This window comes from Oncorhynchus kisutch, linkage group LG5 (assembly GCF_002021735.2).
Source record: "Oncorhynchus kisutch isolate 150728-3 linkage group LG5, Okis_V2, whole genome shotgun sequence".
Classification (NCBI taxonomy): domain Eukaryota; kingdom Metazoa; phylum Chordata; class Actinopteri; order Salmoniformes; family Salmonidae; genus Oncorhynchus; species Oncorhynchus kisutch.
In genome coordinates, this window is record NC_034178.2 from 52,626,519 (window position 1) to 52,698,607 (window position 72,089).

The 72,089-nt window shown below is 42.6% G+C and overlaps 2 protein-coding genes and 1 pseudogene across 3 annotated transcripts; 1 reads left to right on the top strand and 2 right to left on the bottom strand.

The window, feature by feature from the left end:
* Positions 1–2,020: 2,020 nt before the first annotated feature.
* LOC109891592 (ranBP-type and C3HC4-type zinc finger-containing protein 1-like) lies at positions 2,021–9,212 on the bottom strand (annotated as a pseudogene).
* Positions 9,213–11,573: 2,361 nt separating this feature from the next.
* On the top strand, positions 11,574–17,773 carry LOC109891234 (repressor of RNA polymerase III transcription MAF1 homolog). Of its 2 annotated transcripts, none has more exons than XM_020483618.2 (7): positions 11,574–12,480; positions 12,689–12,817; positions 13,267–13,435; positions 13,841–13,962; positions 14,251–14,370; positions 15,155–15,220; positions 15,401–17,773. In XM_020483618.2, exons 1-7 carry the CDS (start codon positions 12,398–12,400, stop codon positions 15,426–15,428), a joined length of 717 nt encoding a protein of 238 aa, XP_020339207.1. In that variant the 5' UTR covers positions 11,574–12,397; the 3' UTR covers positions 15,429–17,773. The 2 variants fall into 2 exon arrangements, with proteins under 2 accessions (XP_020339207.1, XP_020339208.1); XM_020483619.2 differs by having other exon boundaries at positions 15,404–17,773.
* Positions 17,774–18,361: 588 nt separating this feature from the next.
* Positions 18,362–29,549, bottom strand: LOC109891235 (tribbles homolog 2). The gene is made up of 4 exons (XM_020483621.2): positions 28,749–29,549; positions 27,392–27,688; positions 21,801–22,093; positions 18,362–21,081 (listed from the first exon to the last, which is right to left on the bottom strand). The coding sequence occupies exons 2-4, from the start codon at positions 27,686–27,688 to the stop codon at positions 20,610–20,612; spliced, it is 1,062 nt and encodes a 353-aa protein (XP_020339210.1). The 5' UTR covers positions 28,749–29,549; the 3' UTR covers positions 18,362–20,609.
* Positions 29,550–72,089: the final 42,540 nt, after the last annotated feature.

Sequence of the window (72,089 nt, forward strand, 5' to 3'; positions counted from 1 at the left end):
TGTCTTATGTTCGGAGTAGCTGTAAATGTCAGAATAACTGTAACTGAAGAGTAATTGTCTTATGTTCAGAGTAGCTGTAAATGTCAGAATAACTGTAACTGAAGAGTAATTGTCTTATGTTCGGAGTAGCTGTAAATGTCAGAATAACTGTAACTGAAGAGTAATTGTCTTATGTTCGGAGTAGCTGTACATTTCAGAATAACTGTAACTGAAGAGTTATTGTCTTATGTTTGGAGTAGCTGTAAATGTCAGAATAACTGTAACTGAGGAGTAATTGTCTTAAGTTCGGAGTAGCTGTAAATGTCAGAATAACTGTAACTGAAGAGTAATTGTCTTATGTTTGGAGTAGCTGTAAATGTCAGAATAACTGTAACTGAAGAGTAATTGTCTTATGTTCAGAGTAGCTGTAAATGTCAGAATAACTGTAACTGAAGAGTAATTGTCTTATGTTCGGAGTAGCTGTAAATGTCAGAATAACTGTAACTGAAGAGTAATTGTCTTATGTTCGGAGTAGCTGTACATTTCAGAATAACTGTAACTGAAGAGTTATTGTCTTATGTTTGGAGTAGCTGTAAATGTCAGAATAACTGTAACTGAAGAGTAATTGTCTTATGTTCGGAGTAGCTGTAAATGTCAGAATAACTGTAACTGAAGAGTAATTGTCTTATAGTGTAATAAGTCAATTGTAGGTTTAATCAAAATCAGGTTCACCTTTAGACTTCTCATAATAGTTCAGTAGTGTAATAGGCTGATAGTATGTGTAATCAAAACTCATATACTCCATATCACAGTTCAGTAGTGTGATAGGCGGATAGTATGTTTAATCAAAACTCGCTATAGGCTTCATATTGCAGTTCAGAAGTGTAATAGGCCGATAGTATCTCATGTTCAATCAAAAACAGGTTTGGTGGAAATCCACTGGGATTCTCTGCCTCAAACCTTATTACAGGGGCTGAGTCACTGGCTTACTGGTGCTCTTTTATGATCTTCCTGTCCGGGTTAGCGCTCCCCTTTGGGTTTGTGCCGTGGGCGACATCTTCGTGGGCTATACTCGGCCTTGTCTCAGGATAGTAAGTTGGTGGTTGAAGATATCCCTCTAGTGGTGCTTTGGCAAAGTGGGTGGGGTTATATCCTGCCTGTTTGGCCCTGTGCGGGGGTATAGTCGGATGGGGCAACACTGTCTCCCGACCACTCCTGTCTCAGCCTCCAGTATTTATGCTGCAATAGTTTATGTGTCGGGGGGCTAGGGTCAGTCTGTTATATCTAGAGTATTTCTCCTGTCTTATCCGGTGTCCTGTGTGAATTTAAGTATTCTCTCTCTCTCTCTCTCTCTCTCTCTCTCTCTCTCTCTCTCTCTCTCTCTCTCTCTCTCTCTCTCTCTCTCTCTCTCTCTCTCTCTCTACCTCTACCTCTACCTGATCCCTAGGACCATGCCTCAGGACTCCTGGCTGATGACTCCTTGCTGTCCCCAGTCCACCTGGTCGTGCTGCTGCTCCAGTTTCAACTATTCTGTCTGCGGCTATGGAACCCTGACCTGTTCACCGGACGTGCTACCTTGTCCCAGACCTGCTGTTTTCAACTCTCTAGAGACAGCAGGAGCGGTAGAGATTAAAAAAATACTTTGAATGATCGGCTATGTAAAGCCAACTGACATTTACTCCTGAGGTGCTGACCTGTTGCACCCTCTACAACCACTGTGATTATTATTATTTGACTCTGCTGGTCATCTATGAACATTTGAACATCTTGGCCATGTTCTGTTATAATCTCCACCCGGCACAGCCAGAGGAGGACTGGCCACCCCTCATAGCCTGGTTCCTCTCTAGGCTTCTTCCTAGGTTCCGGCCTTTCTAGGGAGTTTTTCCTAGCCACCGTGCTTCTACACTTGCATTGCTTGCTGTTTGGGGTTTTAGGCCGGGTTTCTGTACAGCACTTTGTGACATCAGCTGATTGATTGAAATGGTGAGCAGAAACAGGGCTCTACCAATTAGAGGGGAATAACTATCTGTCTATTACCACATTACCTCCAGCAGCCATGTCTTTCAGCCATGTCTTTCTCAGCTCTGATCCGGAGATCGTCTTGAAACTCCTTGCAGTTCCTGTCTTTGTGGATGACCTTAAAAGGAGGTAGACAAAAAGGTTGTTGTCCAGGCACCCATCTTCATAATTTATTTTAGCATTCAAGGGGGGACCAGGGAGGAGGAGTAAGAGAGAAAGTTGACATACCTTGCAGAGGAGACAGTTGTTCTCTGCAGAGCTCACACATAAACTCGTTGACTTCGTCCTCAAAGATGCCCCAGCCAGCGCAGTCAGGAGTTTTGCACTGGTAGCTGTTCTCACTCCACGTCTCAGTGATACTGAGCCTCAGCTCTAGAAACTTCCGGTTCTCCTCCCGAGAGAGAAGCTAAAGAGACAAAGAACAGGTCACTGTGTAAAGTACAACAGAATTGACTAAATATGTGTTATGGTGATGTGTATCTTTCACAAAAACATCTTTGGGTCTTTTAAAGCACCCTTCATAAATTATACAAGGTAATGTCATCACTTGATACAGATAACCATCGTGAGATAGCCTGGGTACAGGTTGTTTTTTTCCTTAGCCAACAAAGCATAAACAGACTGGCTGCCAGGCTAAGAGTGAGAGCACCAGCAGGACTCACAGATTTGATCTCCCGGTCATGCAGCTTGCTATCACAGCTGTAGTTTTCGTCCTCATAAGGGCAGGTCACCTCTGCATACATTTTGTTCACTATAGTTCCTTTAAGACACTACCAGCTTAGAAAACACACCCAAATAAGAAGGTATTTAACCTGTACACATCTCTAATTACTTTATTATTTAGATGGCAGTTTTGTTATTTATTTTATTTATTACAGATGAAACATTCACAGAAACATATTTAATATTGATACAAGGTGAGTAAGACAACAATCCTATTAGATTTCCATTTATTTCAGATTAAACATAAATTAGTATTTCATGTCTATATTATTAATAGCAGTGGAGCGACAGTGATCTACTCAAGAGAATACCAGCCAGGGCTTTGTCTCAATAGTTGTAGCTTTATTTCTTTGTGCACGAGACAATGGAACCCAGTAGTCAAGATGAGTCATACCTGCAGAAAACATGCAGGCACTACCGCAGTGTGGCTCCCTCCACTGGCAGAAGGGAGCAGTAGCAGATAGGACAGTCCAGCTCCTCCGTGTTGGAGACGAGGACGCGGCGTCCGTTTCCACCACTCAAGACATTCTTCTCCCGCTCTTCCTCCAATGCCTTTATCATCTCACTTACTTAAGTATATTTTAACGATTACATTTACTTTTGAGACTTAAGTACATTGTAAACCAAATACTTTTAGACTTTTACTCAAATAGTATTTTACTGGGTGACTCACTTTTACTTGAGTCATTTTCTATTAAAGTATCTTTACTTTTACTCAAGTATGGGTACTTTTTCCACAACAGCAAATGTGTTTAAATCCCTGTTAATGAGCCTTTCTTCTTTGCCAAGATAATCCAGCCACCTGACAGGTATGGCATATCAAGAAGCTGATTAAACAGCATGATCATTACGTAGGTGCACCTTGTGCTGGGGGACAATAAAAGGCCACTTTAAAATGTGCAGTTTTGTCACACAACACAAAGCCACAGATGTCTGAAGATTTGAGGGAGCGTGCAATTGGCATGCTGACTGCAGGAATGTCCACCAGAACTGTTGCCAGATAATTTATTGTTAATTTCTCTACCATAAACTGCCTCCAACGTAATTTTAGAGAATTTAGCAGTACATCCAACCAGCCTCACAACCGCAGACCGCATGTAACCACACCAGCCCAGGACCTCCACATCCGGCTTCTTCACCTGTGTGATTGTCTGAGGGTGGGTGGGGGTGCTGAGGAGTGTTTATGTCTGTAATAAAGCCCTTTTGTGGGGGTTAAACTCATTCTGATGGGCTGGGCCTGGCTCACCAGTGGGTGGGTGTTTTTGTTTGTTTGTTTGTATTTAACCTTTAGTTAACAAGGCAAGTGAGTTAAGAACAAATTCTTATTTACAATGACGGCCTACCAAAAGGCCTCCTGCGGGGACATGGGCTGGGATTAAATATAAAAAATAAAATACAAATATAGGACAAACACACATCACGACAAGAGAGACACCACACCACTACATAGATATATCTATAGTAAGACAACAACATAGCATGACAGCAACACATCAAAACACAACATGACATCAACATCGTTGCAACACGACAACAACATGGTTGCAACACAACATGGCAGCAGTACAACATGGTTGCAGCACAAAACATGTTACAAACATTATAGACAGCAGCACAAAGGGCAAGAAGGTAAAGACAACAATACATCACGCGAAGCAGCTACAACTGTCAGTAAGCTCAAGACTGAGTCTTTGAATGAAGAGATGAAGATAAAATGGTCCAGTTTGAGTGGTTTTTGCAGCTCGTTCCAGTCGCTATGCCCTCCCAAGCCCACCCATGGCTGTACCCCTGCCCAGTCATGTGAAATTCATAGATCCGGCCTAATTTATTTATTTCAATTGACTGATGTCCTTACATGAACTATAACTTAGTAAAATATTTGAAATTGTTGCATGTTGCATATTTTTGCTCAGTATAGTGGTGGAATAAGAAAAACCCACACAAGTCTCTATTTAGCTATATTTAATGATGACATGATCTTATATCTTGCATCCAGCTTTTTACAGTAAAAAGCATTCACCTGCTGGTACTGTAAAGGGACCATCTTCTCTAGCTGGAGTCTCTGGACCTCCTGCTTATCAGGCTGGTAAACCTTGGGTACTTTATAACCTGCTGGTCTCTCAGACCCACACGCCCGGGCCGCATTGGCTTGTTAGCATAGGTGTACACAGGGCATGACCAGCCCACCTGGTTGTCCACACACACACACACACGCATGCAAGCAACCACACACGCACGCACAAACATTAATGTAGAAACAAATGGTTATTGTATATACAGTGGGGAAATTTTGGGGAAATTATATTATTTTAAACTAATACAATTGCTCAGAGAAATATATTTTGTTTAGGGCAATTCCACAGTAACAGAGTGATGCGATTTTTCACTTTAAAATGTATGCCAAACAAAAACTAATGATTGCAAAGTTAAATAAACCATACAACTCTATGCACAAGGACTACTTATAACAATTTCCACTGAAAATTTTACATGAACATATTTAAGAACAGTGCAGATATAAAGTTTGATAACAGCATAACAGAATGACGGTTTGTGCTGTTTGTGCAGTCATTCTGTTACCAAACTTTGCAATATACAGTCGGAAGTCGGAAGTTTACATACACTTAGGTTGGAGTCATAAAAACTTGTTCACCAGCTATCAGTAGCTAAGGGAAGAAATCTGTGGGCATGAGCAGAGAGTGAACCATAGGCGTGAACAACAGCGGCATCAAAAGGTAAAGCCCTGCATGGGATTGTTTTGAGTACATTGCTGGAAAGGACAAAAGAAAATGTATTGTAGTGTCAGAAGATGGTAGCGTGTGTGGAACAGAGATAAAAGGGAAACCCAACCTACCTCAAAGTTCATCTATACAGCGCCCACAAAGAATCATTCAAACAGTTTCAGAATAAAGACAAGGTGAGACAGTCAACAGCTATTCGTAGCTGCACATCAGGACAACCAACTTGAACAGTTTGCATGAAAAGAGCAGAAACATGGCAACCTCATTCAAATGATTTTACAAAAATAAAAGCAATAGTTAGTTTATTCATCCAGTCTGGCAAGACTGTGCGGTGAGACAGCATTCAGAAAATTCAACCAAACACTTGATCCCAAATGTAAAAGTCCTGGCACGGGTTGATTGCTTTGCAAATGGATACAGCAACCCTTAAAGTCAAGGAGATTCTGAAAGAGGCATGAAAAACAATCCTGTGTGTTTACGGATGGAGCAAGAAAGGACTGGCTGCTTCTTTTATGTGCGTATCAGTCTGCTTCTATCACCCCTCCTCCAACAAGGCACAGCATAGGCAAGGCACAACAGATCACCGACCATTTCGAATCCCACCGTACCTATACTCCTCTATGCAATCTGGTTTCCGAGCTGGTCATGGGTGCACCTCAGCCACGCTCAAGATCCTAAACGATATCATAATCGCCATCGACAAAAGACAATACTGTGCAGCCGCATTGATCGACCTGGCCAAGGCTTTCGACTCTGTCAATCACAGCATTCTTATCAGCAGACTCAACTGCCTTGGTTTCTCAAATGTCTGCCTCGCCTGGTTCACGGACTACTTCTCAGACATAGTTCAGTGTGTCAAATCGGAGGGCCTGTTGTCCGGACCTCTGGCAGTCTCTATGGGGGTTCCACAGGGTTCAATTCTTGGGCCGACTCTTTTCTCTGTATACATCAATGATGTCGCTCTTGCGGCTGGTGATTCTCTGATCCACCTCTTCACAGATGACATCATTCTGTATACTTCTGGCCCTTCTTTGGACACTGTGTTAACTAACCTCCAGATGAGCTTCAATGCCATACAACTCACCTTCCGTGGCCTAAAACTGCTCTTAAATGCAAGTAAAACAAAATGCATGCTCTTCAACTGATCGCTGCCCGCACCATCCCGCCCGCCTAGCATCACTACTCTGGACGGTTCTGACTTAGAATATGTGGACAACTACAAATACATAGGTGTCTGGTTAGACTGTAAACTCCCATTCCAGACTCATATTAAGCATCTCCAATCCAAAATTAAATCTAGAATTGTGCAACAAAGCATCCTTCACTCATGCTGCCAAACATACCCTCGTAAAGCTGACTATCCTACCGATCCTTGACTTCGGCAATGTCATTAAAAAATAGCCTCCAACACTCTACTCAGAAAATTGGATGCAGTCTATTATAGTGCCATCTGTTTTGCCACAAAAGCCCCATATACTACCCACCACTGTGACCTGTATGCTCTCGTTGGCTGGCCCTCACTTCATATTCGTCGCCAAACCCAAACGATTTCCCAAAAAAACACAACTTGTAACGTATACGCAGGGAGTCAGGAAGCAGGTGCAGAAGGTGAGTTTAATACTAAGAAACATGAAGATAATCAAAACAGGAGTAATGTACAGAACGTAAACAAAACCAATACTGCCTGAAGATTGGGGCTACTGAAGGCTAAATAAAGGGAGCGTAATCAGGGTGATAATGAAGTCCAGGTGTGCATAACAAAGGGTAGAAGGTGTGCGCAATAATGGCTGCTAGCTGTGCATAATGTGGTTTACCTGGACAGGTGTTTAGTAGACCTGGTGTGAGAGAGCGGGAGTAGGCTTGACATAACTATAGGCCTACAGCACATAAATGGCTCCTAGCCTCCCATGCATAAGGCTACACTAAAACTGAAACTTGATAATATAATCACAAACTATAAATAATTGTATGAACTCAAAATCAATAAAAACTAGTCAACCAAGTCTGAAATCTAACTGAAACTAAACTGAATTTCAAATATAAATATAAAAACTATAATAAAACTACAATAACCTTGGTGGAAACTATTTGTTTTAGTTTTATTTGAAGTTATACATTTGAAGGTATTTCTGTTGGAGTTTACACGGTGAGAATATGCTGGCTTGCTGGGTCTTCCATATTATGTCACATCCCGCAAAAAAAATTTTTTCATTCTTCGGAATTGTGATCAGTTTTATTTAATAACTCAAAAGATGTTAAAGGAAGGTGTAACCTTTCATTTGGACTTTTGATGCATATACTAATGCAAATCCATATAATACATGTGGTTACATTTAGGCTACCTATCCTTTAAGTGTGCATGTGTGTGTCACAAGCTGATATACTGACAACCTGTGGGCCTTGCTCAGTATAATAGGTTATTTTTGGAAGACCAAATGGTGCTGTAGGGTGGAGTGTCCTTACGGTCTAGCCGATGGTGCTCCTCCTGGTTCAGTTGATCCCAGCTGAGGTTGACAGAATGGGCAGACTTGATGTACAAGTAGGCCTGGTTCTCATTATTCCTCAACCAATGGCTGAGTGTTAGTCCTCAGGCAGACGCTTCCCGATCACCCAGCTCTGCAGAGATGGATTCAATTCATGGTTAGTATTGATCTGTGGAGAGATTCAAGAATACATGGGAGCTCTGTCTCTACTTGTTTTCATACAAATGTGTGTATTAAAGACACTGAATAAATATCAGAGAAAAAATATATGACATATTTAAAAAATAAATATGATATTGTTTAATTGCTGTTGGTGAAAATGGAGTTGCATCAATAATTTGTTTTACCTTCTCTTTCAGATCTGAAATGGTCATGTCGAGTGTTACCAACAAGGCAACAGGAACATAGTTATCTGAATGTGCATCCCCGACTCCCAACTTCAAACTGCAGCAAAGCAACCAGAAAAGATAACTGGGTCTGAATTACTCTGCACTTAAACACATTTACAACGGTTTTACTATTCATTCAGTTTTTCAAGAGAAAGGTGGGAGCTAAAGTGTAAAGTAAGTAATCCACAATCCCTTGTACCTCGTGGTTACATGTCGATTATTCCACTTGTGTTTGCTCTCATATACAGTATAGGCCAGTCCTATGTAATGTTAAGTATGACCAACAGAACACTACTAAATGATTCCACATACCGAATAGAGTCCTGGGAGTAAGCCTTGTGGGAGATCCTGACAGACATTGGTACACACAACTCTGCCAGCTGCTCCAAACACCTCTTGGCTTCCTCTTTGTCACCACAGCTGATGGCCTCACTCAACAACTGGGCTAGCTCCTCCACTGCAGTAGAAAAATAACCTTTTCATCAATGCATAGAACAATGCTAATTTAAACTTGGTCAGAGACCAGATATTGCATGTGCTGATTTTCACATATTACAGTATGTCATATTATATGTCACTATCATTGCTCTTTGGCCCTTTATTGACCTGCCTATTTAGACACTATCAGGAAATCAGAAATGAGAACCACACAAACATAGGCTATGCCTAACTTTATTATGAATCTCCTTTATTCTTACCCTCCTTTTAATCTTAAATTGCTTGTGAACGTCACCTCATGAGAAGACATAGTTTGACCTATTTTATGAAATTACAAGCAAAAGAAAATCATGATACAGAAGAATAACACAAAGTGAAAAACAACATTATACAAAATGGAAACGTTCACTTTGACAGCACCCTTTCACTTTGACAGCACCCTTTCACTTTGACAGAACCCTTTCACTTTGACAGCACACTAAGGACAATATTTATATTGTATTGTAAACTAAATAACGTGATATTTTAGCCATAAGTATACTTTAGCTATAAAAGTGCAAAGGAGTGCAAAGGGGATTCTCAGCTGATCAGCTTTCAGTTACGTAATATGTCTATCAGACTTCTTCGTACAGTTTCCACAACTGTTGACAATAGAAAACCTTTCCTTTGCCTCAACATTTGAATGTAATTATAGAACTTGAACCTTCTCTTTACGTGTGTAGCTATTATCAAGATCAGAAGCAGTAGCGGTGAGTGGGTAAAATCACTGGTGAAGCCAACCTCTGTCCAGTGAAGTCCACAAAGCATATTGCATGTACTGTACAGTAACAGACCTACATCATGGTCAAGCAAGTTAATGTTTCTGACATTTTCAGACCACTAAACAACTATTGATTTAGAACCACAGAGAGTTACCGCAAGTCGTAAAGAAAACAGGAGGTGCCTCCACTATTCCAGCACCATTTCACGTTTAAACGTTTCAACATCATCAAATCACCTCTGCTTAGTCTAATACTGTTATGAATTTTACTAAATGATGTATACATTTAATGTAGAACTATAACTAACAGAATTCTACCCTGTCTCTGTATAATGATAAATAATGTTTGTCCATAAGAAATAGGGACTGTTAGCAGGCAAGGAACTGTGGCAGACAACTTGTGACCACTGTGAAACTGATAACAGGGAAGGAAGTTTCCCCACCTAGGGAGGGGAGAAACCTTGGACTTGCAGTAGATTGTGTAACATGTTGTAGGATGTGATAAGCAATGTATGACTTGTAAACTATATTGTCATTGTCTGAGAGGAGGAGGGACATTTATGACGAAATGAGAGGTATATAAACCAATGTACATGTAACGATGGGCAGAGTTCTCGTAAATAAACGTTGCTGACTATTGTAGACTGGCCTCTGTCTGTTTCATTTCAACAAGAACCTTACAAATTCTTGGTAACAGACCGAGTAGTTTAATTGAAGTTCAGTTTATGAACATTGAAAACATAATTCTCTTAACAAATACAGTGACAATTAAAAGATACACCCATTTTAGTCCAATCAACGTAAGCTAAATATGATGTGGCTGTCCATGATTTCTGTGTGCGTGTGCGCATTTGTGCAAGTAGAAAACATGTTGACTCACCCTACTTGTAGAGAAACGCCAATGCCATCCTCCTCTCTTTGATGTTGATGAAACGGTCTATCACTCTGTCATACTGTAAAATACTTATATGTTTTGTTGTCCTAGGCTACCTGGCTAAAATGCTTGCTCTCTAACCTAACTTCCATGAATGGGCAACTTTAGCTAGCTAACATTAGACTTTTACATCTAGCTACATATTGCACTTCCATCCTCTCAGGCCAGGGGCACAACAATGTATGAATTAATGGTTGGAGCAGAATCGCATTATAGTCATTGGCCAGTATGGGGAATTACGTAAACCAGAAGTCCAAATCACTATCTCCATCCATAGTTAATTTTGGAAAGAGACAATTGTAGCTAGATGGCTAGCCAGCCACCGGAGGACAACAACACAACGAGATGCAACAATTCAATTTTTTAAATAAATGAGGTATGATAGGAGTGAGGCCAAATCCAAGCTGGCTTCCTTTGACATCTTTTTTTTGCAACGCCAGGACCATTCACATTTGTGCTCGCTCAGTTTATCTCAACGCTGATTGGCTCATTTTTGTATACTTTTTTTTGTCAAGGGAGACCGGATGCTTCCTGGCTTCCGTGGGCTTCAATGCTCTGGGCGGCAGCAATGTCATACTCGTTTGGACCAGACAGCATCAGATAGATGGCTTACACGTAGAGAGACAGAGGGGCGCTGTTTTGCTCGCCGGATGCTTTCTCGTGTGAGACACATTCAGCCTCTTGCGAAATGAAGGCAAATTATGAAACACAGACAGACGAAATATACATTATTTTATTTTAGTATTGGTCCATTTTGGGGGGGGAAGCCTTCCCTTTGCATCAATGAATACACGCCACTGATCAGAAGTCTAAATTAAAAGCGAAACGAAACGTAACTATATTCAGGAAATACGTTTTAAAGGAGCCATTTGCACATTCCAATTTATGACAGATCAGTACTGTACATATATAGTGATGACATACTGCCGTTTAATGACATCAATATAGACCAATACGTATTTTAATCATTTAAATATATGTGTGTATGTGTTTTAACTAACTAACGCAAGTGAAAGTCTGTAGCTGGACGATGAGCAAGGGGGTGTTATAATTACTAGCTACGTCATCGCATGTTTATCTGGCCCCCATGGCGCCCTCTCGAGGAAAAATCCGGTAAAAGAGGAACTGGCCTTGGAGAGAAGAAGGAAGTGCAGTTACATTGAGGAAGGATCAAAACATCAATACTGGGTTGCCGTTTTTACAGACAAATTCAGGTGCATAGCGAAGGCGAAAGGCTTCGAGAAGCCTGGGATTTCTCTTCAAATTCTGATACAAAAGCTGGGATGAAGAACTGTCTATCTAATTTCAGTTTATTTAATGGCAGATATTGGAAATTTCACAGTAAAAAGGAAGACATTTTTATCAGACATATAAGTGCCATAAGCCCTCGACAAAGATCTTTACATCATCCGTAAATGAATCATGCAATATTGAATTTAAAGTTTGTGATTGAAATTGATTACTTTGGTATTGCATTGAGTGAGCGCTAGATACAACAGACTGTTTTGTGCGCGGGAGCTGAGGATCTCCACGACCAGTTAGCTCTGTGGTCGGAGGTATTTAAATTCAAGGCAATCATTGTTATTGCACGAAATGTTTCCAGCTGGATACAGTAAGGCCTGAAAAGTTTGTGTGTTCGCTGTTTTTGAACGACACATTTGACCGAGTTTATTTGATGTGGGCCAGTGCATAGTTAATTGTTAGGTTAGTTAAATTCGTACAACCATTGTTGCATATCGAACTAACGTGTAAGACAGAGGATTGCGAAAAAGACAAGTGTCATTTTGTTTATCAGAATTGGCTACATGACCTGGTGGTGGCAGATTGTAGCCTTTTACGGTCGTCTCTAAGCCTAGGGGCTAGATAGGGAATGAGTATATGCATTTTAAACACTTAATATTTTGCATGATAAAAATAAATAAACTGTCAAGATGAAACTCCTGGAGAATTCTAGTTTTGAAGCCATAAACACCAGACTCACCATTGAAACGGGGGACTGTCAGATAATAGGAAGGTAAGTTATCAACAGGTAGATGGTGCCAATAGCCCATTTGCTATGTAGACCTACAAATGAACAACATTTGCACAGAATTGGCCAACACTTCAATGCCTCGCTATGAAGATCTAACGTAACTGAACTGCTACACAGGAAATAGATTTTCAGAAACCACATAGTTTAAGTATATGCATGATGTGATGAATCATGCTCTGTCTTTTCTCAGGATCGAGAGCTACTCTTGCAAGATGGCAGGCGAGGACAAGCAGATGTTCAAGCAGTTCTGTCAGGAGGGACTGCCTCATGTCCTGGAAGCCCTGTCCCCTCCACAGTCCTTAGGAATAAGCCCCAACAAGTAAGACTTCAGTCCACACTACACCACCACCATAGGAACTCAGAGGTCTATTCAGTAATGGGGAAAAATGGTCAGTGTTTTGTAGATAAGTGTAGCTAATGAATGTAGAGCACACACTAAAGTAGATATATAACATAGTGATAGTGATAGTGCTTCTACACCTGCATTGCTTGCTGTTTGGGGTTTTAGGCTGGGTTTCTGTACAGCACTTTGAGATATCAGCTGATGTACGAAGGGCTATATAAATAAATTTGATTTGAATATGTTCTAGTCATTAGACTTCTATCTGTATTATGTAATGCCCATGGCCTGGTCACATGAAGAATCCTGAAGTTCCTGTCAAGCACAGTTCAAATGACAAGAATGCACTACAAGTATGAATGAGTTTGGACTGAGCATGTTCATAACACTAACAAGTGTGTGTCTGTGGTTTTGTGCTGTGGTTGCAGGTTGAGCCAGAGTCAGAGTGGAGACGAGGGGGAAGGGCCTCTCTCTGACAAGTGCAGCAGGAAGACCCTCTTTTACCTGATCGCCACCCTCAATGAATCCTTCCGCCCCGACTATGACTTCAGCCGCACCAAGAGCCACGACTTTAGCAGAGAGCCCAGCGTTAACTGGGTGAGGATCTATTTAACATCTCATACCTACACAACAGTGCCTGTACATGTCTCGCATTGCTCTTATGAATTGCTTACACCTGAACCAGCATATTCTGCTGGTTTTGCATCGTGGCTTTCACTACACAGCAGCATGAGTTGATTGGGCTTGATGTGCCGAGGCAGCTTGTACACAACCCAAAGCCTGTTTGGTCTTATATGGAATGAGACTGTAATATCCATTACCTGGAGTACAAAAGGCTACAGAAGGGGACTAACATATTAACTCAAAAATGTAAAGTATAGCACACAGTGCTTGAAACTATATGTCTAGTCATGGACAGTCTTGGCTGAATTCTTACCTGGCTGGATATACACGGAAGTTATGCATTTTGTATGCCATTATTAACATAGTGTGTGACCTCAGGTGTTCAACGCGGTGAACAGTAGTCTGTCGGCGGCGGCCGGGGAGGATTATAGCCTGCTTCAGCCCCAGCTGTGGGAGGCCATCGACGCTGAGATCTGCCTGTCCGAGTGTGACATCTACAGGTGAGCAATGCCACTTTTTCTTAATGATAGAGAGGGTATTTTTGGTCCGGAGTTGGCAGAACTATTACTAGAAACTCTGGCACAAGCATCAGAGTGCTAGGTGGAGCCACTACCATATTGCTTACACCCATCCAATCCTTTCAGATATATGACAAGTGTCTTGGGGAGTGGTACTGTTTTCACAGAGCAATAATCCATTTTCTGTGTTATTTTGTTTTCCCTTGAGGGGAGGCATACATGCCATTTGTAAACCAGAATGTAAAGGCCGTATTGTTTTGGACGTTGCAGCTACAACCCAGACCTGGACTCTGACCCATACGGAGAGGAGGGCAACATGTGGTCCTTCAACTACTTCTTCTACAACACAAGGCTGAAGAGGATCGTCTTCTTCACGTGCCGCTCGGTCAGGTAAGACTGAAGACTGAAAAACACATCACCACCGTTTTTTCCTCTGTACTGAAAGTGCTCCACCTTGAAAAGTTGACTGCTGACTACACAATTATTTGGGATTGTATTAACAGTTTACATAGGAACAAAATAAAACATTACGTTTTTGAGTGAACTATACCTTTTTAACTTCTAATGTCCATTTGACGTGTCAGTTATCTGGGTATGGTATTCTTTTATCTGAGTGGAAATCATCTGTTTATAATCTGTACATGGTTGGTCATAGACAATATAACTGCATACTGACAATGTATTTTTACATTTAATTGTACCTTTATTTAACTACACAAGTCAGTTAAGAACAAATTCCTATTTACAATGATGGCCTACGTCGGCCAAACTCTAACCCAAACGATGCTAGGCCAATTGTGCTCCGCTCTGAGACTCCCATTCACGGCCGGTTGTGATACAGCCTGGAATCAAACCAGGGTCAGTAGTGATGCCTCTAGCACTGAGATGCAGTGCCTTAGACCACCGCTTCACTCGGGAGCAATAAATACTTTGCTCAAAGCTAAATTGATACATGTATAAGTGTCCTAGGCAGTCATCCAGGGATGGGATAGATATTAAGCTAGCCCCGTGCTAGTACTTTTCATTCTGGGCCAGTAGAAAATGAGCCAGACCAGTGACATCTGAATGTTTACTGGCCAATGTCCAAAATACTTACATGCCATCCCTGAAATAATTGCTTATACATTGAAGTGGTCTATAGTGAGCAACATTTGCTTTTGTCCTCGTGTGTTAGTTTATTCATGGCCCCACGGGACTCTGGCATTGGAAACGAACTGGACCTGGAGCTTGATGAAGAGAGGTGAGGAGGACACACAGCCTGGATTCTTCATAGAAAACCCTCAAATATGATAAAGCATGAAACTGTTTTACTTTCTTTTAAGTGTCAAAGTTATTTTGTATGTTGAATTAGTATTGTTCATCGATGCATCATTTGGGTCTGTCTAATCCTTTAATCTAAACCATGTATTTTTTCGATCAGCAGGTATGGTGCCCTGTGTTCCCAGTGAAGTCCCAGTCTCATACAGGACCAGACAGTATACTGGATGTCTGTCTGTACCCACATCAACATTTCTTTTACAACTCATCTTAAACTCATCATATTTCGTGTTGGGATTATACTTGAATTATACTTTTTTTTCTGACTTTGTGTGGTGAACCTTGCTCTATTTTACTGTGGAAATCAGACTATGAGCTTGGAGATCTGTTACTCATGTTCAAATGAGGATTATTCCCATTTATTTGTGTTTATCATTTTAATTTTCCATCGCTACGTTCCCCTTACCTTGATTATCAGAAGCAAAAGCTTTGTTTGGTGTGTTTGACCTGGTATTAGAGCATGTCCTGGCACTCATTAATTTGCAACTTATTTTACATTCTCTTTGCTGGTTTTGATAATGCATTAATTAAGCAAAGTTTTAGATTTTTTAAAATGTTTTTCAAGCTTTACCATTCCAAAGTGTGAGCTGTTCTCATACCAAATTGGCACTCAAGGTTTAGGTATTGGACCATTCTCTGACTGCATGCTTGAGTGCATGTTTGAACACCAGGGGGCAGACTCAATTTAGGTTTCCTCCACTGTAGCTACATAAAATATTGGCCAACCAATACTGTCAAAGTCATATAACAGCTTGAATCAGTCTGCCTCTTGGTGATGTTCTACCTTCCATACCAATACTGTCAAAGTCATATAACAGCTTGAATCAGTCTGCCTCTTGGTGATGTTCTACCTTCCATACCAATACTGTCAAAGTCATATAACAGCTTGAATCAGTCTGCCTCTTGGTGATGTTCTACCTTCCATACCAATACTGTCACTTCAATCTCAGCTGATGGAAAAGTCATACAACAGCTTGAATCAGTCTGCCTCTTGGTGATGTTCTACCTTCCATACCAATACTGTCACTTCAATCTCAGCTGATGGAAAAGTCATACAACAGCTTGAATCAGTCTGCCTCTTGGTGATGTTCTACCTTCCATACCAATACTGTCACTTCAATCTCAGCTGATGGAAAAGTCATATAACAGCTTGAATCAGTCTGCCTCTTGGTGATGTTCTACCTTCCATACCAATACTGTCACTTCAATCTCAGCTGATGGAAAAGTCATACAACAGCTTGAATCAGTCTGCCTCTTGGTGATGTTCTACCTTCCATACCAATGCTACTCAAGTCTACAGTTGTTTATTTGTTTTTATTTAGCGACAAGTGCAGTCTATAGTTTTATGGGTCAAGCCAGCAAATACGATTCTGCTGTATCTGTTCCAAAAGCACTTGAGAATCAAGACTAGATTCTGAATTCCATCGTGTGTTTTAAGGACTTATGTGACATGTGACTTCTCATATGTAGTACAAACTCTGCTTGTAGAGTATACTGTTTGAATTTACATATATTGTATTTTAATATAACTTAAAGCCTTTTTTAGGTATTGCTTTAGTTGAAGCATTTTTTGTCTGTTAGAGCAGTGCCCCCTGTGTGTGGCATTTTTAAATGTAATTTTAGACAGTCTCAAGACAAATCTAAAGTCTGATTTATAATTTCCACTGCAAAAACTCCCTGTAGAGATCATTGATGCCTATGGTCCAACTTTCCTGATCAAATGAAGCATGTACTGAATATACAATAATGCATTTGTGACTAATGGGTGGACTGAAGAGCAAGGATACCTATTTAGGCTCAGTAGTGAGTGAGTGGTTGGTTAGTTGTTTTTCAATGGTCACAGCTCCTGTATCAGTATTTTGGTTGTCCTATTGACTACCAGCTGGACAGTGTTACTGTATGTGGCATACATCTTGCTCTTGCACCTTTTTTGTATAAGTAAAATGTGAAAGACTCATATCCTTCGTACATTTAGGTACAAAATGGTAGAATGATACAGTAGGTATTGTAAAGTTTAATTTAGTCCCTTCTATGTGATGTATATCTATCTGCCTCTAGTGACGTTGAAACCACAAACCTATTCCTGAATTTGATTTCAAATGTCAACAACATCCTAAGTTATCAGCATATTGACTTTTGACAAACACTTTGTGCAGGTAGACATGTCTACAGTATACATTTTCTTGTTCATTATCTTTGTCGACAGAGCAGCTGTTTTAGATTTGTGTGAAAATAAGGTGGTTGTCATGGCAAGGACATGCAAGCTTATTGCCTCTGACTTCCGGATGCTATGGTCCAATTAAATACTAAGAAGCGAGATAATATTGTTGCGGAACTCTTGCATCATTGGCACATTTATTTTAGTCTTGTGCTAATGACTGGCAGCTTACAAGACCTCATACTTGTGGTTTTATTTCACTAAACTTGTATCCATTTGATTTGTCACCATGTATAATAAAGGTCTTGACTAAAACTGCCTCGCTTCCCTGTTTTTATTACACTGATTAAATCATGTAGATGTGTAATTCTTTTGACAAACTTGGGTGAGATTTGTTTTCCTTTCAATATTGGTGTAATCCAACCAGTACAAATCAAAATCAAATTGATTTATATAGCCCTTCGTACATCAGCTGATATCTCAAAGTGCTGTACAGAAACCCAGCCTAAAACACCAAACCGCAAGCAATGCAGGTGTAGAAGCACGGTGGCTAGGAAAAACTCCCTAGAAAGGCCAAAACCTAGGAAGAAACCTAGAGAGGAACCAGGCTATGTGGGGTGGTACAGGGTTTGGGTACAGGGTTTGGGTGATACAGTACAGGGTTTGGGACTAGCTAGTAGATCAGTACTATAAATTGTGAATAGTAGCAATAATATCTTTAATATGAATTGGTCATAACCTCTGTCCTTGTACGCTACTCTTGATAATATTCAGGGCGCCTGTACATCCTAGTATTAATCAAAGCTGAATCCAGCTCTGTGGGTTTGTAGTTTTAAATAATATTTATTTGACCCTGAAAACAGAAATGGAGATGGGTAATACAATCTCCAATGACAAAGTTTGGTCTTATTACAAAAAAAAATATTTATTGGCAAACCATTTGAAGGATTTATTTTTACTGGAAAATGACAATACTTTTACATAAGTACATCCACCAACCCTCCAACCTAAGAAAAACAAATGTAGTGTACTTTCTTTTGCATCATATATAAATATATATAAAAAAGTATTTAAAGTCTCACAAGCTCTATGGCATAGTGAAGTAGGATCTGAGATCTATTTAGGGTTAGCGAACTGCATGCAGGCATCACGACTAACACCACACATTACTGTGTAATGTATGTGATGCCCTTGTTCAGTTCAACAGATACTAAACAGTCTCACCATTATATGGGTTTTTAAAGTACACTACAGCACTGTATCCTTCAGGATCTAACCCACTGCACTATATACTATAGACATTAACTCACGCTTGAGGTCATGACGACTACACTTGTCTTGGGATCTAGGACACCACGCTGAACTATCACTGAATCACAGCTCACTAAACCTGGATCATCACACCATACGTAATAAATGAGGGTAGCTTAATTCTTTGGTAAAGAAAAGCTTGGTGAACTTCTGATAGGGATATAAGAGAGGGGAGGGGTTCTACAACAAACTGTGGTTATGAAAACAAGGCACTTTAATGGTTGAAACGATCCAGATTTGTCACTCAAATATGTAAACAACAGTACACACAAACAAAGGCACAAAACGTGCTTCAAGTATTCTAGGATTTTGTCAAGTTCAGAGGCATCAGGTATCAGTCCTGTCAGATATATACTGAACAAAAATAAAAACGCAACATGTAAAGAAGATCACATGTTTCATGTGCACAATTGGCCCAGCATCGTCCTGGTTTGGCCGGGGTCGGCTCTCATTGTAAATAACAATTTGTTCTTAATTGACTTGCCTAGTTAAATAAAGGTTACAGTTCATGAGCTGAAATAAAAGATCCCAGACATTTTCCATAAGACAAAATGCTTTTCTCAAATCTTGTGCACAAATTTGTTTACATTCCTGTTGGTGAGCATTTCTCCTTTGTGTCATATCAAGAAGCTGATTAAACAGCATGATGATAACACAGGTGCACCTGCTGCTGAGGACAATAAAATGTAGTTTTGTCATACAACGCCACAGATATACAATTTGCATGCTGACTGCAGAAATGTCCAACAGAGCTGTTGCCAGAGATAAAATGTTCATTTCTCTATCATAAGCCGCCTCCAAAGTAATTTTAGAACATTTGGCAGTACGTCTAACCGGCCTCAGAACCGCAGACCTCATGTAACCACGCCAGCCCAGGACCGCCACATCCGGCTTCTTCACCTGCGGAATCGTCTGAGGGGGGAGGGGGTGCTGAGGACTATTTCTGTCCAAAAATTAAGCTCTTTTGTGGAGAAAACCTCATTCTGATTGGCTGGGCCTGGCTCCGCAGTGGGCTCCTCCTGCGCCCCTGCCCAGTCATGTGAAATCCATAGATTAGGGACAAATTAAATGATTTCAGTTGACTGATTTCCTTCTATGAACTGTAACTCAGTAAAATCTTTGAAATTGTTGTGTTTACATTTTTGTTCAGTATACAGCTTCAATTTAGTGTTCCCAACAGAGTTGCTCACAATCAAAAATGGGTCAAATTACTGCTTCCAGCAAAAAGGGAATACTGCTAGACAGTCTGCTTCTATATGGGGCAAGGGATCCCGAGGACTGTTTTCACCTGTTATTCCCATTGAGTCAACAAAACAATGTCCATTGGTTAAAGCACAATAGTTGGGTAGCTTTTGAAAAGCGCTTTTCTTGAGGTTACACTGCAGTGTGGAAATAACTGCATTGGACCCTTAACTCGAAGGAGGCGTCTGTTACACGTTGCCAGGAGATCCAGTAGTTAGTAGTTACTGCTTTGCGTAACCGCAATGTCACTACCTAAACAAATACATGCTTCATGACACCGAACTATATAATACATTTGGTAACAATTTGGATTAAGGGCTCTGCATAACACGTTCACAACTTCTTCAAAAGCACAACTTCAACATCTATACATGCTAATGTCTAACAACAGATTAACAAAGCTTTGACTGCTTTGATACCAAACTGCAGTTAGACATTAGCATAAGAGGTTTACTTTGGAAATATGTAATCCCATATGACTATGTTATGTTTCTTAAGTGTCAGGTAGGTAGGAAAAAACCCTGCATTACCAGTAGTCCCTCTATGGTGATGATACTGCTCTACTTGCATCACTGGGACAGAGGACATTTTTATTTTTATTCTAGAAACAGCCTGTGTCCTTAGTATCTTCTGTGTAGTTGGGGACCACTTGGTCAGTGCAGTTCCTGGGGTTGAGGTGCATGTTGGGAGGTGTTGTGTTATTGGAACAGTTCAGCCACGGGTGGAGCAGCAATTCTGAGGCCTCCAGTCTCTCCAAGGGTGCTTTACGCAGCATGCAGCACACCAGCGACTTAGCCCGCACCGAGAGCGACTCTGGCACTGTGAAGGTCCCACGGCGGATCTTACTAAAGAGAGCGGCAGGTTCCACATCCTGGAACGGGTAGCGACCCACCAGCATGGTGTACAGCACCACGCCCAGGCTCCAGACATCAGCAGCCTTCCCTGAGTACGAGTGGTGCGAGTTGAGGATCTCTGGGCCCACGTAGGCCGGGCAGCCGTGCTTGTCCGTAAGAGAGTCGTCGTCCCCGTGGAGCAGACAGGAGTCTTCCAGGTTCTGAAGAACAAGTTTGGTCCTGAAAGGAAGGAAAACCAGAGAGAGATATAGAGTCATCATCATACCCCCATGGTGCGACATGTTTTCTGCTTTGTGTTATTCATCGATGGTGCACTGGGTCATATGCATAATACACCTTACATAACTCTGTCTGGAATGACACCTGTGTTTACGGGGTGGGAGAAATATAGCCCTAGTCATATGACATAGCTGTTATGATGGTGTGATAAAGGCATCATGAGGAACTTTAGTGCCATTTTGACAGTTTCTTAACTAAATGGCCTTCTTTAGCAGTGACATAATGCAACTGAACTTAGTCCACCTATGCCTGGCTGATGTGTCTCAAGTAAACATTTAGATGACGAATTTGGGCCACGTCTCAGTCACTACTGTCAATCCAACCTGCAAACAGAACATCCAATGACCATGTTGCTCAGCTAAAATTAGGTTAAGTTAATTAAGTTGAAGGGCGCAACCAGATTCATTGGTTCCTGAAGAATATAACATCCCATCAGAACCCAAAATAATAGCCTGTTTTACTCCAATGAGAGTAAACAAAGTCAATATAAACAAACACTGTATTGCCTCAAAATATGGTTAAAACTAGAATATTTATACAATATATGGTCAGTCGTTACATTTAATCCCTCAGCTTTTTACTGAAACAGGTGGGGAGGAGTTTTGTTATCGTTTCAACTGCTGATTGCCACTTTTAAAAGAAGCGCATAAACTACTAACCTCTGCTGGTCTACGAAGACAAACTTGCGCAGCTTGAGGTCGCGCAGGACCACCCCATGCTCGTGACAGTGTGCCACCGCCACCGCCATCTGGCGGAAGAGAAGCACCGCCTCCTCCTCCTGGAGCCGCTTGCATGTGCGCACGTATGAGTGCATGTCGCCGTAGTTGCGCTGAAAGAAGACAAAGACGCTGTGCTCGCCTGTAATCACCTCGGCGATGCGGCAAATGTTGTCGTGGGGCAGCAGGCGGACGTAGGGGGCGGTGAACTCCAGGTACCGCCTCATAGAGAACACCTGGTAGTGGAGATGGGGTAGAGTTAGGTTAGAGGTCATAGTTCATAAGGTCATGGTCAAATTACAAACTATATGAATGTCTTCTCCTGAGGGTAATGTACCCACTGAGGGTAATGTACCCACTCGAGTGAACTCGTTGTCCAACAAAGTCACACCAAAAGGATATGTGCATAGGTCAACCTCACTGTAAGCCAAGGTTTCCCAAACTTGGTCCTGGGGCCCCACCTGGGTGCACGTTTTGGTTTTCGGCAAAAGCCAAAAATGTGCACCCAGGGAGACCCCAGGACCAAGTTTGGGAAACCCTGCTATAAGCCAGTAGTGACAATTAAATGACTTGACTAAGCCAACACAGCATGCATTGCGCACGCCACGCCATTACTGGAACCACACACCCCCACAAGGAAGGTCTGCCTTTTCGCCCTCATCAATTTACACACAATACTCCATAATGACAAAGCAAAACAGGTTTAGACATTTTGCAAATGTATTTAAAATCTAAAACTGAATTCACATTTACATAAGTATTCAAATCAAATTTTATTTCTCACATACACATGGTTAGCAGATGTTAATGTGAGTGTAGCGAAATGCTTGTGCTTCTAGTTCCGACAATGCATTAATAACCAACGAGTAATCTAACCTAACAATTCCAAAACTACTACCTTATACACACAAGTGTAAAGGGATAAAGAATATGTACATAAAGATACATGAATGAGTGATGGTACAGAACGGCATAGGCAAGATGCAGTAGATGGTATCGAGTACAGTATATACATATACATATGAGATGAGTAATGTAGGTTATTTAAACAAAGTGGCATAGTTTAAAGTGGCTAGTGATACATGTATTACATAAAGATGTAGTAGATGATAGAGTACAGTATATACATATACATATGAGATGAGTAATGTAGGGTATGTAAACATTATATTAAGTAGCATTGTTTAAAGTGGCTAGTGATATATTTTAACATCAATTTCCATCAATTTCCATGATTAAAGTGGCTGGAGTTGAGTCAGTGTGTTAGCAGCAGCCACTCAATGTTAGTGGTGGCTGTTTAACAGTCTGATGGCCTTGAGATAGAAGCTGTTTTTCAGTCTCTCGGTCCCTGCTTTGATGCACCTGTACTGACCTCACCTTCTGGAATATAGTGGGATGAACAGGCAGTGGCTCGGGTGGTTGTTGTCCTTGATGATCTTTATGGCCTTCCTGTGACATCGGGTGGTGTAGGTGTCCTGGAGGGCAGGTAGTTTGCCCCCAGGGTGATGCGTTGTGCAGACCTCACTACCCTCTGGAGAGCCTTACGGTTGTGGGCGGAGCAGTTGCCGTACCAGGCGGTGATACAGTCCGACAGGATGCTCTCGATTGTGCATCTGTAGAAGTTTGTGAGTGCTTATGGTGACAAGCCGAATTTCTTCAGCCTCCTGAGGTTGAAGAGGAGCTGCTGCGCCTTCTTCACGACGCTGTCTGTGTGGGTGGACCAATTCAGTTTGTCCGTGATGTGTACACCGAGGAACTTAAAACTTACTGCCCTCTCCACTACTGTCCCGTCGATGTGGATGGGGGGGCTCCCTCTGCTGTTTCCTGAAGTCCACAATCATCTCCTTTGTTTTGTTGACGTTGAGTGTGAGGTTATTTTCCTGACACCACACTCCGAGGGCCCTCACCTCCTCCCTGTAGGCCGCCTCATCGTTGTTGGTAATCAAGCCTTCCACTGTAGTGTCTTCCGCAATCTTGATGATTGAGTTGGAGGCGTGCATGGCCACACAGTCGTGGGTGAACAGCGAGTACAGGAGAGGGCTCAGAACGCACCCTTGTGGGGCCCCAGTGTTGATGATCAGCGAGATGGAGATGTTGTTACCTACCCTCACCACCTGGGGGCGGCCCGTCAGTAACAAGTTGCACAGGGCGCGGTCGAGACCCATGGTCTCGAGCTTGATGACGAGGTTGGAGGGTACTATGGTGTTAAATGCTGAGCTGTAGTCGATGAACAGCATTCAGACCCTTTACTGGGTACTTTGTTGAAGCACCTTTGGCAGTGATTGCAGCCACGAGTCTTCTTGGGTATGACGCTATATGCTTGGCACACCTGTATTTGGGGAGTTTCTCCCATTCTTCTCTGCAGATCCTCTCAAGCTGTCAGGTTGGATGGGGATAGTTTCTGCACAGTTATTTTCAAGTCTCTCCAGAGATATTTGATAGGGTTCAAGTCCAGGCTCTGGCTGGGCCACTCAAGGACATTCAGAGTCTTGTCCCGAAGCCACTCCTGCCTTGTCTTGGCTGTTTGCTTAGGGTCATTATACTGTTTGAAGATGAACCCTCGCCCCAGTCTGAGGACCTGGAGCAGGTTTTCATCAAGGATCTCTCTGTACTTTGCGATGTTCATCTTTGCCTCGATCCTGACTAGTCTTCCAGTTCATGCCGCTGAAAAACATCCCCACAGCATGATGCTGCCACCACGTTTCACTGTTGGGATGTTGCCAGGTTTCCTCCAGATGTGACACTTGGCATTCAGGCCAGAGTTCAATCTTGGTTTTATCAGGCCAGAGAATCGTGCCTCTTGGCAAACTCCAAGAGGGCTGCCATGTGCCTTTTACTGAGGAGTGGCTACCGTAAAAGGCCTGATTGGTGGAGTGCTGCAGTGATGGTTGTCCTTCTGGAAGGTTCTCCCATCTCCCATTCCAAAATCATGGCCATTAATGTGGAGTTTGTCCCCCTTTTGCTACTATAACAGCATCCATTCTTTCCACTAGATGTTGGAACATTGCTGCATGGACTTGCTTCCATTCAGCCACAAGAGCAGGCCGGTTAAGTTCTTCCACAAACCATTTCTGTATGGACCTTGCTTTGTGCACGGGGGGTTTGTCATGCTGAAACAGGAAAGGACCTTCCCCAAACTGTTGCCACAAAGTTGGAAGCACAGAGTTTAGAAGGTATGCTGTACAGTTAAGATTTCCCTTCACTGGAGCTAAGGGGCCTAGCGCAAACTATGAAAAACAGCCCCAGACCATTATTCCGCCTCCTCCAAACTTTACAGGCAGGTAGTGTTCTCCTGGTATCCACCAAACCCAGATTTCTCCATCGGACTGCCAGATGGTGAAGCATGATTCATCACTCCAGAGAATGCATTTCCACTGCTCCAGAGTCCAATAGCGGTGACCTTTACCCCACTGCAGCCGACGCTTGGCATTGCACATGGTGATCTTAGGCTTGTGTGCCGCTGCTTGGCCATGGGAACCTATTTTATGACGCTCCTGACAAACAGTTCTTGTGTTGATGTAGCTTCCAGAGGCAGTTTGGAAAATCGGTATTAGGTGATACAACCAATGACAGACATTATTTATTTAAAAAATATATTTTACATGCTACATGCTTCAGCACTCCCGTTCTGTGAGCTTGTGTGGTCTTCCACTTTGCGGCTGAGATGTTGTTGCTCCTAGACATGTCCACTTCACAATAACAGCACTTACAGTTGACCGAGCAGAGTAGAAATTTGCCGAACTGACTTGTTGGAAAGGTGGCATGCTATGACGGTACCACGTTGTAAGTCACTGAGCTCTTCAGTAGGGGCCTTTCTACTGACAATGTTTGTCTATGGAGATCGCATGGCTGTGTGATTGATTTTATACACTTGTCAGCAACGGGTGTGGCTGAAATAGCCGAATCCTTTAATTTGAAGGCATGTCGACAGTGAACAAAAATATATAAATGCAACAATTTCAATTATTTTACTGAGTTACAGTTCATATAAGGAAATAAATGAATTAGGTCCTCATCTATGGTTTTCACATGACTGGGCAGGGGCGCAACCATGGGTGGGCCTAGGAGGGCATAGGCTAACCCACTTGGGAGCCAGGCCCACCAACTAGGGAGCCAGGCCCAGCCAATCAGAATGAGTTTTTCCCCACAAAAGGGCTCTATTACAGACAGAAATACTCCTCGGTTTCATCAGCTGTCCGGGTGGCTGGTCTCAGACGATCCCGCAGGTGAAGAAGCCGGATGTGGAGGTCCTGGGCTGGCGTGGTTACACACGGTCTGCGGTTGTGAGGCCGGTTGAACCTACTGCCAAATTCTCCCAAAAGACATGGGTGGCGGCTTATGGTAGAGAAATTAACATAAAATTCTCTGTCAACAGCTCTGGTGGACATTCCTGCAGTCAGCATTCCTCAAAACTTGAGACATCTGTGGAATTGTGTTGTGTGACAAAACTGCACATTTTAGAGTGGCCTTTTATAGTCCCCCCAGTACAAGGTGAACCTGTAATGATCATGCTGTTTAACCAGCTTCTTGATATACCACACCTGTCAGGTGGATGGATTATCTTGGCAAAGGAGAAATGCTCACTAACAGATGTAAACAAATTTGTGCACAACATTTTAGAGAAAGAAGCTTTTTGTGCATATGGAACATTTCTGGGATCTTTAATTCAGCTTATGAAACACTTTATATATTGTGTTAAATTTTTTTGTTCAGAGCACACACAACACACACACAGTACAAAACATTAGGAACACCTTCCTAATATATAGTTGCACCACCTTTGCCCTCAAAACAGCATCAATTTGTTGGGGCATGGACTCTACAAGGGATCAAAAGCATTCCACAGGGATGCTGGCCTACAGTTGTGTCAATTGGCTGGATGTCATTTGGGTGGTGAGCCATTCTTTATACACATGGGAAACTGTTGAGCGAGAAAAACCCAGCAGCATTGCCATTCTTGCCACACTCAAACCTTTGTGTCTGGCACCTACTACCATACCCTGTTCAAAGGCACCCTCTGAATGGCACACATACACATTCCATATCTCTATTGTCTCAAGGGTAAAAATCTTTCTTTAACCTGTCTCCTCCCCTTCAACTACACTGATTGAAGTGGATTTAACAGGTGACATTAGTAAGATATCATATATTTTACCTGGTCAGGCTGTCATGGAAAGAGTTCCTCATGTTTTTTACACTCAGTGTATATTGGGTGTTGGGGGCCCTAGCACAAACCTTGCAGGGGCCCCGTGAAACTGCAGTACACCACTGCACTCAATTTTTGTTATATTTAACCTTAACTAGGCAAGCCAGTTAACAAATTCTTATTTACAATGACGGCCTACCACAGCCAAACACGGACGATGCTGGGCCAATTATGCGCTGCCCTATGGGACTCCCAATCATGGCCGGATGTGATACAGCCTGGATTCAAACCAGGGACTATAGTGACACCTATGGCACTGAGATGCAGTGCCTTAGACTGTTGCACCACTCGGGAGCCATACTGTGATGGAGCAGGCTATAATACATACCTTGCAGGTGTACTCCTGCTCCGTAACCCTGTGGAAGGCCCTGTAGGTCTCTGTCCCCTCTGTGGGTTCTAGCAGGACGTAGGGCCCAATGCAGGACACACAGTGCTGGTCGGAGTCTGCGCTGTGGCTCAGGGGCCTTAGGCAGGGGGCCAGGCCAGGGGACGAGGGTGGAAGGCTCAGCCGAGGACGCTTGCATTTCAGGGCTTCCGTGTCATCCTGAGGGTCATCCAGCTCCAGCCGCTTCAGCCGCAGGGGACGAGTAGGCGCAGGTGCAGGCGAGGAGATGTTCACACTCATCTGAAAGTCACATAAGTTGTTTTAGTATGTTTCATTGAGCTATGCCTAGGATGTGACTAAACCACAGATTGGATACACTGAAAATGCATGTTACATAAAGACAACATTTAAAATGCATAGTGACAGAACTAGCTAGAAGAACTTTGTGTCTGCAAATCCCCTTTTTAGTGCACACACACACACACACACAATGCATCTGTGACGAGGGGAACTTGAATAGCAGACATGTGAATCATATCCACCATTAAACAGTGCCATATAATAGGTTAAAAAGAGCTTGGATGACGCCATGGAGTCTCGACTGATGAGCAGTGTTGCCTGTAATAGGTTATGCATTACTCAAATTACTGTCTGTCTCTTTCGAAATGTGGCTGTGACTCAGTGAGTCATTCACAGCCACCCAAATAAGATCATGGGCGAACGTCATGAAAGTGACGTCAGGTTTCCATTAGATTGCTCTAATGCCGCGTTCAAAACAACTGGGAACGCGGAAATATCCGACTTCCGAGCGTTCAAGACAACTGGGAACTCGAAAATAACGACCTCGCGATAGGGAAAATCTTTTGAATATTCACCCAACTCGGAATCTGGGGCATCTTTATAGAGCACCGACTTTCTGAAGATCAGAGGTCTTGAGTTTACCTATTTTTTTCCGAGTTCAGTAGTTTTGAAAGCACCAAATAACGCCAGAGGTTCAGGTAAAATATTATGATAAATTGGCATTAAAAACACGAGAGGTCACATGGGGGGGTCATGTTATTAGTCAAAATAAATATTTGTTGAACCGGGTGAAAAGGGTCAGACAGTGCGCAATTCCGAGAAACAGTGTGCGCGAGGGGGATACAATGTTGCGATAGACATACTCCGGCTGCGAGGAGTGGTAGGTCGTGACTTTGTAGGAAGAGTTGCACCATCACTTTCTAAAGTTTAACCTTGTTGTTTCACAACATAGGCCTGCCTTCACGTTAAAAATCAATGAATTATCAATGCGAGTCGGGACTACAAGCAACCCCTTCAATTGTAGCCTAATGATAAAAACATGGATATGAACAACTGTTACCTTGGCCGTGGAAGACAAAGGGGTCCGCTCTTCAAAAGAGAACAATGGTATGGTAACTCCAGCTTCGTGTGTAGTGCTTTGCTTGTCAAGAAACACGAAATGTGCAGTAAACTCAGCAAAAACACATGCGGTGTAGAGGAAACCAGAGGTTGGAGAGCTTCAGACAAAAGTTATTCTTCCTTTATAAAATAAATAGCGTAGTGGTTCAAGGGAGTCTTTAACTTAAACAGTTACAAATTAGCTATGTATGCATAATAGTTCAAATTAGTTTTCGTTGGTTCTTGCTCAGGACGTCTGTTCACTTAGCCAAAGCAGAATATGTATGAAAGTCATTGACACATTTAACAGGTTATTTCGCTTTGAAGTGTGGCGGCAACACCGCCTGTGTTGTTGGTACAGATGCTTTTGTCCTTATTCCCGCTGTGTGGCAGCGACTTGTGTATCGAACGTTTTTCCTTGCGATGACAGGTTTTCTAAAACGGAGGTTATTAGAAAACCTTAGAAACTTTCTATAAACAGAGAAAACACAAACCTTTAAAGTTGTTTAAAGGCTCTTGCACAATAATGGAAAAAAAAGAGCATACTCATCCAAAGTATGGAACCTCGTATAATAAATAATTATTGGTCAAAGTGTAGAGTAGGCTACACGTTCCCTTATTTGGTCACTTGCGTAGTAATCCTTTAATGTGTCAATTGAGTCCCTAAAAAGTAGATTTCTAATCAGACGTGCCCCCACCGACTGCCCGTCTGATTGAGAATAGACCAGAGAGCGCAGTGGCTTCAAATATCCTTTCTGTTACAGCAGTGAAGTTGATAATGCGCAACTGAGCATGATTGCAACATCGTAGCTCCACCCCCTGGTTTGACGACATCGGCGGGTGAACCTCGCAATCGTCACTCGGGCAGTTTACATATGGAACAAAATAATCGTACAAGGTGTATTGCATGTCATTGGCTATATAGTAATTCTTTCACAAAATCCAAATTTGCTCTGACCACACGTTTTCTAAACAATCGTGTCCCCATGCCAGAGTTGGTACATGTCATTTAATTTGTCCAAAAGGACATTGGGAATGTTATTTAATAACAGAAAACATGTCACTATAAACCCAACTATATGTTGGACAGGGTTTGCCACACCCCTCCTATGACTCAATAGCAGTAATGGTATTGCACCATTTCTCACAATGCATGCTCTCTGGATGGCATGCACATGGGATGGGTTATTATGGGTTATAACATTTCTGTTTGATGTTGCAACCATGGAAAAGGAGAGAAATGGATTTGAAAATTAGAAGAGCATTATCGGTAGCTACACATTTCAAGTATCAGGAAAAGATTGCCTATCATTGATGACAAAGCTCCAAAAGGATGGAAATTAAGTGGGCAAGGCCTTTTGTTAAGCTATTGATATAACTTCCCCCGGTATGCATCACTTACACACACACAGAGGAGCATTTCACATTATTCATGTCAATGTTCATTAGTTCTGCACTGACAGCTTTTAATGGCCTGAGCTTGTGCTTGAGTTGCACATGTGAAAAATAATTGATACATGTTCCCTTCAAAGTCATGTCTTTGTGTGACCAAAGAGAGGATGTACTGCTTCAGTACTGGTATGGAGTCAGATGGTGTGTGTGTTTGTGTATGTGCGTATGTGTGTAAGTGTGTGCAAGCATGTGGGTGAGGGCAGCTTCCTGTGCCTGCGCCATGGTGATTTCTAGACAGCCCTATGAGTGGGAGTCAGAAATCATTTTTGCCTTAAAATGGAAACATTTCAGCCGCACACACAGTGCTGCATTACTGCTAGAGACATTGCCTGAGGCTACAGCTGTGAAATTATCAGTCTTCACAATGTAACTTGACAGCACTAAATATCCCTAAATATTCTCTGGGAGCATTTCTCCCCCTGCCTGCCTGCTGCCTCAATCTCCCTACATTAACTCTGCCCTCTGAGAGTCACAGTTTGATGTTGAATGAATCACCCTCTGTATCAACACTGACATGGAAGGATTATGAAACACCATCATTTGTGTTGGGAACATAGCAGTCTGTGAATAGTGCAATGATAAACCAACAACTGTCTTAGTCCAATAAATAGCAGTTTGTGAATAGTGCAGTGGCGTGGCCTGATGTTGGAGTCATGTAGACATGGCTGTCTTGGTAACCTATGATACAAAATGTCATGGCGACTGGAGGCAATGGGGCTGCTTGTCAAGTGGGTATTCGCTCCAGCCATGTCTTTTCAAGAGATTGCTATCATAACTGATAGGGGGCCACCACTACTGGGTTTGGAGGTCACTTGCTGTCCATCCATGTCAGTCACATAGATGAGGGAGCTAGCTAGGAATGAGCCTAGTTTACAAAGAGGCTATAGCTTATATGTCTGTGGGTAATTGGATTAGCAGTGCTTCTAGGGGTTTCAGTGGCTCCTTTGGAGTTTGGCCCTTCAACTATCAGACCACAGAGAGCAGTACTGTGAAGTTCCTGGCATTCACAACAGACAGACGCTTCCAGAAATCAGGTCTGTTCCCACTACTGTAATCGTGATTCAGTCAGTGGAAAGAAAAGGGCGAGTTTGGGGTATTTCATCATCATGCAGGTTTTGTGGTGGATGGTTCTCTGTTAGGGAAAACATTGGCAGGACTTCTTAACTGCGGCCAGGAAAATAAATAACAGCAGAGCCAACCATAGTTGGCCTGGCCTCGCTCTGACACGGCCAGAGCATTGCAGGAGATTACGAAAGCAGAAATTCCATTGTAGCGACAGGTCCTTTTTGCATAAACAAGTTAGACAGTGGTGTTCTTCCTAGGCAGGCAGTACCTGCTGCTCTGACTGTGCTCCTGATTTCAGGCTACCCAAGGACAGTTGACAAAGCTTCTACTTTAGTTATAGCCCATTTATCTTAAAGACAATTAAATAGATGGACAGACAGATTAAAAAAAACAGAAAGAGCCAAAGAAAAAAGAAAAGCCTAATTTAAATGAACAGAACAGTTCAAATAAAGCTTCATACTTTGATTCACTTATTCACTTAACCTGAAGATGCCATCTGGTTTGCTCTTTTATTAATCACGTTAAAGATTTGTCCCTTGAAGTAGGAGCAACAAAGTACCTGTCACCTTCCAATGAAGAGGAGATTCAGTTAGCTGGGTTCTGTTAATATATGCCTCTTTCTAGATTGAATTATAATTAAGCAATAACGCCTGAGGAAGTGTGGTATATGTCTAATATACCACGGCTAAGGGCTGTTCTTATGGACACAGCCCTTAGCCGTGGTATATTGGCCATATATCACAACCCCCCGAGGTGCTTAATTGTTATTATAAACTGGCTACCAACGTAATTATAGCAGAAAAATAAACGTTTTGTCATACCCATGGTATACGGTCTAATATACCATGGCCGTCAGCCAATCAGCATTCAGGACTCGAACCACTCAGTTTATAAGAGGCTGCCAATCTGCTGCTGCTGTGCCTTATGGTCTTTCCTGAGGCTGCCCCCCACCTCTCTGAGTGATCTCTTCATTTTTTAATATATTTTTTTACCTTTATTTAACTAGGCAAGTCAGTTAAGAACAAATTCTTATTTTCAATGACGGCCTAGGAACAGTGGGTTAACTGCCTGTTCAGGGGCAGAACGACAGATTTGTACCTTGTCAGCTTGGGGGTTTTAACTTGCAACCTTCCGGTTACTAGTCCAACACTCTAACCACTACGCTACCCTGCCGCCCCTACCCAGTCCTTTTTTGTATTGGGACCCATTCAGCCCTGCTGACTGTAACTACCCGTGCTTTAACCTTCTCATTCGACACTGAGATCTAATGAGCTGGGAAAGATGGCACCGACAGACATGGCAGCTCAGCTTCTAGCTCCTAAGTAACTTTGCAGTATTTTAGATTTTTTTGTTTGTTATTTCTTACAATATTAGCCCAGAATGTTTTTTTGTGTGTTATTTCTTACAATATCAGCCCAGAATGTTTTTTTGTTTGTTATTTCTTACAATATCAGCCCAGAATGTTTTTGTGTGTGTTATTTCTTACAATATTAGCCCAGAATGTTTTTGTGTGTGTTATTTCTTACAATATCAGCCCAGAATGTTTTTGTGTGTGTTATTTCTTACAATATCAGCCCAGAATGTTTTTGTGTGTGTTATTTCTTACAATATCAGCCCAGAATGTTTTTGTGTGTGTTATTTCTTACAATATTAGCCCAGAATGTTTTTGTGTGTGTTATTTCTTACAATATTAGCCCAGAATGTTTTTTTGTGTTATTACAGCCGGAAATAACTTTTGGATATCAGAGTGGTGGAACTCACCAGCATTATGAACAGGAATACGACTTTCCCAAATTGGACCCTTTGTTCGCACCCTCCCAGGGCAATTGAACTTATCACAGAGGCTGCTCCAAGACGCCACCACAAGCATTTCGCTACACCCACAATAACATCTGCTAAAATAATGCCACTTTAATAATGTTTACACATCTTACACTACTCATATCATATATGTGGTATTTTATACCATCTATTGCACCTTGCCGATCGGCCATCCATATATTTAAATGTACATATTTTCATTCACCCGTTTAGATTTGTGTGTATTAGGTAGTTGTTGGGAATTGTTAGATGACCTATTAGATATTACTGCACTGTCGGAACTATAAGCACAAGCATTTCGCAACACTCGCGTTAACATCTGCTAACCATGTGTATGTGACCAATAAAATTTTATTTGCTTTGAGATCTAATCTCTTTACAGATCAGAAGTTGTAGGTGTCGGGTTACATTATGACTGTCCTTTAAGACTTCTTACTGCTGACTGTGGTACAGTGGAGCAGCTCCACAAAACATAGCAGGGCCGTGGGTGTTTGTATATTGTGTAGGGAGGCACAGTTTGTGTATTTCAGTTTGTTTCTAATGGGTCATTAATGTCTAATCAGGAAGGAGGGGCCCTGCCCTTTGAGGAAGCTGTAAATCCCCAAGGCCTTCCCTCATCACCGGTCCCTATTGATTTCTTTATTCTAGCTCAGTGACGAGAGAGTTGTGATTTCAGTCCTTTGTGCCTACTGTATTACCTGCACATAACATTTAATGGCAGTTCAAACCATTTCTAAAGAGTGACACATTCTTAAATGCTGTCGTGTAAACACAGCCTCAAGTCATAGCCTATACCGTTTTAAATAGATTTCATGAACCTTACACAACCCATCTTTATATATTGTCCCCTAAACAAATCGTCAGAGACATTTGATCGTTTTAAACCTACGCCCTCGTGTAGTTTTGGCTAACAGCTGTTCTGGGTATTGACAGAATTGAATGCTTCTGTCTGGTGGGAGCTTAGTGTCTGCTAACACTTGAAGGAAGGAGGAAGGCTTAAGGGCACTGCCACCTCTGGCTAATCCACAATCCATTATATATTGTAGTGTGCTGCTGCCTGTAGAGCTACTAGGTCAGTCACATCAATGTCAAACACCAGTCAGTGCTAGCAACCAGAGCCTCCGCTAACAGCCATCCATTGTATGGACTGTGTTTCACTAGGAATGGTCATGCTTCTCTTGACCTGTTCTTTTTGAATAGGTTAACATCTATGCAATGCTAGTGCACACAACCAATACAATAGTAAACCCAATCTCAAGGCCACTCAGAGGTTACCATATTACACAGGATCCTGTCTCATCTGTGGCCCCGGAAGCATCCCAGACTGCTAAGACCATTGCACAGTTGGTGTGCACTCTACTCTGTGGAGCAATCCTCTGAAAGGATCAGGTTGGTTGGCGGTTTGACATGTGGCGTAGTCGGATGCTGTGTGTGTGTGTATGTGTGTGTGTGTGTGTGTGTGTGTGTGTGTGTGTGTGTGTGTGTGTGTGTGTGTGTGTGTGTGCGTGTGTAAAGGGAATTGGACCCCTTTATCGACCAGGGCTTCCCAGTGCCTACTGGCCCAGCTGCTTAGATTCTCTCTCCCTCCAGTGTCTTCTGGAATTTACTGCAAATCCTAGAAGCCTGCCTCAACACTCAACATTCTGCCTATGTGTAGCCTGTGAATGTCAATATGGGGGAAACAGAAGATGGTCAAGGGGAGAAGTTTTCACAGTTTTAACGATTTTAGCTACAGGTGGTGTAGCATAGCTTAACTTAAAGGATTGCGAAAGCACTCCATAGAGTGTGTACTACATAATTAAATATTGAAGAAAAACCCAAGCGAGTTCAACTCAATCACTCACATTGGTAGCATAGCATGACACCCAATTACCTATTACAGGGACTTCCCTATTCCTTCCCCTTATTTGTTTATTTCAGAAGAAATGTGAGGGATTACTTAACTCACAAACAAAGTGGAAAATGCTGAGTTGAGTGGTTCTTGTGAAAGATTTCTCAATAAGAAGTCACATCCCTAACAATGCAATAAATATTCTGAAGTGATGACCATGAAGGAAACTGAAAGTCAGAAAGGTTTGCTTCAGTCTCTCCAAGCTATTGGCAAGTTTCTTGGCTTAGCTGGGTATTTTAGCCTGGTATTTTAGCTGGCTATTTCAAGGTTAATAATGACTAACTTGCTGAGAATGGCACTGGAGGGAATAACGGCTGTTTTACTGGCTCCAGACCAATTGTGTTATTTTGTGTATTTTTTATTTGCACTGATCTTTTTTTGTACATAAAGTTTCTTCCATCTGTGACCGAAAAGAGCTTCTGGACATCAGAACAGCTACCACTAACCTCGATTTGGACGAGGACTTCAACTTCAATGAGTTGGAATTGAATGACATATTGATTATCTCGGACCAGGCCCAAATCCCAACACTCAAAGAAGGAGGAGACGGCCCTATAGATGCCGGCGTGCGGGATGTCTGACGAGACTACGTCAGAGAGTGGATAATCCACCTCTACCCTCCATTCTATTGGCGTACGTGCAATCACTGGAGAATAAACTAGATGAGCTCCGGGATAAGCTCCTTTCAAGACTATCCTATCAATGTGTTCTGAAGAACTGTAATGTTCTATGTTTCTCAGAGTCGTGGCTGAACAAGGACCTGGTAAATATAAATCTAGCTGTTTTTCTATCCATCGGCAGGACAGAGCAGCGGTGTCGGGAAGCTCAGGGGAAGGTGTGTGTGTGTCTCTTTGTTAATCACAGCTGGTGTCTGATCTCTAATATTGAGGAAGTCTCGAGGTTCTGCTCACTTGAGTTAGAATACCTCATGATAAGCTGTAGAACGTTCTATTTATCAAGAGACTTTTCATCTATATTTTTTGTAGCTGTCTATTTACCACCACAAACTGAGGCTGGTGCTAAGATTGCAGTCAACGAGCTATATAGGGCCATAAGTAAACAAGAAAATACAGAGGCGACACTCCTGGTGGCCGGTGACTTTAATGCAGGAAAACTGAAATCCGTTTAATCAAATTTGTATCAGCCTGTCACCTGTGCAACTAGAGGTGAAAAAAACTCTAGATCATCTTTACTCCACACACCGGGATGCATACAAAGCACTGCCTCGCCCTCCATTTGGCAAATCTGACCATAACTCTATCATCCTGATTCCTGCTTACAAATCTCAAACGGGATGTACCAGTGACATGCTCAATACCAAAGTGGTCTGATGAAGCGACAACATCTGCTCTGCGCTAAAAGCTTGGATTGCCACTTTCAATGAGCGGAAGACTAATCCGGACACTTAGAAATCCCACTACGGCCTCCAACGAACCATCCAACAGGCAAAGCATCAATACAGGACCAAGATCAAATTCTACTACACCGGCTCTGACGCTCGTTGGATGTGGCAGGGCATGCGCAATCTATCACGGATAACAAAGGGAAACCCAGCCCCAAGCTGTCCAGAGACGCAAGCCTACCAGACAAGCTAAATACCTACTATGCTCGTGTCGAGGCTAGCAACACTCAACCATGCATGAGAGCACCAGCTGTTCCATATGACTGTGTGATCACGCACGCCATAGCCGATGTGAGTAAGACAGGTTAACATTCACAAGGTCGCAAAGCCAGATGGATTAACAGAGTGCATACTCAGAGCATGCTCTGGCAAGGGTTTTTACTATTTTCAACCTCTCCCTACCCCAGTATGTAATACCTACATGTTTCAAGCAGACCACCATAGTCCCTGTGCCCAAGAACACCAAGGTAACCTGTCTAAATGACTATCGCCCTGTAGCACTCACATCTGTAGCCATGAAATGCTTTGAAAGGCTGGTCATGGCTCAAATCCCAGACACCTTGGACCCACTCCAATTCACATACCGCCCCAACAGACCCACAGATGACACAATCCCATTTGCACTTCACACTGCCCTTTGCCACCTGGACAAAAGGAACACCTACGTAAGAATGTTGTTCATTGACTACAACTCAGCGTTCTTAACCATAGTGCCCTCCAAGCTCATCACTAAACTAAAGACCCTGGGATTAAACCCCTCCCTCTGCAACTGGATCCTGGACTTCCTGACGGGCCATCCCCCAGGTGGTGAGAGTAGGCAACAAAACATCCGCCATGCTGACCCTCAACATGGGGGCCCCTCAGGGGTGGGTGCTTAGTCCCCTCCTGTATTCCCTGTTCACCCACGTCTGTTTGGCCGCTCCAACACCATCATTAACGGGGAATTTCATCCTGGCTTTGCCACGGCATATAGTCATTACTATATTAACAACATTACGTTTTTGTCATAAACATCACAATAATCCAAACCACAAGCTAGAACTAGCATACTTTCGTTTCACTGGAGAATCTGGTCATTTTGACCCTTGTGTATTGGTCTGCTCATAGTGAACCACAAAGTTCAGCATTCATAGCGAATGCTGATACCTCCCACCCGCTAGGTAGAGGGGGCGTGCCCACAAACTTAAATATTGGCTTTGTTTACTTAGAATGACCAACACACAGTAATCTCAGAACTTCTCAATGCAATATTTATTTTGAAAACGTTTGTTTTTCACTGTTTGTCATCATGCCCATGTGGTGTTCAGTGCCTGGCTGTGCTAATTACAAATAAGCGCGAAAATGAGTTATCTTTTACCATCCTAACAGAGATTCACCCCGATTCTGCCAGTGGCTTGTGGCTATAAAGAATGATGCAGTGACCAAAGATTATAAGAGGGATTTTCAGGCTGAACTGATGGGGAATCCATTTCAATGACAGCTGAGAAGTGATGCGATACCAGCAATTTGTTTCCCTTCACAACAAAATGGAAGAGCAATGTAAGTTGATTTTTGTATTATGAATTTTAAAAAAGAATAAAAGAAAAACAAACAACAAAAACAAAATGGAAGATATTCAATAAGAGGTAACCTAACATTAGCTAGCTTCCTAGCCTAGCTGGGTAAGTTATCTAGCTAGCTAACATTACAATCCTGTATTGAACTCTGAAAGCCATCAGCTAAATCATATAGCTATCTTTTGGTATACACACTGTCAATTAATTTAGCCTTTGTCATGGTAGTACCTGCAGCAGAGTAAACATGTTTGTTTGTTTGTTTGTTCCATCTTTGACTGACGTTACCTAACGTAAACTAGCTAATGTTACCAAATAAAGAACATCTCAATTTGGTAGCCATCTATTCCACCCTTGTCTGTAAAATACTTATTTATGAAAAATAGAATTGTCTAGAAAGATAACTCACTGTGTGTTGGTAGCAATGATGCATGTGTATAAATCATATATGGTTGGTTAGTTAGTTCTCATCCATTCTCTGCTGGCTAGCCATCTTTCTGACACTAGTTAGCTAACAGCAAGCTGACAATATTGAAATGTCCACGTTAGGTATGCTTAGCTAGCCATTCTAAAAGAGGTCAATACAATTAGTGGGGTGGTTAAATGGTGTATCGTTGTGTATTTTGTTGTAGGTGGTACAGAATCTGGTTCCACCGACATGTGCTTCCAACCCCTAGCTCTGCACAAACATTTTACAGACTGACGGCTAAAAGCTCAATTTACAGTAAGCAGGGTATTAACATTAATTGGGTAGTGTTTGTGTTATGGGGTTACAGGTGATTGGAGGTAGCCTGAGGACCATAGAGTACCTTCCAGATTATTTAATCAATTTAGTCTACCCCTTTTCTTTTAAAAATATTTTAGTTTTTGTTGTAAAACCAGGTTATTATGAGTCATTCCACAGTGCCCTGTTGAAAAATACCCCAAAGTTGGATGATTTTGGGCACACAAGCATGAGGGAGTGGACACACCTTGTGCTTATGGAGCACAACAAGATTGTGGAACAAAAACCATCAAGGGACACTGAAATATATAAAATCAAGACTACAACAGTAATGACACAACCACCTCATTATTCTCTCTGCAGATTCTCAAAACACAATACAAAGACATCTACAATTCCACTGCAAAGGGCTAGTATTGACAAGAATGATTTCTCTAAGTCAGTGGGCTGGGGAGGTTTATGGACAGTACTTTGAGATGGGAAAGTTTTTTTGGGTTGTGCAGGGTTGTGCTTAGACAGTAAATGTATTGTTGTGTATGAGAGTGATTGAGATGCCATTTCTCCTCAATCTCCCATTCCTAAAACTGTTCACACCTTCTTTAGCCCCCCAGCCCATTCACTTTGTTGACTGATCTTTCCCCTCATTGTCCCTAAACAATACGCCAGCCGGTCCCATTCGGTTAATATCTTTAGCAACAACGGCTTATTGCCCTACGGGACACAAAAAGTGTAGAATGCTAAGACCACAACCATGTCTTTCCAGGAGAAGTGCAGTACCAGCAAATCTTCTGCAAGAGGACCAAACAATTGATGGTTAAGAAGCCTTATACCACATTCGACAGAGTCTAATCCCGCTGGCCATTCACCGCAGACAGGTCAAGCCCATCGCCATAATCACAAAGAGTCTCAGCTTCCCCAGCCCACCACTACCAATGTACCGAAGCCGGATATGGCTGCGTTTACACAAGCAGCCCAATTCTGACATTTTTTCACAAATTGGTCTTTTGACCAATCAGATGAGTTCTGAAAAAGATCTGATGTGATTAAGCAATTAGTGGAAAAAATATCAGAATTCGGCTGCCTTTGTAAATGCAGATTATTATTAGAATCAAGTGTGCTAGATCAGAGTTGGAGTGAACCTACAGGATGGTAGCTCTCCAGGAACAGGTTTGAAATGTCCAAATTCACAGGAGATATTTATGTAAGCTGTACAGAGCTCTGTAGCATCAAACAGTGTCTGAGTATGTTTCAGGTGTAGAGACACACAAGTGCAGAAAACTGTAGATTGTTACTCCAGATAATGTGATTTACCCAAAGACTTTTGTCTATTTCAATTCTTCTTTCATTGCTGCATGTCATGATGACAGAGACCTGTCTCGATCAATTAGTGAGAAGACTTGAAATAGACACTATGGTGGCACACATATTGTTGGATTACTTTATAGACCAAAAAATATATATATTTTAATATTTTTCTAAAGTCAAACTGATCCCGTGCAACTGGACAAAGACATTTAATGAGACTCCTGTTTCCCAGAATCGAGGACGAAGACGGCATTGCTATGGTTGGTTGAAAATTCTCTGTGCTACACTAAACAGTACCTATCCTGTAACTCCCAGTAATGGATACCAAAAATCTTTGGTTAAATCACATTACTTGGTATAACAATCTGTAGCTAAGAGAATTGGTGATCAGCAGATGATACTAGAGGTGTTCATGATGATATTACCATTCCAAAGAAACATACAGTAAGTTCAGGGAATTCTTGTAAAGCTGTGGGAGGAGTGTTGTCATGATCAAACTGCCATTCAGCTCCTCATGAGTCATCTGCTTGAAATCTTGCATAATGTCTAATCCCTCGAGAGGGATATAGTTCATGGGATACAGCTCTGCTACAATGACACACGCAGGTCAAGGGAATTCTGTATCCACTCCAGAAAGAAGCCCAGGCACTACACAATATTGTCTGTAAGACAAAAAACTAAAATAACTATACACTGTTGTACAGTTTGAACAACTGTTGAACCGTGCCAGCATAACATAAACATTAGGGTTGACTAGTTGAACATGCATACATGTGCACAGGAACAGAGATTACATTTACAACAATATCTGGCCTAAAAGAAAGAAATATGGCATAATTCTCAACCTTTGCACAGAGACTAGGTAGTTAGGTAGACAGTATCTACCTACAGCCATGTCTATCAGGCATGCTTAGGCAAATATGTTTTATAGTAAAACCAGCTTCAGTTTTAGAGATTTACAACAGTAAATTGTTGTATTATTGTTTCTCCTCACTGTTTGGTAGTAAACTTAGCTAGCTAGCTTGCTGGATATGCAATACTTGTTATTTACATCTGTTTGGAATCCTATCTTGCGTCTTGCCTATAATTTTGTGAGATTGAAATACATCCAAGTTAGGGTGACCAGACATCCCCATTTTCCGGGGACAGTCCCCGTTTTTGGTGGCCTGTCTCCGGCTGGAACTGTCCCCGGGAAATGTCCCCTTTTTTAACTGTGAGTTAAAAACAGACCACAAAGTGAAATAATATTTTACGTGGCAAGAAAGACCGGGCTGCAGAGCCTACCAGTTGACGTCTCAATCGCGTTGTGTTTATTCTGGTCAACAGAGGGGGCTGCTCGCTTTAGCAGCTTCATTTACTCTTCTTCTTCTACTAACTACTTGCTTGCACTAGTTTTAGAGAAAACTGCTGTGGAAAACTCAGCCAGAAGCTAGCAAGTGTCAAGTGAATCCACAACCTCACCACAAACATCTTTTCAAGCCAGGTAAGTTACAATTGTTTGAGATCCTAGCTAGTGATGTTATAATGTCACCATTTATTATATAGATGATTTGCTCTATAAGGATTTAAATAGGTTATGCTAGATAACGTTAGTTATGTAGACTAAGTTAGCTAGCTAGCTTAGCTAGCTACTGTCATGGTAGCTAGGTTAAAAAAATGCTAATGTTAACATGCAGTGGAACATGCACCTGTGGAACGGTCATTAAGACATTAACAGCTTACAGACGGTAGGCAAATAAGGTCACAGTTATGAAAACTTAGGACACCAAAGAGACCTTTCTACTGACACCAAACGAAAGATGTCCAGGTTCCCTGCTCATCAGCGTGAACTTGCCTTAGGCATTCTGCAAAGAGACATGATGACTGCAGATGTGTTCGCCTTAGCAATCTCACTAGAATAAAGACCTCCTCCATTCTTGCCATTATTGAAAGAGATCGTGATACCTCACATATCAAAATAGGGATACTTAATGTTAGATCCCTCACTTCAAAGGCAGTTATAGTCAATTAACTAATCACTGATCATAATCTTGATGTGATTGGTCTGACTGAAACATGGCTTAAGCCTGATGAATTTACTGTGTTAAATGAGACCTCACTTCTTGGTTACACTAGTGACCATATCCTCCGTGCATCCCGCAAAGGCGGAGGTGTTGCTAACATTTACGATAGCAAATTTCAATTTACAAAAAACCCCAACGTTTTTGTCTTTTGAGCTTCAAGTCATGAAATCTATGCAGCCTACCCAATTACTTTTTATAGCTACTGTTTACAGGCCTCCTGGGCCATATACAGCGTTCCTCACTGAGTTCCCAGAATTCCTATCGGACCTTATAGTCATAGCAGATAATATTCAAATTTTTGGTGACTTTAATATTCACATGGAAAAGTCCACAGACCCACTCCAAAAGACATTCGGAGCCATCATCGACTCAATGGGTTTTGTCCAACATGTCTCTGGACCTACTCACTGCCACAGTCATACTCTGGACCTAGTTTTGTCCCATGGAATAAATGTTGTGGATCTTAATGTTTTTCCTCATAACCCTGGACTATCGGACCACCATTTTATTATGTTTGCAATCGCAACAAATAATCTGCTCAGACCCCAACCAAGGAGCATCAAAAGTCGTGCTATAAATTCTCAGACAACCCAAAGATTCCTTGATGCCCTTCCAGACTCCCTCTGCCTACCCAAGGAGGACAAAAATCAGTTAACCACCTAACTGAGGAACTCAATTTAACCTTGCGCAATACCCTAGATGTAGTTGCACCCCTAATAACTAAAAACATTTGTCATAAGAAACTAGCTCCCTGGTATACAAAAAATACCCAAGCTCTGAAGCAAGCTTCCAGAAAATTGGAACGGAAATGGCACCGCACCAAACTGGTGTAGTCTTCCGACTAGCTTGGAAGGAAAGTATCGAAGAGCCCTCACTGCTGCTCGATCATCCTATTTTTCCAACTTAACTGAGGAAAATAAGAACAATCCGAAATTTATTTTTGATACTGTCGCAAAGCTAACTAAAAAGCAGCATTCCCCAAGAGAGGATGGCTTTCACTTCAGCAGTAAAACATTAATGAACTTCTTTGAGGAAAAGATCATGATCATTAGAAAGCAAATTAGGGACTCCTCTTTAAATCTGCGTATTCCTCCAAAGCTCAGTTGTCCTGAGTCCGCACAACTCTGCCAAGACCTAGGATCAAGGGAGACACTTAAGTGTTTTAGTACTGCTCCCTGTGCTTGGCCCTCCTATGTTGAACATAATAAACGGCTCTCTATCCACTGGATGTGAACCAAACTCACTAAAAGTGGCAGTAATAAAGCCTCTCTTGAAAAAGCCAAACCTTGACCCAGAAAATATAAAAACTATTGGCCTATATCGAATCTACCATTCCTCTCTAAATTTTTTGAAAAAGCTGTTGCACAGCAACTCACTGCCTTCCTGAAGACAAACAATGTATACGAAATGCTTCAGTCTAGTTTTAGACCCCATCATAGCACTGAGACTGCACTTGTGAAGGTGGTAAATTACCTTTTAATGGCATCAGACCGAGGCTCTGCATCTGTCCTCGTGCTCCTAGACCTTAGTGCTGCTTTTGATACCATCGATTACCACATTCTTTTGGAGAGATTTGAAACCCAAATTGCTCTACACAGACAAGTTCTTGCCTGGTTTAGATCTTATCTGTCGGAAAGATATCATTTTGTCTCTGTGAATGGTTTGTCCTCTGACAAATCAACTGTAAATTTCAGTGTGCCTCAAGGTTCCGTTTTAGGACCACTATTGTGTTCACTATATATTTTTACCTCTTGGGGATGTCATTCGAAACTTTCACTGCTATGCGGATGACACACAGCTGTACATTTCAATGAAACATGGTGAAGCCCCAAAATTGTCCTCGCTAGAAGCCTGTGTTTCAGACATAAGGAAGTGGATGGCTGCAAACTTTCAACTTTTAAACTCGGACAAAACAGAGATGCTTGTTCTAGGTCCCAAAAAACAAAGAGATCTTCTGTTGAATCTGACAATTAATCTTGATGGTTGTACAGTCGTCTCAAATAAAACTGCAAAGGACCTCGGCGTTACTCTGGAACCTGATCTCTATTTTGACAACCATATCAAGGACAGCTGTTTTCCGTCTACGTAACATTGCAAAAATCAGAAACCTTCAGTCCAAAATTGATGCAGAAAAATTAATTGATGCTTTTGTTACTTATAGGTTAGTCTACTGCACTGCTCTACTTTGCGGCTACCCCGATAAAGCACTAAATAAACGTCAGTTAGTGCTAAATACGGCTGCTAGAATCCTGACTAGAACCCAAAAAATGTATCATATTACTCCAGTGCTAGCCTCCCTAAATTGGCTTCCTGTTAAGGCAAGGGCTGATTTCAAGGTTTTACTGCTAACATACAAAGCATTACATGGGCTTGCTCCTACCTATCTTTCTGATTTGGTCCTGCCGTACATACCTACACGTACGCTACGGTCACAAGACGCAGGCCTCCTAATTGTCCCTAGAATTTCTAAGCAAACAGCTGGAGGCAGGGCTTTCTCCTATAGAGCTCAATTTTTATGGAATGGTCTGCCTACCCATGTGAGAGACGCAGACTCGGTCTCAACCTTTAAGTCTTTACTGAAGACTCATCTCTTCAGTAGGTCATATGATCGAGTGTAGTCTGGCCCAGGAGTGTGAAGGTGAACGGAAAGGGTCTGGAGCAACGAACCGCCCTTGCTGTCTCTGCCTGGCCGGTTCCCCTCTCTCCACTGGGATTCTCTGCTTCTAACCCTATTACAGGGGCTGAGTCACTGGCTTACTGGTGCTCTTCCATGCAATCCCTAGGAGGGGTGCGTCACTTTAGTGGGTTGAGTCGCTGACGTGGTCTTCCTGTCTGGGTTGGCACCCCCCCCCCCCCCTTGGGTTGTGCCGTGGCGGAGATCTTTGTGGGCTATACTCGGCCGGTCTCAGGATAGTAAGTTGGTGGTTGAAGTTAGCTCTCTAGTGGTGTGGAGGCTGTGCTTTGGCAAAGTGGGTGGGGTTATATCCTGCCTGTTTGGCCCTGTCCGGGGGTATCATCGGATGGGGCCACAGTGTCTCCTGGTGGAAGAGTGGGGTAACATCTCACAGCAAGAACTGGCAAATCTGGTGCAGTCCATGAGGAGGAGATGCACTACCGTACTTAATGTAGCTAGTGGCCACACATTATTTCATTTCTGTTAGTCACATGTCTATGGAACTTGTTCAGTTTATGTCTCAATTGTTGAATCTTTATATGTTCATACAAATATTTACACATGTTAAGTTTGCTGAAAATAAATCCAGTTGACAGTGAGAGGACGTTTCTTTTTTTGCTGAGTTAATTTTTTATTAAAGATTGGAGAGGAAGAAGAAGAGAGAGAAGGAAAAATTTAGGGAATAAAAAGAGTGAACTGAGGATAGTGTAGAAGAGAATGAGGTGGAAAGGTAAAGAAGGCAAGGAAGAAAGAGATGGAAGACGAGTGAAGAAAAGAGGAGGAGAAAGATTGGAAGAAAAAGAAAAGAAAAAGAAAAGTTAAGAAAGTAAGAAGAGTGACAAGGAGAGTGAAGAAGAGCAGACAGAGGAGGTACAATGGCTCTTTCCAAGAAACAGAAATGACATTTTAATGACAACATGATGATAGAATTTCCATTTGAATGCTCGGGTCAAGACGATAGAATGGTTCACTGCACCCTTTGTAATTCCACTTTTTCAAATGGCAGCAGGGGAAGAACAGCAGTGGTAGAACATCAACAGACGAATAGCATAATGCCTCTGATTGCCCGTGTTGGTATGCCCTCTGTCACCACATTCTTCAAGAAGATAGAGCCTTCCCAAGAAGAATATGATTTACAGTGCCTTGCGAAAGTATTCGGCCCCCTTGAACTTTGCGACCTTTTGCCACATTTCAGGCTTCAAACATAAAGATATAAAACTGTATTTTTTTGTGAAGAATTGGGACACAATCATGAAGTGGAACGACATTTATTGGATATTTCAAACTTTTTTAACAAATCAAAAACTGAAAAATTGGGTGTGCAAAATTATTCAGCCCCTTTACTTTCAGTGCAGCAAACTCTCTCCAGAAGTTCAGTGAGGATCTCTGAATGATCCAATGTTGACCTAAATGACTAATGAACAGCCACCACTAACATTGAGTGGCTACTGCCAACACACTGTCAATGCCACTGACTCTACTCCAGCCACTTTAATCATGGGAATTGATGGGAAATGATGTAAATATATCACTAGCCACTTTAAACAATGCTACCTTATATAATGTTACTTACCCTACATTATTCATCTCATATGCATACGTAGATACTGTACTCTATATCATCGACTGCATCCTTATGTAATACATGTATCACTAGCCACTTTAACTATGCCACTTGGTTTACATACTCATCTCATATGTATATACTGTACTCGATATCATCTACTGTATCTTGCCTATGCTGCTCTGTACCATCACTCATTAATATATCCTTATGTACATATTCTTTATCCCCTTACACTGTGTATAAGACAGTAGTTTTTTTTGGAATTGTTAGTTAGATTACTTGTTCGTTATTACTGCATTGTCGGAACTAGAAGCACAAGCATTTCGCTACACTCGCATTAACATCTGCTAACCATGTGTATGTGACAAATAAATTTGATTTGATTTGAAATACAATCCACCTGTGTGGAATCATGTCTCCGTATAAATGCACCTGCACTGTGATAGTCTCAGAGGTCCGTTAAAAGCGCAGAGAGCATCATGAAGAACAAGGAACACACCAGGCAGGTCCGAGATACTGTTGTGAAGAAGTTTAAAGCCGGATTTGGATACAAAAAGATTTCCCAAGCTTTAAACATCCCAAGGAGCACTGTGCAAGCGATAATATTGAAATGGAAGGAGTATCAGACCACTGCAAATCTACCAAGACCTGGCCGTCCCTCTAAACTTTCAGCTCATACAAGGAGAAGACTGATCAGAGATGCAGCCAAGAGGCCCATGATCACTCTGGATTAACTGCAGAGATCTACAGCTGAGGTGGGAGACTCTGTCCATAGGACAACAATCAGTCGTATATTGCACAAATCTGGCCTTTATGGAAGAGTGGCAAGAAGAAAGCCATTTCTTAAAGATATCCATAAAAAGTGTCGTTTAAAGTTTGCCACAAGCCACCTGGGAGACACGCGAAACATGTGGAAGAAGGTGCTCTGGTCAGATGAAACCAAAATTGAACTTTTTGGCAACAATGCAAAACGTTATGTTTGGTGTAAAAGCAACACAGCTCATCACCCTGAACACACCATCCCCACTGTCAAACATGGTGGTGGCAGCATCATGGTTTGGGCCTGCTTTTCTTCAGCAGGGACAGGGAAGATGGTTAAAATTGATGGGAAGATGGATGGAGCCAAATACAGGACCATTCTGGAAGAAAACCTGATGGAGTCTGCAAAAGACCTGAGACTGGGACGGAGATTTGTCTTCCAACAAGACAATGATCCAAAACATAAAGCAAAATCTACAATGGAATGGTTCAAAAATAAACATATCCAGGTGTTAGAATGGCCAAGTCAAAGTCCAGACCTGAATCCAATCGAGAATCTGTGGAAAGAACTGAAAACTGCTGTTCACAAATGCTCTCCATCCAACCTCACTGAGCTCGAGCTGTTTTGCAAGGAGGAATGGGAAAAAATGTCAGTCTCTCGATGTGCAAAACGGATAGAGACATACCCCAAGCGACTTACAGCTGTAATCGCAGCAAAAGGTGGCGCTACAAAGTATTAACTTAAGGGGGCTGAACATTTTGCACGCCCAATTTTTCAGTTTTTGGTTTGTTAAAAAAGTTTGAAATATCCAATAAATGTCGTTCCACTTCATGATTGTGTCCCACTTGTTGTTGATTCTTCACCAAAAAATACAGTTTTATATCTTTATGTTTGAAGCCTGAAATGTGGCAAAAGGTCACAAAGTTCAAAGGGGCCGAATACTTTCGCAAGGCACTGTAGCTGTGCAGGGATGTCTTTGCATACCACACTATGCGACACAATCATAGTTACAGATCTATGGGCTGCACAGCACAACTGACACAGAAGCTTTATGAGACAAAGTTTATATGTACAAAATGTGACGCCATAGTGAGTAACGTGTTAGCACCATGGGCAACTACATTGGTAACACAGGACCTAGACCAGGTTGAATTTGTGTTCCTGTCCATTGATGCATCCAATCATGGACATGTAAAGCTGCTGGCAATATTAGTCAGATATTGTGAGATATATGATGGCAGCACATGTGTGGAAACAAAACTGCTTGATTTTTTTAATTGAAAGGGGAAACACAGAGAGGAAATTGTAGCTGAGGTCCTGGGGGTCATCCCAAAATTTTACCTGGATAACAAAGTCATGGCATTCTCTGCCGACAACACAAATACCAACTTTGGAGGACTGAATAGGCTGGGGAAGGTCAATGTCCATACCAAAGTTAAAAATGCTCTGCAGCGGGAGATGATTAGCATAGGTTGTCCTGCCCACATCATTCATAACACAGCCAGAACAGCTTTGGATATGATTCCCCTTGATGTTGAGTACCTGCTCACAAAGATATTTGGATATTTTTATATTTTCACCATCAGAGTAGAAAGACTGAAGAGCTTTTGTGAGTTTGTTGGCCAGGAGTACCATAACATTTTATTACACAACAATGTTCGCTGGGTGTCCATGCTCCCTGCTCTAGAAAGAGTGCTGAAAATGTATGTGCCATTGAAATCCTTTTTTCTTTCTGAAGTCAAATGCCCTGTTGTCCTGTGAACAATGTTTGAAGATCCACTGACTAAACTTTGGCTAACCTTCGTCCATGGCAACCTGACCGTATTCAGTGAAATGATCACGATGCTTGAAGGCCAGGACTGCTGTGCTGTGAAGTCAGCTGCAATTCTGAGAAACGTTGAGGCAAAATTGACTGCAAGACGTGATGACAACTTCATTCCAGTTTTGGTCAGAGGACTTCTGAGAGAGCTAGAGGGAAATGGAGCAAATTCTAAAGAGAGCTTTCTCAAAGCATCCCAATCATTCTTCACTATGGCTATGAACTACTTGCAAGCATGGGGAAAGCACACCGATAATCTAAAATATTTACATTGTCTCCTTTTAAAATGGCAACGTCAGCGTGAAGAGATCCAGCAGCCACACTGCAGGAAAAATGCCCCAACCATCAATGAGGATGCATTGTTTGATGAGGTTACTGGCCTGCAAGAGTTCCTAAAGGGGGGATCGCTTGAAGAATGGAATATATTTGGGGCGGCAAGTAGCCTAGTGATTAGAGTGTTGGGCCAGTAACTGAAAGGGTGCTAGATCGAATCCCTGAGCTGACAAGGTAAAGTTGTTCTGCCCCTGAACAAGACAGGGCCGCCTTTCCTTCCAGTTCTCTGCTGCCAGTGACTGGAACGCATAGCAAAACTTGCTGAAGTTGGAGACTTATCTGAGCAGCTAACCGATCGCAGTAGCTGTACATAGTCCATCTGTAAATAGCCCACCCAATCTACCTCATCCCCATATTGTTTTTATTTACTTTGCTGCTCTTTCACACACCAGTATCACTACTTACACACCATCATCTGCTCATCATCTGCTCATTTATCACTCCATTGTTAATCTGCTAAATTGTAATTACTTTGCTACTATGGCCTATTTATTGCCTTACCCCCTCATGCCATTTGCACACACTGTATATAGATTTTCTTTTTTTCTATTGTGTTATTGACTGTATGCTTATTTATTCTATGTGTAACTTTGTGTTGTTGTTTCTGTCGCACTGCTTTGCTTTATCTTGGCCAGGTCGCAGTTGTAAACGAGAACTTGTTCTCAACTAGCTTACCTGGTTAAATAAAGGTTAAATAAAAAAATGTAATAATTGTAAATAAGAATTTTTTCTTAACTGATTTAACTGACTTGCTTAGTTAAATAAAGGTTAAATAAAATAAAAGAAATAAATATCGCCGAAGGAATGAGCGCTACACCGAGGCCTTTACTTTAAACTAAAAAATCTAAGAAGGTTACCCACTTCAAAGAGAAAGACATCCCACACACTAATCTGGCTAGATTAGCATCTGTTGTCATGTGCTTACCTGGAAGTAATGTCAAGAGAGTGTACTTCCAAATGAATTAATTTATTTAACTAGGTGGTTAGTCAATTAAGAACAAATTCTTATTTTCAATGATGGCTTAGGAACAGTGGGTTAACTGCCTTGTTCAGGGGCAGAAAGACAGATTTTTACCTTGTCAGCTCAAGGATTTGATCTTGCAACCTTACGGTTACAAGGCTATCGCTCTAACCACGAGGCTACCTGCCACCCCAATGATATATGGACAGCAGCAAGAAATAGGTTCACTGTTCCTACCATCAAGGTCATGCTTATTGTGAAGACAAACTTCAACCTCCCATGCCAGAAGTTCATGGAGAAGCTGGCCAAAGACAGAGTAATCCTGAAGAAAATACATTCTTCTGAGAAATATACAGATTAGGTTGGTATATGTATATTATGTAGTTACCAATTTCATCATCATCTTATTTCTTTATTATGTTAAGTATTTCACATTTACTATTGTGTCTGTTCTTTTCAATTTTGCTCATGTTCTCTTCTGCTCTTATTCTACCCAGACTACCAGGACCACTGAATGGCTGTTCAGATTGGACAGTTCTGTCTTGTCTGTAGTGTTTCTGTAATATAGTTGTTTTCTCTATCACAGTGTGCCTGTTAGACTAAATACATGAAACCGGAATTGTCCCACTTTTTTATTTCATAGATAATAACATTGGATATTTTAATGATATACTGACCGCTGAACTGGAAATGGCCCCGGTTTTCATTTCAGAAGTCTGGTAACCTTAATCCAAGGTCGTCATCATAACCAATGTCAACCCTTGTTAATGATGTTACATAGCTAGCTAGTAACATTATTTACAGTTGCTGATGTTAGCAGGCATCAGGCTAACTAGCTAGTCAACTCCAGTCATGTGCTAACGTTTGCTGGCAAACCTAGCATTAGGTGGCTGGTTGTAACATTGTAGCTAGCCATATCTACAACATAAAAGAGAAGAGGTTTTACCTCTCCGATTGTAAACCTCTTCTATTTTTAGTCATAGATATGGCTACCGGTAGTTGTTTAGCTAGCTTACTTAGCTGGTTAGCTAGCTACATAGCTAGCTACATAGCTAGCTAAGTTTGCAAACAGAAAAATAATTTGATTACCCCCCACTGTAACACAGTACTATGTTAGCCAGAAATACAAAATATGGGTTTCAGTAGATTAAATTAAGTTAGTTAGCCAGGTGGCTTGCAGGAAAAATAACTTACTTAACTAGGCACCGTATTTGTAATCATGCCCTCTTGGTGCTGGCATCGACTTTAGCTGAGCTTCTAACGTTAGCGAACTCCAACTCTTTGTTTTGAATCCTATTTGCTATATTCCGGTTGAAACATGTATGGTTGAATGTCTCCATGTAGCTAATAGATGCTCCATTGTCAAATTTGTGTTGATGCCTCAGACATGATGATAACATGTCCAGATTCCCCAAGGGTGAAATTCCCCTTAAAGTTTGCCTACGACATGACTGTGATGGCCTGATCACTGATGACGATGAGACCGCCTTCAGGGAGGAGGACTGAGACATGGCAGTGTGGTGCCAGGACAACAACCTCTCCCTCAATGTCAGCAAGACAAAGGAGCTGATCGTGGACTACAGGAAATGGAGAGCCGAGCACGCCACCATCCAAATCGACGGGGCTGTTCTGGAGAAGGTCGAGAGCTCCTCGTTTTCCACATCACATATGAATTATCATGGTCCACACACACCATCACAGTTGCAAGAGGGCAAAACAATGCCTCTTCCCCCACTGGAGGCTGAAAAGATTCGACATGGGTCCTCAGATCCTCAAAAGGTTTTTACAGCTGCACCATTGAGAGCATCTTGACTGGCTGCATCACCGCTTGGTATGGCAACTGCTTGGTATCTGACCGGGTAGTGTGTACGGCCCAATATATCACTGGGGCCGAGCTCCCTGACATCAAGGACCTCTATACCAGGCGGTGTCAGAGGAAGGCCCTAAAAATGGTCTCCAGCCACCCAAGACTGTTCTTTCTGGTACTGCATGGCAAACTGGACCGACGTTTGGAACCAACAGGACCCTGAACAGCTTCTACCCCCAAGCCATAAGGCTGCTAAATAGTTAGCCGATAGCTACCCGGAGTATCTACATTGAACCTTTTTGCACTAACTCTTTTGACGCATCACGTACGCTGCTGTTACTGTTAATTATCTATCCTGTTGCCTAGTCACTTTATCCCTACCTACATGTGCATATCTAACTCAATTACCTTGTAGCCCTGCACATCGACTCGGTACTGGTACCACGTGTATATAGCCAAGTTGTCGTTACTCATTGTGTATTTATTATTATTAATTTTATTATATTATTATTATTTTATTTTATTATTTCTCTTTTTTTGTCACTGCATTGTTGGGAAGGGTCCGTAAGTACTGTAAGCATTTCACTGTTAGTCTACACATGTTGTTTACGAAGCGTGTGACAAATACACATTTCTTTTATATATTATTAGACTTTCTTTTTTCTCATGTAACTTTTTTTTGGTACCATCAAAAGAAAGAAGAAAAGTCTATGAACTTTGAACAACTGCTTGAACCTTTTAATTCTCCTGCTGCAGGCTATTGCTTAACTTTAGCCAATGGAAAGGTACAGACAATCTGTTTTTGATACTCTAGTACTGTCTTTTGCCCTTTTCTATCAAAACAATAAACCCCTGTCTTCACAAAGAACTCCTGCCTACGTGGTTTTGTGAGTCATGTCAAACACATGTCTTCGAGTCTTGTGTAAACATAGCATGAGGCCTCTGAAACTGAAATGACCTTTCGCAAGCGAGCAAAGCCGGTAGTCGAGGGCAACAGATACAATCTCAATGAGAGCCTTATGACTGTAATAAAATCATAATGTGGGCTAAATGAAATCATACTAAACTGGCATAGAAGCCAAGGAGCCTGGGTGTACTAGAAGAGAGCCAGTGGATGCCCAGGTCAATGGAGAATTAACTAAGGCCCAGTGAAATACTGAGAAAGGTATTTTGGTTCTGGCTGATAAGGCCACACATTTCCCTCTAGTCTGCTCTATTTGTGTTTCTACCATTACGGCAAACCACAAACAAGTACACAAGATTTACACATGACACATCAGCGATTCCCTATTTTCAACAGAACACAAAATGAATATGGCATTTTCACTGGTACTGTAGTACAAGGCAGGATTGGGGTCAACCAAATTAAATGTATTTGTTGCCGTGGCTCACTAACCTTCAGTCCAAGCTAGAGTTCACCCACTATGTCTGTGTCCCAAATGGCATCCTATTCCCTATATAGTGCAGTATTTTTGACCAGGGCCCATAGGGGTCTGATCAAAAGTAGTGCATAATATAGAGAATAGGGTGCCATTTGGGACTCAATAGATGTGCATTATAAACGGCCCCCAAGCTACTATTTCATAGCTGCTGGCTGGTGCAACGGCGCTATCTCTATATTGAGAGCGACATTTCAAATGCATTTCCACACCCAGGCACGAAGGTGGCCTTGAGTCGGCTGCGTTTTCTCTCTGAATCACATGCCTTTCATAACAAAATGTGATGAAATCAGGGGCCAAGTTTTCTGACTCAATGGTGGTCTGCCATTAATGCTGGGCTATACCAAGAGACAGAGCAACAGCTTGGTCTGGATACACTCACCACTCATACATACAGCATGGACCAAAACAGCAGGGTGCTTTTGGCTTGTTGTTTAGCTCAGTTTTACCATACAAGATGAAGGTCTGATCATTAAAAAATAGGTATTTGGGGGATTTTAAAGGCATTTTCTCTCTCACTCATTCTTTCCGACAGATTCCCTAGGCTTGTGATCAAATCAGTATAGTTCCCCAAATATCTAGCTATTGGATTCAATAGATTCTCAGATCCAATAGTCTTTAAAACTGGGTTTTCCTTTTCTTTGATTTGAAAGAGTTTACATTTACTGGCTAGTATTGAGCCACTCTGACTTAACAGATGTTGGTCAGTGGCTGTCGAAGACTACAGAAAGGTGTCAGTGTGTGGAATGATGTAACGATATACACTCAGTGGTCAGTTTATTAGGTACATGTTGACACCATGCAGGATGGGGCCTTGGACTCATGCTGCTTATGCCAAATCCTGACTCTGCCAACAGCATGATGCAACAGAAACCGGGATTCATCGGACCAGGCAATGTCTTTCCACTCCTCAATTGTCCAGTGTTGGTGATCGTGTGCCCAATGGAGCCACTTCTTCTTGTTTTTAGCTGATAGTAGTGAAACCCAGTGTGGTGGTCTGCTGCAATAGCCCATCCATGACAAGGATCAATGAGTTGTGCGTTCTGAGATGCCATTTCCGTGAACAGGTTGGTGTACCTAATAAACTGTAAATGACGAAGTCTTTCTGTAACTGAGGTACAGATTAAAAGGTCTCTAGTGTGGGTTGTAGGGTTTGGTGTTGACTCCATATTGACTATATATGTGTTTTAGATGAGCTCGACAGTAGGTGTGGGTCCTCTCGCTGGGTAGGCATGTCACGGTCTGTGGGATTCCCCAATGAGGATGTTGCTTTAAAGTATACAGTTCTGTGGGTTTTACAGATACTTTTACACCTGGCACCTTTCCCTCTATCTGTCATACTCATATTGCTAATAGTTAATAAGAGGTAGTTGCTAATTGGGTGCATTCCAAGCTGTATTTAGGAGAAGATTACTATTTTGGCTTAATTGTTCTCTGTGATTCAGATAAGCTGACATTAGTGGGTATCTAGATGTAGATTTAAAGTGGCTCAACATGAATGATTCTCCCCCACAGGTCGTCTGTGGTCAGGGGATGTCACTAAGGACCCTGGAGACAGGGCAGGGACAATAGTCAGGAATCAGGATGCAATTATCTGGGACACTTCCCATCTGAATCTCTGTGAGGATTTCCCTCCTCAGCCCCCCTCACAGTCTCACAGTCTCACTGGAAACCACAAGGCCCTGCCTGCAGGAAAGGGGGGCTACTGGAGTGGAGTGGTGGGGCTGAGGTCTGTGGTTTAGCCAGCATTTCTACTCCCTGCTCATATGATTGCCTGTGAGTAACCAGGCCACCGAGATCAAGCAGCGGCGGATAGAACTGGCCCCAGAACTGCATGTGGAGTACGAGTACTATGCACTGAGGGCTGTACAATCCATGCCGAAAACAAAAGCAAAAGTAAGAAAGACTATTCAGAGACACTTTACTTGACTAGCACTTTGACACATTTGACAGATTGATATGAGTCTAGCACTTTGAGATCAGTCAAAAGTCCATTTGATATCTCATGACAAGGGCATTCAAATGTTGTATAATAACTAACTTAGATGGTAACTTTACATGAAGTAACGTAGTGGGGCTTGATTTTGGTCTTTAAAATGAGTTTTGTGGTAGTGTAAAAAGTTTTAAAAGTTTAATTTGACTATTTAAAGCAAAGCAGTTACATATAGTCAAGTAAAATAACTGTTCTAATTACTTTGATATACTACTATATCAACCTTATTACTTTGATATACTACTATATCAACCTTATTACTTTGATGTACTACTATATCAACCTTATTACTTTGATATACTACTATATCAACCTTATTACTTTGATGTACTACTATATCAACCTTATTACTTTGATGTACTACTATATCAACCTTATTACTTTGATATACTACTATATCAACCTTATTACTTTGATATACTACTATATCAACCTTATTACTTTGATGTACTACTATATCAACCTTATTACTTTGATATACTACTATATCAACCTTATTAATTTGATATACTACTATATCAACCTTATTACTTTGATATACTACTATATCAACCTTATTACTTTGATATACTACTATATCAACCTTATTACTTTGGATTGTGGGGCAGTTAGATCCCACATTTAATCAGAAATAGCTACAGTCGGACCACTACACCTTTATACACTCTCCTACCAAAATACCACAGTATATGACAACTGTCATAATAGAGCACAGAAGACAATAAGGCATTAAATAAAATACATATTACAACATATTTGGATGACAGCGGGATGTTCATGAAGTCCTCTCTGGGCTGGAGGGGGATCAGTGGGAAGAGGGACCCACTGGCCGGAAAGGCGTTACCCCTTCCCTCGGAGCACCTCTGTCCCCCGGGGCGGGGGGCACATAAATTAACTAAGCATAGCATATATACACACCTGATTCAATTTTCTCTGTTTAGTTTTTCCAGGTTTCCGTTTGTTCAAGTAAAAAAAGAAATTGCTCTCAAAATCACACTTTTTAAATAAAAACACATTGGATGTTCTAAGTCTACAAGAATGCTTAAACCACACCAGGAGACCTTTTTTTTAGGTCTAGGAAAAAATAAAACAAATTTAGATTTTTGGGTGTAGTTACCCTTTAATGCAAGAGAGCAATGTTTCTGTTGTGCTTATATGATTTGTTGTAAACAAATGGCTTTGCAAACAAATTACCATTGGATTGATGCAAATAATCATGATATCGTTCTTTCAGGTAAGCATAGGCTTGAGAAGGTTTTGGGAAAGCCTTTCCATCTCTACCAGAGGAAGGTTATCATAAGTATCATTGCTAACTGCTACACAAAGTTTAGACACACACACACACACACACACGGGCATTCCTGTGTCATTTCAGAAAGTTGCAAGAAAATATGAATCACTGATACTGACTGAACTGAATAGGCTACACAACTCTTATTCAAATTAATATGTCTAAACTGCAGTTGTTGCATGTGAAAACTGAAAGAAGTTATCACATGCAAAAACAACAACCCTGAAATAAGTTTTCCCCCTTTAGCCTACGTATCAGATGAATCTAAAGTGATGTTATTCGGGGTGTGACAACCTGGCTACACTCATAATCGTATCTGTAAATTGACAGTTGATACTCATGTATTATTATGCCTAAGTAGATGTTGATAAAGAACTCCCTGCAGGTTTATGGACCAAAAAAGCAGCAGATTAGGAGCAGCATGCAGAGGCGTGTGCCTCTGATAGCTTGCAAGAAAACGTCCTTGCCTATTGATGTATCATAGTAGCAGGCTTCAGGAGGCAGCAGCAATCTAAATGATCAGACCGAAACATACAAGGAGAAGTGACCGGGTGAAGCGAGTGAAAGGAGACATCTATCCAATCAAAGCAGCAGGATCAACTATCCACCGCCCTTCTCTTTACAGTCAGGCACATTTTTGTCACTCTAAACTCTGACAAACAGCTTAACTTTTTGATTGGCAGTAGATCATTCTGTTCTGATTCCAGATTTGAATAGCAGAGAAGTAGTCCAAGATGTCGTACCTTCTAAGTTTTTGTCTAAAGTGCTGCAAAGTTTTAGCTGTTTGGAAAAAGTTGGGGAAAACTGTTTTAATGTGGTTACTAAAAGAGCTGTATCTTTAGATTGGTACCTGATATATCTTTTTTTGATTCCAGATTTGTATAGCAGAGAGGTAGAGGAAGATTCCATACACTCCAACTTTTTTTTCTAACATTTTTGGGAAAGTCGTCAACATTTTAGTTGTTTATAAAACGTTTGAGGAAATGTAATTGATGCACTTTGTACAACAGCTATATCTTTTGATCGGTAGAAGGTATTTTTCTTCCGATTTTAGATTTGAAAAGCAATTCAACACTGGAGTGGTAGATGTGCAGAAGATGAATGTGGAGGTAGAGATACTATACTGGGGTGCAAAGGAGCAAAATAAATAAATAAATACCATATGGGGATGAGGTAGTTGGATGGGATATTTACAGATGGGCTATGTACAGGTGCAATGATCTGTGAGCTGCTCTGACATCTGGTGCTTGAAGTTAATGAGGGAAATAAGAGTCTCCAGCTTCAGTGATTTTTGCAGTTCGTTACAGTCATTGGCAGCAGAGAACTGAAAGGATATGCAGCCAAAGGAAGAATTGGCTTTGGGGGTGACCAGTGAAATATACCTGCTAGAGCGTGTGCTCCGGGTGGGTGCTGCTATGGTGACCAGTGAATTGAGATAAGGTGGGGCTTTACCTAGCAAAGACTTGTGGATGACCTGGAGCCAGTGGGTTTGGCGATGAGTATGAAGCGAGGGCCAGCCAACGAGAGCATACAGGTCGCAGTGGTGGGTAGTATATGGGGCTTTGGTGACAAAACGGATGGCACTGTGATAGACTGCATCCAATTTGTTGAGTAGAGTGTTGGAGGTTATTTTGTAAATGACATCAAGGAACGGTAGGATAGTCAGTTTTACGAGGGTATGTTTGGCAGCATGAGTGAAGGAGACTTTGTTGTGAAATAGGAAGCCGATTCTAGATTTAATTTTGGATTGGAGATGCTTAGTGTGGGTCTGGAAGGAGAGTTTACAGTCTAACCAGACACCTAGGCATTTGTAGTTGTCCACATATTCTAGGTCAGAACCGTCCAGAGAAGTGATGCTGGACGGACGGGCAGGTGCGGGCAGCGATCGGTTGAAGAGCATGCATTTAGTTTTACTTGCGTTTAAGAGCAGTTGGAGGCCACGGAAGGAGAGATGTATGGCATTGAAGCTCGTCTAGAGGTTAGTTAGCACAGTGTCCAAAGAAGGTCCAGAAGTATACAGAATGGTGTCGTCTGGGTAGAGGTGGATCAGAGAATCACCAGCAGCAAGAGCGACATCATTGATGAATACAGAGAAGAGAGTCGGCCCGAGAATTGAACCCTGTGGCACCCCCATAGAGACTGCCAGAGGTCCGGACAACAGGCCCTCCGATTTGACACACTGAACTCTATCAGAGAAGTAGTCCGTGAACCAGGCGAGGCAGTCATTTGAGAAACCAAGGCTGTTGAGTCTGCCGATAAGAATATGGTGATTGACAGAGTCGAAAGCCTTGGCCAGGTTGATGAATACGGCTGCACAGTCTCTTATCCATCCATTATCCTCTTATCCATGGCAGTTAAGATATCGTTCAGGACCTTTAGCGTGGCTGAGGTGCACCCATGACCAGCTCGGAAGCCAGATTGCATAGCGGAGAAGGTATGGAGGGATTCGAAATGGTCAGTGATTTGTTTGTTAACTTGGCTTTCGAAGACCTTAGAAAGGCAGGGTAGGATAGATATAGGTGTGTAGCAGTTTGGGTCTAGAGTGTCTCCCCCTTTGAAGAGGGGGATGACCGTGGCAGCTTTCCAATCTTTGGGGATCTCAGATGACACGAAAGAGAGGTTGAACAGGCTAATAACAGGGGTTGCAGATCATTTTAGAAAGAAAGGGTTGTCCAGATTGTCTAGCCCAGCTGATTTGTAGGGATCCACATTTTGCAGCTCTTTCAGAACATCTGTAAGAAAATGAAAGGTGGATCGGCGATGGCTAGAAGACCGGTGACGTCGACAAGGAGAGGAACCAACTTCAGCGGAAGTCGTGACAACATCAGCTATCTGGATTTAGGTGAAAGAGAAATGAGGAGGCTTGGGCGAGTTGCTGTGTGGGGTGCAGGGCAGTTGACCGGGGTAGGGGTAGCCAGGTGGAAAGCATGGCCAGCCGTAGAAAAATGCTTCTTGAAATTCTCAATTATCGTGGATTTATAGGTGGAGACAGTGTTGCCTATTTCCTGTTTCCTTATCAATAAAATGTCACAATACAGTGCAGAGTTCTCAACAAGGAGACCCCAGCTCCGCTAAAACCATTGACAACTACAGTGCCTTGCGAATGTATTCGGCCCCCTTGAACTTTGCGACCTTTTGCCACATTTCAGGCTTCAAACATAAAGATATAAATGTCTTTTTTTGTGAAGAATCAACAACAAGTGGGACACAATCATGAAGTGGAACGACATTTATTGGATATTTCAAACTTTTTTAACAAATCAAAAACTGAAAAATTGGGCGTGCAAAATTATTCAGCCCCCTTAAGTTAATACTTTGTAGCACCACCTTTTGCTGCGATTACAGCTGTACATTTCACTTGACTGGGAATACAGATGCATCTGTAGGTCACAGATACCTTTTAAAAAAAGGATCAGAAAACCAGACAATATCTGGTCTGTCCACCATTTGCCTCATGCAGTGCGACACATCTCCTTCAGATAGAGTTGATCAGGCTGTTGATTGTGGCCTGTGGAATGTTTTCCCACACCTCTTCAATGGCTGTGAGAAGTTGCTGGATATTGGCGGGAACCTGAACACGATCCAAAGCACATGTTCAATGTGTGACATGTCTGGTAAGTATGCAGGCCATGGAAGAACCGGGTCATTTTCAACTTCCAGGAATTGTGTACAGATCCTTGCGACATGGGGCCATTCATTATCATGCTGAAACATGAGATGATCGCTGCGGATGAATGGCACAACAATGGGCCTCAGAATCTTTTCAATATCTCTATGCATTCAAATTGCCATCGATAAAATGCAATTGTGTTCATTGTCCGTAGCTTATGCCCACCCATACCATAACCCCACCACCACCACGGGGCATTCTGTTCACATTGTCGATTTCAACAAACCGCTCGCCCACACAGCGCCATACATGGGGTCTGCGAGTGTGAGGCCGGTTGGATGTACTGCCAAATTCTCTAAAATGATGTTGGAGGTAGCTTATGGTAGAGAAATGAACATTGCATTCTCTGGCAACAACTCTGGTGGACATTCCTGCAGTCAGCATGCCAATTGCATGTTCCCCCAAAACTTGAGACATCTGTGACATTGTGTTGTGTGACAAAACGGCACATTTTAGAGTGCCACTTTATTGCCCCCAGCACAAGGTGCACCTGTGTTATGATCGTGCTGTTTAATCAGGTTCTTCTTGATATGCCACACCTGTCAGGTGGAAGGATTATCTTGGTGAAGGAGAAATGTTCACTAACAGGGATGTAAACAAATTTGTGCACACAATTTGAGTTAAATGTGTGTATGGAACATTTCAGGGATATTTTATTTCAGCTCATGAAACATGGGACCAACACTTAACATGTTGCCTTTTATATTTGTGTTCAGTGTAAGGGCAAGGGTTGCTACACATGGGAGGAGATCCTGGCGGGAAAGGATCGCCTTCTATGGGAACATGTGGAGGCTGGTAGGAGAGCAGAGGCAGCCGGAGAGAGGAGCCGGCGATATGAGGGAACACGGCTAGCAAGGAAGCCCGAGAGGCAGCCCCAAACATTTCTTGGGGGGGGGGGGAACACAGGAAGTATGGCGAAGCCAGGTAGGAGACCTGCGCCAACTTCCTGTGCTTACCGGAGGGCGAGAGAGACCGGGCAGGCACCGTGTTATGCGGTGGAGCGCACGGTGTCCCCAGTGCGGGTGCATAGCCCGGTGCGGTACATACCAGCTCCGCGTATCGGCCGGGCTAGAGTGAGCATCGAGCCAAGTGCCATGAAGCCAGCTTTACGCATCTGGTCTCCAGTGCATCTCCTTGGGCCGGCTTACATGGCACCAGCCTTGCGCACGGTGTCCCCGGTTTGCCTGCATAGCCCAGTGCGGGCTATTCCACCTCGCCGCACTGGCAGGGCGACCGGGAGCATTCAACCAGGTAAGGTTGGGCAGGCTCGGTGCTCAAGAGCTCCAGTGCGCCTGCACGGTCCGGTCTATCCGGTACCACCTCCCCACACTCGCCCTGAGGTGCGTGTCCTCGGCCCAGTACCACCAGTGCCGGCACCACGCACCAGGCCTACAGTGCGCCTCGCCTGTCCAGCGCTGCCGGAGTCTCCCGCCTGTCCAGCGCTGCCGGAGTCTCCCGCCTGTCCAGCGCTGCCGGAGTCTCCCGCCTCTCCAGCGCTGCCTGAGCTACCCGTCTGCCCAGCGCCATCAGAGTCTCCCGTCTGTCCTGAGCCGCCAGTGCCGCCAATCTGCCAGGAGCCGCCAGTCTGCCAGGAGCCACTAGTGCCGCCAGTCTGCCAGGAGCCGCCAGTGCCCCCAGTCTGCCAGGAGCCGCCAGTGCCGCCAGTCGGCCAGGAGCTGCCAGTGCCGCCAGTCAGCCAGGATCCGCCAGTGCGGCCAGTCAGCCAGGATCCGCCAGTGCCGCCAGTCAGCCAGGATCCGCCAGTGCCCCCAGTCTGCCAGGAGCCGCCAGTGCCGCCAGTCGGCCAGGAGCTGCCAGTGCCGCCAGTCAGCCAGGATCCGCCAGTGCGGCCAGTCAGCCAGGATCCGCCAGTGCCGCCAGTCAGCCAGGATCCGCCAGTGCCGCCAGTCAGCCAGGATCCGCCAGTGCCGCCAGTCAGCCAGGATCTGCCAGTGCCGCCAGTCAGCCAGGATCCGCCAGAGCCGCCAGTCAGCCAGGATCTGCCAGAGTCGTCAGGCTGTCCCGAGCTGCCCCTCTGTCCCGAGCTTCCCCTCTGTCCCGAGCTGCCCCTCAGTCCAGTGGGTTCATTTAGAAGGGTCGCTGTGGTTAGGAGGCCATGGAAGCGGACAATGGGGCGGACTAAGACTATGGTGAAGTGGGGGCCACGTCCAGCACCAGAGCCGCCACCGCGGACAGATGCCCACCCAGACCCTCCCCAATAGGTTCAGGTTTTGCGGCCGGAGTCCGCACCTTCGGGGGGGGGGGGGGGGGGGGTACTGTCACACCCTGACCATAGTTTGCTTTGTATGTTCTTTGTTTTGTTTGGTCAGGGTGTGATCTGAGTGGGCATTCTATTTTGGATGTCTTGTTTGTCTGTTTCTGTGTTTGGGCCTGATATGGTTCTCAATCAGAGGCAGGTGTTAGTCATTGTCTCTGATTGGGAGCCATATTTAGGTAGCCTGTTTTGTGTTGGGTTTTGTGGGTGATTGTTCCTTTCTTTGTGTTTGTTACACCAGATAGGGCTGTTTTCGGTTTTTCACGTTTCTTGTTTTTGTATATTGTTCTATTTTCATCTTTTTTAAAGATGTATCGAAGTAACCATGCTGCGTTTTGGTCCGCCTCTCCTTCCCAGGAAGAACCCCATGACAATATTCAATGTCTGCTTTTTTTTCTTATTTTCATCTATGTATAGGTGCCCTTCTTTGTTTAAAATCCACTGCTCGAGGGACTGTACAGATAATAGCTAGAAACCTACAATTCTACACATTTTGTTATGGGGCTGAGAGAAAAAATTGCAGGCTTAAAGCGACTTTTCTGGGATTCTACACATTTTGCCATGGCTTATGCCATGTTCTTATGCTAACTGGGTCAAACATTGTACCAAAATCAATGGGGGCTGAATAACGAGAAGTCGGAAGTATTTGCAGGCCCCACTATTAATGCCGTTCATTAGAAAATAACTATCGGTCATCTCATCTCAGTGCTGGGAGCTTCATCCTGCTAGGAGCAGGAAATCCATATAACTATATGTGCTTTATCTGAGCTTTGATTAATTTCCTCGTCTCTTCCTTCCTCCTAGCTCCTTCCCCTCGGTTGCCACAGCATCGGACTCCCTGTTGCCCATGAAGCTGGGTCGCAAACCAGGAAGGAAAAGGAAGCAACACTTTGTCCGCATAGCTGGGTGGGTATGGACAGATACATGAGAAATGTCCTGGAACTGAAGGAGTTCATCCAGTGTACAACTTTAATAATGACTAGTCAGCTTGGTTGTACAGCATTAATTCCCAGTTGAGAATTAAAGATTGATTGATGGGAGGAATTTGATATCCACTAGATACTAATAAATGCACTGATATGAATAGGTTATGATATACTTCAGAGATTACAGTTGATAAAATAGAGCTGTACTGTTACTGTAGTTCCCATATACAATAATTAACTTATAAAGTGTCCACTTTTTGCACACCGCCTCCTCTCCTCCCCCAACCCCATTCTCCATATTACTTCAGGCTTATATCACCCTCATTCCTTATACAATAATTAACTCCCCTTGCCCAGATGACTGCTATGGTAGTGGCAGCCATTTCAGTACACGCAGGCTTGGGAATGGAACTCTGATGAAACACTCTGTAATGCAGTATGTCAATTCAATAGAGGGTCATACACCAGGGTCAAAAATATTCTTCCTCTACCATCGGCACTCTGTTTGATTCAAATTGCAGGCCTTGTTCGCTTTTGACAGTTGAATAAAAGTCTCTTTATTGTCTTGTTGGGAACTCCCACTGGGGAGAGTTAGTAAAGCACCGCATGATGTAACTCCAACATAATCACATACACTTAATGAAAATGACACTAGTGTTTAGCGAACTGTGGAGAAGTAGGATTCTGAAAGGTGATGGTTCTGTCATTAGTTGAAGCCTGTGATAATTTGAGCCTTTATTTTTCCTGATTAATTAAATAGAAGTTTTAGCAATCAGAGGTAGAAGTCAATTCTGTGGAACATCCCTATTATGAGGAAACATCCTGTTATGAGGAAAAACTCAGCAACCTGCTATTACCTCACAACAGTTTCCCTGAACTTCTGGGTTTAAACAAATAAGCAAGGTGTAATTGTGTTAATGTCACTGACGTGGTATTCACTTTACCTCCTGGATGGTCTTCTTCTTTGTTCAAGTCTCCTTGTGTAGAACACTTCCAGACGAGTAACAACAGAGTAGGATCAGATGGGTTTGGGTGTCCTCAAGGGGCCTACACAGACTACTGTCGTGATGCGTTCTTGTAACTCAGTGTGACTTTCCTGAAATGTCTGTGAGGACATGGTTGGATGGTTGTAAGAGGCTAGAGGATGATGGTGATGATGAGTATTTATCACACCAGACACACTCAGATTGTCCATACAGATGCACCACAAGCCAGCACAGACAGTGAAACCTGTATATTATTAACTACAGTAACATGCCTCGGGCTTGTCTGCTAGTGCAGCAACCTCTCAATGATTAGTTTTGGGAAGAGAGGGAGGAGGGCCCCATTTAAATATTGAATTGCTGGTTGCATGTGTTGATAGTTACTATAGTGACTTATTTGCTCTAGCTTTTGTTTTCTCTCCCGGTGTGTCGACACAGTTCCTGTTGGCGTTGAGGGAGAGGTTGAGCAATCCCCCAGGCCATTGCGTAAGCTGCCCCCCTTCACTTTCAGGTGCAAGCGAGTGAGTCTGTCTGTGTGGCTGAAAGTCAACTCTCTTCTAGGAATGTGATACGTGTCAGAGGAGTGGGACTGAGGTAATGCCATGCAAATACTGCTCCAGCCCCACTGGCTACACAGACACACAGACAGGCAGTCAAATTAATGTGGAAAAAAAACAAATTAAAGGCAATAAGGATAAAGAAAAACAAAAACGATCTACAGCAAACCACAAAAAATATGAAATACTTAGGATGCTTAATAAGTTAAAACAAACACCAAATATATAAGGATGACTTTATTCCATTACTGAAAAATATGAAAGCAGAACTAATTAAATGGAATAATCTTCACATAAATCTTACAGGTAGAATAAACTTCTTTAGTTTGCAATGGCTGCCAAAGTTTTTGTATTTATTTTCGGTAATACCAATTACCTCACAGAAGACATTCTTTATAAAAGTATACTCTGTCATAACAGACTTTATAAATACTGGCAAATACAATTCAAAGAGTAAAAAGGAAAGTTTTACATCTTAAGTCTGAGGGTGATTTTAACTTTCCAGACTTGGAATTGTATCAACTCACAGTTGAAGTCAGAAATGTACATACACCTTAGCCAAATACATTTTGAACTCAAGTTGTTTTTTTAATTTTTAATTTTTATTTTTTTTTACAATTCCTGACATTTAATCCTAGTAAAAATTCCCTGTCTAAGGTCAGTTAGGATCACCACTTTACTTGAAGAATGTGAAATGTAATAGGAATAATAGTAGAGAGAATGATTTATTTCAGCTTTTATTTCTTTCATCTCACATTCCCAGTGGGTCAGAAGTTTACATACACTCAATTAGTATTTGGTAGCATTGCCTTTAAATTGTTTAACTTGGGTCAAATGTTTCGGGTAGCCTTGCACAAGCTTCCCATAATCAGTTGGGGGAATTTTGACCCATTCCTCCTGACAGAGCTGGTGTCAGTTTTGCCCACACATTTTTTATAGGACCGAGGTCAGGACTTTGTGATGGCCACTCCGATACCTTGACTTTGTTGTCCTTAAGCCATTTTGCCACAACTTTGGAAGTATGCTTGGGGTCATTGTCCATTTGGAAGACCCATTTGTGACCAAGCTTTAACTTCCTGACTGGTGTCTTGAGATGTTGCTTCAATATATCCACACAATTTTCCATTCTCATGATGCCATCTATTTTGTGAAGTGCACCAGTCCTTCCTGCAGCAAAGCACCCACACAACATGATGCTGCCACCCGTGTGCTTCATGGTTGTGATGGTGTTCTTCGGATTGCAAGCTTCCCCCCTTTTCCTCCAAACATAACGATGGTCATTATGGCCAAACAGTTCTATTTTTGTTTCATCAGACCAGAGGCCATTTCTCCAAAAAGTGCGATCTTTGTCCCCATGTGCAGTTGCAAACTGTAGACTGGCTTTTTTTATGATGGTTTTGGAGCAGTGGCTTCTTCCTTGCTGAGCGGCCTTTCAGATTATGTCGATATAGGACTCATTTTACTGTGGATATAAATCAAATCAAATGTATTTGTCACATACACATGGTTAGCAGATGTTAATGCGAGTGTTGTGAAATGCTTGTGCTTCTAGTTCAGACAATGCAGTAATAACCAATGAGTAATCTAACCTAACAATTCCAAAACTACTACCTTATACACACAAGTGTAAAGGGATAAAGAATATGTACATAAAGATATGTGAATGAGTGATGGTACAGAACGGCATAGGCAAGATGCTGTTTTTCAGTCTCTCGGTCCCTGCTTTGATGCACCTGTACTGACCTCGCCGCCTGGATGATAGCGGGGTGAACAGGCAGTGGCTCGGGTGGTTGTTGTCCTTGATGATCTTTGTGGCCTTCCTGTGACATCGGGTGGTGTATGTGTCCTTGAGGGCAGGTAGTTTGCCCTCGGGGTGATGCGTTGTGCAGACCTCACTACCCTCTGGAGAGCCTTATGGTTCTTACGGTTGTGGGCGGAGCAGTTGCCGTACCAGGCGGTGATACAGCCCGACAAGATGATCTCGATTGTGCATCTGTAGAAGTTTGAGTGCTTTTGGTGACAAGCCGAATTTCTTCAGCCTCCTGAGGTTGAAGAGGCGCTGCTGCGCCTTCTTCACGATGCTGTCTGTGTGGGTGGACCAATTCAGTTTGTCTGTGATGTGTACACCGAGGAACTTAAAACTTACTACCCTCTCCACTACTGTCCCACGAATGTGGATAGGGGGGTGCTCCCTCTGCTGTTTCCTGAAGTCCACAATCATCTCCTTAGTTTTGTTGACGTTGAGTGTGAGGTTATTTTCCTGACACCACACTCCGAGGGCCCTCACCTCCTCCCTGTAGGCCGTCTCGTCGTTGTTGGTAATCAAGCATACCACTGTAGTGTCGTCCGCAAACTTGATGATTGAGTTGGAGGCGTGTGTGGCCACGCAGTAGTGGGTGAACAGGGAGTACAGGAGAGGGCTCAGCAGAACGCACCCTTGTGGGGCCCCAGTGTTGAGGATCAGCGGGGTGGAGATGTTGTTACCTACCCTCACCACCTGGGGGCGGCCCATCAGGAAGTCCAGTACCCAGTTGCACAGGGCGGGGTCGAGACCCAGGGTCTCGGGCTTGATGATGAGTTTGGAGGGTACTATGGTGTTAAATGCTGAGCTGTAGTCGATGAACAGCATTCTCACATAGGTATTCCTCTTGTACAGATGGGTTAGGGCAGTGTGCAGTGTGGTTGAGATTGCATTGTCTGTGGACCTATTTGGGCGGTAAGCAAATTGGAGTGGGTCTAGGGTGTCAGGTAGGGTGGAGGTGATAAGGTCCTTGACTAGTCTCTCAAAGCACTTCATGATGACGGAAGTGAGTGCTACGGTTTGGCGGTAGTCATTTTGCTCAGTTACCTTAGCTTTCTTGGGAACAGGAACAATGGTGGCCCTCTTGAAGCATGTGGGAACAGCAGACTGGGATAAGGATTGATTGAATATGTCCGTAAACACACCAGCCAGCTGGTCTGCTCATGCTCTGAGGGCGCGGCTGGGGATGCCGTCTGGGCCTGCAGCCATGCAAGGGTTAACACGTTTAAATGTTTTAAGTCGGCTGCAGTGAAGGAGAGTCCGCATGTTTTGGTTGCGGGCCGCGTCAGTGGCACTGTATTGTCCTCAAAGCGGGCAAAAAAGTTATTTAGTCTGCCTGGGAGCAAGACATCCTGGTCCGTAACGGGGCTGGTTTTCTTTTTGTAATCCGTGATTGACTGTAGACCCTGCCACATACCTCTTGTGTCTGAGCCGTTGACTTGCGACTCTACTTTGTCTCTATACTGACGCTTAGCTTGTTTGATTGCCTTGCGGAGGGAATAGCTACACTGTTTGTATTCGGTCATGTTTCCGGTCACCTTGCCCTGGTTAAAAGCAGTGGCTCGAGCTTTCAGTTTCACACGAATGCTGCCATCAATCCACGGTTTCTGGTTTGGGAATGTTTTAATCGTTGCTATTGGAACGACATCTTCAATGCACTTTCTAATGAACTCGCTCACCGAATCAGCGTATTCGCCATTGTTGTGGTTGAACGCAGTGCGGAACATATCCCAGTCCACGTGATGCCACATTCTGAGGTCTTGGCTGATTTCTTTTGATTTTCCCATGATGTCAAGCAAAGAGGCACTGAGTTTGAAGGTAGGCCTTGAAATACATCCACAGGTACACCTCCAATTGACTCAAATGATGTCAATTAGCCTATCACAAGCTTCTAAATCCATGACATAATTTTTGGGAATTTTCCAAGCTGTTGAAAGGCACAGTCAATTTAGTGTATGTAAACTTCTGACCCACTGGAATTGTGATACAGTGAAATAATCTGTCTATAAACAATTGTTGGGAAAATTACTTCTGTCATGCACAAAGTAGATGTCCTAACCGACTTGCCAAAACTAGTTCGTTAACAAGAAATTGTGGAGTGGTTGAAAAACAAGTTTTAATGACTCCAACCTAAGTATATGTAAACTTCCGACTTCAACTGTATGTAAATTCTGAAGTTGGACAGGTTTGATTGGGTGCCAACCATACAGTAAAACTCACAGGAAGACAAATAAACTAAACAACAACCCCCCCAAAAATGTCACCCCAAGCGAAAGGGAAGTGCCTTGTTGGTGACTTTGTGGTTTCCACGAAAAGGAAATGCTGAGAGGCAAATCTGGGTTTCTCTGCTCTTTCTGTAAAGAGAGTGTCTGATAACATCGGTATTCCCCTACACACACACACACACAAATGTACACAATGCACAAACACACACTCTGACAGAGCTAATTGTGGAAGGGAAATGGCTTTGCAAGTTCCTCTTGCTGGAAAAAGTGACAGGCTGGGAAAGGGGGCGTACGAACGGCTGAGAGCGGATCAGAAAGCATTAGCCACTCTTTCCCAGAAACACAATGTCATATTGGGTGAACATATTACCCAGCTTTTGTCCCTCTTCAAGACATTTCCATGTATTTTGCTGACCTTTAAAACAAAAAACAGTTTCATTTATACATAGACAGAATACATGATATTGGTGTACTTTAAGAGATATTTCAATCTTCTCTTTGCATAAAGTCATCATATACTATAATAGCTATCTGCATCCAGAACTATTTCAATGTCAACAACATCAAGTAACTTTTGTTGCTCTTGTTTTGACTCCAAGCCTTTGTTCGAGTGGTTGTGCTCTTCTGTGGTTGATTCTTAAGATGGTTGTGGGTGTGTGTGTGCATGTGGGTGTGTGTGTGGGTGTGTGTGTGTGTGCATGTATGTGTGGGTGTGTGCGTGTGTGCATGTATGTGTGGGTGTGTGTGTGTGTGTGCATACTTTACAGGATACGCGTGAGTCATACAGAAAGCCTGTGGGGGGACCTGGCTGTAGTCACTACGGTGTAAAGCTGGCAGTAGAGGCCCATGGTTGTGTTGAATTGTACACAGCCACACCCTCAACGTTAAATTCCAGTCACAACTCCAGTCACAAGTTTACTAGATAATATTCTTCACCCACAATAGTGTTGCTTCTAACAATGTTGCATAGGAATTATCTCTAATGTTGCAGAGAAATCGTGTGTGTGTGTGTATATTCTATCTGCTCTCTTTCTTTCTGTTCCTATTGGAGAAGCTGTGGATGCACTTGAGACACATTAAACTGAGGTTTTTGGTTGTTTTTTATTTCTAGAACTCTCCATGCATGTAGCAAATACTCAGATTCATTTTGACCGAAGTGGTGCCATCCTTTTCTTCACAGAGTGAAACCGTTTATATACAATCAAAGGTAAGAGACTATATTTTTATTGAATGTATTACTGTACATGAATATATATATATATATTGAACCTATTTATAAAACATGTGTTACTACAGTAGAGATGTGATTCTGAATACAATTAATCTCTCAGCCCATTCATGGGAATGGTTTTCTGAGGCCTGCAGTCATGTGATATATCCAGATACCCTTTCAGCTCTTCCTGAATGCTCAGTTGAGAGGGGTCTCACTGATTTTCAATCAGAGCGGGAGAGAGAGCGAGACATTGTTGAATGTGATACCCCATAGCCATGCAGCGTGAATTGGCATGACACCCTATAGGCCTACTCATGTAGAATGAGAGTGGTGCTCAGTTTGATGGCCTGTGTGTTCATATAGATCCAGAGACTGTGTTACTAAGACCATTATAAGTGTGATACTCAGTGTAAAGCCTTATAGACTGTGTTCCAAATGGCACCCTTCCACTACCTTTGACCCTACGGACCCTGTTCAAATGTAATGCACTGTATAGGAAATAGGGTGCCATTTGGGACTCAGCCTTACATATTGACAGACAGTGTTTGATACCTCTAATTTCATAGCCATCTGTGGGAGTTCTCACTGAACCCTACAGTGTGACATGTGGATTGACGTACATTTGTACTCCCGTTTGTACTGAGGAAGCCAGTGTTTACACATTCTTGGCCCGGGACTTTGTGTTTCCCATGGAGGAGAAAGCTGTAGCTCAGCAGTGTTTGTGTGTTATTGTGTGTGTGCGCATGTTTTTACGCACATTCTAGTGAGAGTGTGTGTGTGTCACTTTAGGGCGTGTTGACCTCTCACCTCCTGACACATCTGACTTCCAAGTGAAGCCATTCCCAGAGCAGAGCATGTCAAAGACTTCCAGGATGAGCTGGGGTCAACATGTTATTCTAGCTAGGTCTGTGATCCCGTAACTATCGATCCCTGAGCTCACATAACAACAAACAACAACAGAGATGTTCTGAGAGGCCTGCTATTCTATGTCGGCTTGAGGTAATGCTCTGGTGTTATTGACATTGGTTGTTTAATTTCCCCCTTCCTTTAGGGGGGCGGGGGGTTCTATCCTTCTGCTTTGTAACATGAGGACAATCCCATTCCCTGTAGGCCACACCACAGAGCCTCCAACATCCTCCCAATGACACACAATGCGGCTTCTTCATTGTCACAAAAGCATCTTTGTCACATGATATTGGTTAGCGCTCGCCTAAGATGTATTCCTTCCATTTTGCGTCTTATCCCCAACAGTTAGGGCAATACAAAGAGAGAGCCTGAAAAAGCGAGAGAAAAAAAGAACCTGTCTGAAAAACATAGTGTCACATTTGCCTGTTCCAGCCCTGTGGTAGTGTAGTGTGCTCGGACAAGACACTTCCCACTGGACACAGACATCAATTCAACATCTATTCGATGTTGATTCAACATAATTTCATTGAAATTACATGGAAAAAATGTTGATTTAACCACTATGTGCCCAGTGAGATAACATAGCCTCTTGCAAGTTTGAACAAGTTTGGGTTTCTGTCCTTATTCTGGTACTAGCATAGAACCCAGCCGTTGATGTCAGCTAGGTTCTGATGTTGAAAGACAACTGGTACATTTAGTTCTCTTCCATACAAATTAACTATTGTACACTCAGCTTCTCATTAATGATAAATGCCAAGGCTTGGGACTGTTTCCAGTGTAAACCGAAGCATGCGTATCCAGAGTAATGAACAAACATGCACCTATCC

Bases quoted from the DNA above. Each gene is read 5' to 3' on its own strand.
- LOC109891235 (XM_020483621.2), bottom strand. From the start codon at position 27,688: ATGAGTGTGAACATCTCCTCGCCTGCACCTGCGCCTACTCGTCCCCTG. The intron at 22,094-27,391 runs GTATGTATTATA...CTCCACTACCAG, and splicing joins AGCAGGAGTACACCTGCAAG to GTGTTCTCTATGAGGCGGTA. The intron at 21,082-21,800 runs GTTAGTAGTTTA...CCTTCCTTTCAG, and splicing joins GTCTTCGTAGACCAGCAGAG to GACCAAACTTGTTCTTCAGA.
- LOC109891234 (XM_020483618.2), top strand. From the start codon at position 12,398: ATGAAACTCCTGGAGAATTCTAGTTTTGAAGCCATAAACACCAGACTC. The intron at 12,481-12,688 runs GTAAGTTATCAA...GTCTTTTCTCAG, and splicing joins GACTGTCAGATAATAGGAAG to GATCGAGAGCTACTCTTGCA. The intron at 15,221-15,400 runs GTGAGGAGGACA...TTTTTCGATCAG, and splicing joins CTGGAGCTTGATGAAGAGAG to CAGGTATGGTGCCCTGTGTT.